Raw genomic sequence first — 72089 nt, 5'->3', positions numbered from 1 at the left:
TTGAGGGTGGTTATGATGTAACGGTTTCACCGCTGACCATTCATATTATCCTCAAAGTTGTTTTGCGATATTTGTGATGGTAGTACGGTGATCAATAGAGACCTTCATGTAAGTAGTTGTGGGGGTTAATATGATTGGTGAAATGTGACTGTCTCCGTCATCTTGTATTCTTGGTCACTTTGGAAATAGTTCTCCGTAGGATTGATATTATAAAGTTTATTTGATTTAGGGTTATATAAGTTTTTAGTCCCTAAAAATATAGTGAATTTTATTTTTAGTCCTCATAAAAAAAAGTGACAGGTTTTTGTTCCTATAGATTTTTTTAGCACGTAGATTTAGTCTTTGTTAAATTAAAAATTGTTTAATTATGCTTAAAATTTAAAAAATTTTATTGATTTTTTACGTACAGGTTAACAACATTTTTAGAAACTCTTGTATAAAATTTAGGACCAAAACATGTCATTTTTTTTATGAGGACTAAAAACAATATTGATTATATTTATATAGGGATCAAAAATATATTTATCTCTTTAATTTATATATGTATTTTACCCGATGATGATGTACATGGACAATGAAGTTCTGTGGAATTAATAAATTTAGTTATCATTGATAAATTATGCTATTTTAAAATTGGGTTGTGTCATGTTTAAATTATGTTATCTCTATAAATCAAATATGCACATTATTTTAATACTATTTCGGATTATATAATTGGAAGTCAATTTATAATAGTTCGGATTATGAAACCCACCCCCAAAAAACATGCTTGTATCCAACAGAGGGTGGATATAAATCCAAATACATTCGGAAGTTTTAATTCAATTTTATTTTTTTTAATAATTCAAAAAATATGAAAAACACTTTGTATTATAAAATACGAACAATGTAAACTTGGCAAAAGGGAGGGCGCACAAGAAATGAGGATGATAGGAAAAGAAATTTTCATAAATAGACGTGTAGAATTTGAGCTTTGTAGACTTGATTTTAAAAAAAAAAAGGACTAGTGATGCAGTTCATATTAATCTTTTCACTTTTGGACAATTGTTTGTTCGAAATAAGTATTAAAATAATATTTTATAATTGTAATTTGGATAATCCAGAACCGATCAAAATTATACTGCATCAGACCATATCAAATTGTTTGAAAGAGATGTTCAAACCAAATTTAACTGTGGATATTTAAATTTTTGAATCAGCTGATTTTTTGTCTAATAACCGAAGCAAACTGCATTGCGAACGCTTCTATTAATAGTCACATGATATATCATATTAGTTTATTTCAAGATCCATATTGAAAAGTGAGTTAGTTTTAGGGTGAACCACCTTCATAAAAGATCCATAGTAGACGGTGGTCTGGTTGATGTCGTTACAATACAAACTACATATCTATTTTTCATTGTTTAAATACAATCTATATAAATTACATCATTGTCTCAATCATAAAAACGAGGAGGGCCATTAGACTTCCAAGAGATGAATTTTGTTGGAGTTTTCAAAATTATCGATGGTGGATCATATAAATATATGTAACCTTCAAATAAGTTGAAATTAAATTGTCATGTAAGTGCATTTTGGTTGATAGTTTCATTAACATTGATATATAAAAGTCGGTATTTGAATCATATATTCTTCACATTTATATTGTGCGAGTCTAACCACATTTGTTTTTTTTTTGTTGCAAAATTTATCAATTATGGTTTTTAAAATATGGATGGCAAAAATGCAATTTTACAGATCTAAATTTAGAATTCAAACACACCTTATACAAGGTTTGAAACCTTGTGGCAAAATGCAATTTTATGTTAAGTCCTGAGCGGAGCTCGTGAGATCATCCACATTCATCCAAGAACAACTACATAAGTGAGATGGACATTACATTTTAACCAAAAACATTAAGACATTAGGTTTATAGGTCATCTCACTTATAAAGTTTAAAACAATACGAGACCTTCAACTTACACTTGCTACACAACAATCTCCTTCTGAGTTGTGAGTCCAGTTATTAGTTCCACCGTTGTTGTTGAGCCAATGAGACACATCGGCTTAGCACCCTTAGTTAAAAAGACTTTCGACACAGAGTCGGTTGACCATCAACCTTGATACCACAAGTAAATTGAACATTTTGTCCAAAACAAAAAAAAAAGTAAAATAAATATCACACTTTAACCTAAAACTTTTAAGGCATTTGGTTTACACGCCGTCTCACTTAAAAAATATTCAACTTTCACATTTTAAAACAATGTGGAACTCGCACCGACACTTATTATATAATATTTTAACATGTCTGAACTTCAAAATCCAGATCTGTATAATGCATTTTCAAAACTTTTGGACATGAATTTTTTTGGGCATCCGAATTTTAAAATCCTAATGTTTAGAATGCACATATGTACCTATTTGAGCCCATTTTACTCGGGAACAAGCCACTGGCCACTGCTTGTGTTTGGTTTTCTTCTTTCAAACCTTCGATATTTCTTTCAAGCCTTATTAAGATTCTAGAATCTAGACTCTATGCTTTACATAAAAGGTACAGTTTAGCTTCACTCTGCAAGTTAATAACTAATTCCTCCATAAAAACCACTTATGTTGCTTCCTTGTTTCAACAAACCACACCATCATCTCACATCAATTGAATTCACCACAAATCCAGCAGTGTTATCCACCCATACTTCATCTACATAACAAAAAAATGGCTAATGCTTTTTCTTCCCTAAACCGAAGGCTTCCCATAATAATCGTCCATATTCTAAAATCCGAAAGAAACAAAAAAATGTCCGAATTTTAAAATCTGGATGTGTAGCAAAGAGATGTTTCCTAGTTTTCAAGGGGCATGCATGATATGTTAAGGTGGGAAAAGAATTTCTCTTCACATCATCCTTCTTCAATAATGGAACTTGTATGATCCGGTTCTTACCTCTAATAAACCTAATAGAATACAATAATTGACATTGGACATGGCTTAAACTAAGAAATTCCATTCCCTCTACGTCAAATTTAGTAAATCAACCACACCCTTTGTCATTAAGAGTTACATATTATTGTAACAGAAGCTAATGTCAAGAGGCAATTACCGAATTAAAACATATTCATACACATTAGCAGGGCCAGACCTTGGGGTCTGCAAACCGCTCAATGGAGCTGGGCCTCCCCAAGGTATGGGTCTTAAAATAAAAATTATAGCTCAGTAGTATTATTAAGTACTACCCCACTATTCCTCAGGTTTCCACTTTTCTTTTCTGTTGTCTTGTTTTAGGTCTATTAGAATTGGATCATCTTGCTTTTGGTGTTAGGTCAATGTTTTTTTTATGGTGGTTTGAGGTTCCTCGTGTATACGGTAATGATTTTCATCTATGGGTGTACAACATATATACGACACCTTGTATTTATCTTTTAAAAAATTTAAATAGAACATTGTTCTTTTAAAACGAATACATTTTTATTTTATTACAGACCTCTTTTCATTTACAGAGCCAAGCCTCCGGAATCGTAACGACCCTGCAGATTAGTTGCCTGAAAATTTGGTCATAGCAGACTGTACTATGAAATTACCAAACCGTTTCACCCTAATCTCCAAGACTCTAATCGTGAAGTGCACTAAGGTGCTATGTCGAATCGTCACCTCTGAAATCAATGACACTAAGCTGTAATCCTAAAGCAACCTTTCTGCTACCCTCGGATGCCTTCCTGATCAAGCAAAAAAAAAAAAAAGTCGTCTACAGCCTGTAGGTAGCAGTTCTGTTTCGAAAAGAGATCCACAATATGCTACAAGCCCTTATTATCTATGTATCTGTAATCTATGCTAAATTTCAAAGCTACCATGGTGCATAGACATAGGCAACAATATTCCAACAAAGGTTTTAATTTTGGTTCATTAATAAGTTTTGAAATATTCTTCATGATTTCATGGTTCTTTCGCCTATCCCCCAAGCCGAAGAGACATCAAGATGAAAATACGAGAAATTTACCGAGAAAAAAATCACAATTCCTCTTTCGCCGGATAGTGCTAGGTTGAATGGTCATTTTTGGGAAAAAAATCATTGGATCATCTGATGAAGTATCCCCTGCAGAACAAAAATGAACACTAATTTAAAAAATAAAATAAAATATCTAGAGGGACGTAATTTGCTTAAAATTTCATAAAACATCATCTAATATTTAAGCTAGTAAGAGAAACACACTTTGTAATAGAAATGTAAAGCATGAATTTGAGAATATAGGAAAAATCCGGTCACTATAGGAGTAAGTTTTGTAAAACTATAAAACTTAATCTGCTCAATAACTTGTTACTTGCATTGACTTTCCATCAATATTCAATAGCTGGTTTGAAAGGTCTTGATAAGTAGGTAAAGTCAACATAAATTCATACAATTTAAAAACAAATTCATGCTTCAATAGAGAACTTTACATCAACATGTAAAATTTGGCGTGCATAACAATTCTATCAAGATCGAGATCTTGCCTAAGATCGGGAGGGGGGTAGCAATTGAGCTTTGCCTCCAAAAGTGACTGGCTTCAAAAACCAACCCCAAGAAAAGCAACATCTTTTTGTTTCTTCTTTCTTCCAATAGCAACACTATTTCTTTCTTCTTCTCAACCTCTCTCATATTCCCTCCCAATCTCCATCTCTTAGCCGCGTGCCACCACATACACACCGGCAACCACCGCCAGTCCAACCTCCATCTATCTCTCAGCCGTGCGCTGTCATCCAATTTCTATCATCACTTAATCAGTCAATTTAAAAAGCTATTTTAAAGAATCACAACAATCAGTTCTCTTTTGCATAATTTTTATTTTATTTTATTAAGGATTATTTTTATTATGAGAGTCAGGCCTCCAATTTCATAGGACGGTCCTAATAAGTGATAGGAACCCAAATTAAAGAGAAGAAGAAATGCATTTTGTATGAAAATAGATGTATTAGAGAAGGAAAGCCATGTAACCCCAAGGAAAAACTGAATCATGAAGCTGTCTTCAATTTGGGAATTTGGGTGCGGGCTCGACGCTCTCTTTTGCAGCTTGTTTGGTTACTTTGTGCGTGGATCATTTGGAATGATCGGAATCAAAGGTTGTTTACTAATATAGGTAGTTCCATTGATAAGTTGTTGGATAAAGTGAAGCGACACTCTTTGTGTTGGCTAAAAGTTAGTAATATCGTATTTGTTTTCGGTTATGATTTGTGGTGGTCAAGGCCCTTGGATTGTTTGGGTCTGGCCTAAGTTTTTGTTGGACTTTGTATATCTGTAATTTTTTGGGCTCTCCTTGGTACACCTTGTACTACGAAGAGTTTTCGGTTTGTTAATATATAGGTTCCATTTTTGTTTGTTTAAAAAAAAAAAATTGGGAATTTGGGAATAAAGGAATAAATTAGGTTTTCTAATTTTATTCCCTTAATTTTTTTATTTCAATATTAATTTGTAATTTAATTTTATGATATTTTAATATATAATCTTTTAATTAAAATGACATGGAAATGAGGTGTCAAATGATATACCATTTATACAATGTTGTGTAGAGTCCACATCATTAATGAGGATGCCACATCATATTTAGAGGAGGGGGACCAAATTTTTTTTGTTGACTTTGAAACTAGGGGATCAAAATACTAGTTTTGGAAAATGGGATATCAAAAATTAACAATTTTAAAAATAGGGGGATCAAAATTGCATTTAAGCCTGCATTGTTATATATTACTTATCTCGACGTGAGTATAATTAATTGAAAGAAAAACATGCTGTGGTCGATGATGAAAACACAATATGTAATGATGCAACACAACAGCGACTGTACTATATGGTCCAACTGATCTCTAGTGAATAATCAATATTAATTCATGTTCTAAAATGGACCACAGATTCACCAAAGAAAGAAGATAATACAGATATACAAAATAACACGTTTAAATATTTTCAGCTCCAATTAGGCTAAACGATAAAAAGTTGGTCAATTTCAGAACTGTGGACAAAAACATTACAAAGGTTTAAATTAAACAGTACCTCCAATACCTTAAAGTTTGACTTATATCTACTTTAAGGGATGTACGTAGTTCATAAAATTCCCACGCGAGATTATGTTCTATCAAACAATGGCAACAAATCAGGAAAAAGTGGTAAATTTTCTTTCTTTTAATAATGATTCTGAAAGTTTTTTTTATTTGGAGTGATTTTTCAATCTTCCTTTCACATAAGGGTTGCTATGAATGGAAGAAAAAAGATGAAAAATGGGGTCTTGTAGGACCACATGAAGGCTGTTTTCTTGGATATCCCTTTTTATGTCGGCTTATTGTTTTTTTTTTTTTTTTTTTGTACAATATTGTTTTGTTTTATTTCCTTTCTAAAAAATATTATTAACGAGTAAAGATTTTTTACATTTGTTTAAATAATCAGAGGATATTATTTATATTTTTATAAAACTTTTTTCTATTTTATCCATAGTTTTAAAACTCGACACGGTCATCGATTCGACGGGGGTACTGGGTCAATGGTCGAACCATTGAGTCATTGGTTGAACCGCATGACTGAATCGGAACCACTCGGATGACTCGGTTAGATAACTCGGTCCTTAGATTAAATTTATATAGTTATATAACCGGATTAACTCGGATTGAATCGGTGATTCGGTCACTTTAGAAACTAAAATAATTAATGAGTGTTGTAATTTAAAAAAGGTTTACATTTAAGGACAAAAATAAAATCAAATGGGTGTTTAAATATATGGACGAAGAGAGTAATACATATTCAAATAAATATAGTAAAATAAAAAAATTCTTTCAAAAAAAATATTGTAAAAAAATGTTTATTAAAATATTTGAGATGTCAGACAATAATATTTAAATGATAGGAGTGTGCTTGGTTACTTAAAAAAAATAGAGTGTACTTCGTTGCCCTAAAAAAAACTGTTCAGTTATTATATATAAATAATAAGAAGTAATTTTAAAACAAAAGATGTTCATGTTGCAGTGGATAAGTGATTGCCTTGCAAGCTGGGGGACGCGGGTTCAACACCTGCCATTTTTTGGCTTAATTAATTCAATTAATTTCTGCTTTACCTCAAACCGGTCCGATTTGTCAAACCCACCGGTTCATCGGTTTTTCCCGAGTTTGACCGAGTCACGTCGGTTCAGTCCGGTTTGATTACATGACCGATCCGTTTATCAACTCGAACCGGTCACCCCATCGGTTCCTGGTCGGACCAGTTCAACCGGCCGGTCCGGTCCGGTTTTCAATACTATGATTTTATCTCTTCAAATAGATGAAATGAAGAGGATACTAACTTTTTTAAACATTCACTATTTTATTTAGCAAAAATTATTTAAAGCCAACCAAACAATTGAGTTTAAATGGTTAATAAATTTTCTCAATGATGAATAGTTTCAAAGAATCCGAATTCAATTTCTCATTAAAACAATTCTTAGTCGAGTTACGTTTTCCTTACGGTTGCATTCCGATACACTCAAGTATTGGACAGAACAGTACAAGATAGAACAGTACAACACAAGGCAGAACAACATAGGACAAATTTTTTATGGCATTGAGTAATTTTTTGTTTTATACGATTTTTGAGGGACAAAATGTTATTTTGGTATTTTAGACAATTTGTACGTGGGATAAAAAGTTGTGCTGTGGTTTGGTGAAGGACAAAAATATGAGTTTTTGTCCTGTCCCTTGCCTCTAGTTTGTCATGTACCTTAAACAGTTTTACAAATCAAACACTGGACAACTAGAGTTGTTTTGTCCTATCCTTCATTTTTTAGCAAATTAAACGCACCCACATTGTTGGATCATTAATGCTACCATATTGATTAACTAAGTGATGAATAAAAACCTCTGAAGAGCGATGATGTATTAGAAAGCGATTAATGAGTTTAATCCCAGCAATCTCAATTGTTTTTTTTTTTTTTTTTTACAAATCTCAATTGTTTGTTATTTCCCTCTTCATTTATCATTTATGTACAATTTTATGAAACAAAACAAAATTCAACCTTGAACCTACACAAACGCTTACGGACCCGATTGCTTTAGATTTATAAAAAATGGATTTTTCCTTATATTTTTAAAATGGATTTTTTTTTTTTTAAAAATTTACTCAAAGTCTTGTTAACGAGTGCCTCCAGGGCACTCTTTAAACATTCTAAAACAAGCAATTATTTTAAAAAAAAATAAAAATTCAAAATGTTTCAATTTCCACTGCATCGATAAACTCCAGATTTCTGTCAAGACAACTTCACCGGCATCAATTCATGGCCGATACCGTCACCGGAAAAGTAAACCCACTGTCACCGTTGGACACACCTCTTCAACTCTGATATGGGTTCCGGTTTGATCTCGCGAAGATGCTGATTTTTTCCAGTGGCGCAATCGATAGCAACGACTGGCAGGTCGTAGATGTGGGTGATGTACTCAAGGAAGTTTTCGGTGGGCTTGCATAGGTTTTTGTTATGGCTCACACGACCAACCGTATTACTTCCGCTAGAACAATTGTTAAGAACAAGAGCTATTTAGAATGTTTTCTTAGTATAATAGTGATGATCTGTTGCTAATGAGTTAATTAGTGGCTATTGAAGACACACTCTGATTTATTATAATCAGTGGCTATTGAAGACACACTCTGTTTTATTATAATAGTGATGATCTGTTGCTCACACAACCAAACGTATTGCTTTTGTCTTGTTTTTTATGCTAAAAAAAGTGTAGGAACTGTAGCGCGTGGATATTAGGATTTTACACGCGTCCGTGAAAATTCTTACTGCAATATCGGTACTGAATAACAATTCTCTTCTTAAAATCCTTCAACAGAAAAAAAAAAAAAAAACTTTTGTTTCTTAAAGAGTGTTCAGGGGCCGTTGACATTTTCTTTACTCAAAAATAGTAAAAGTTATTTTAAACTTATTTGATATAAGTTAATTTTTTTTTTTTGACATTCATTAACTTAAATATACATTGTTCGAGATTTTATATAGTAAAAATCACCTATTTTTTCAAAATGACATCTTTTAAAAATGATTTTTATGAAAAACTATTTGAATATATATATATATATATATATATATATATATATATATATATATATATATATATATATAGATTTTTCAAAATTTTAGTATAAAAAAAATTATAACCAAATGATGAAATATTTAGAATGACATTTTAAGATAAACTATTCAATCGAATTTTCCATTTGAAGTTTTCCTTGAAAATTTCTTTGTTAAAAAAATTAGAATTCTGCTCATTACCCAAATGGATTCGCTCATTCCCAAAGTAAATGATCGAAATGCCCCTACGCATGTTAACATGCGCTAGTGCAAATTATAACGTAACTTAAGATAAGTAGTGTGACTTAACATGCGCTAGTGTTATTTGTGTGTTATTTGTTGAATGCTTAGCGCAAGTTAACATGCGCTAGAGTATTGTGAAACGTGAGTTAACTCACGTTGCCATTTGCACTAGCGTGAGTTAACTCACGTTCATAGCAGACAAAAGAAACTGCAATAAATGCAGTGCAGTAACAGAACTGAAACTTGAAAAGTGTAGAATGACCCGTAATCACGCCACATTCATAACTTAATTGAATTACGCCAATTTAACATAGTTTTTCTCACAATCACATAATCACACATAAACGATCCAAACGGTCCACATTTCACACATTCGTCGGTAATGACCCGTAATAATTTAAACACACTTAGTGACACGTAAACGATCCAAACTAATTCATTTCATATATTTATATAATATTAGTTACATATTGGTCATAAATATCAAAATTACACAACCGGTCACCAAAAAATATGTCGAGGTGTAATACCACAAAAAAATAGGACGAACACCGACCGACCCAAAAGTGTCATAACCTATCTAACTAGACTAGTGATAGTGCATATTCTTCGTCTTCATCCATGACTTCGATCTCTTGCTTTGGCTTTTCCGGAGTGTACAAATTAATAGGATTGTGCTCATTTGTTGGTTTCTTGGGCGACATCGGCTCCGTAGACATGAGCTCATCGAAGGCGGCTTGTCTATCCAAAAACTGAAAAAGCCATTGCTCCGCCACACCAATCTTGTGAGTCATCCACTCCTTAGAAGGAGGTGGTAGCGAACAATTTTCTTTCAACTTCACATGAAGAAAGTGTTCCGGAATTAAGCAAAGGCACATTATGTTGGAATGTGGATTAAGTGGTGGAGCACTCCGGATTGGGAAATATGTCTCACATGCACCACCCATTTCGGACAAAGTCAATAGAACAACGACTCTATTGTAGGAACTAGCAATAATGTGACCCATATCCGGAGTGGTCAACCATTTCTTCGGTGGTGCATCACCATTTTTACTTGTTAGAGGATGTAAACCATCGAAGATCTCTTTGTAACGCTTCTCGGTAGCATAAAACGGCAAGTAGTCATTCTTGTGATTTTTCGACTCATTAATAAGTGCATTACGAACCAAAACATGACTATCCTCATTCAATCCCATGTGCCTAGCTACGACCAGGAAACCACAATTATCATCCCCTTTAACATTCACAATATCTTCAACAAAAGGTCTCATGAGATTTGGAATTTGTGAAATGTATGGTATTTGCAAATAAGGTTCCTTTTTTGAAGTAGGAGTTGAAGTTTGTGAGCAGGACCAAGTGCCAAGACGTGAACCTTTAGTCTTTGGCACATTACTCTTGGCATGTGAGCATTGACTATCGGAATTTTGAGCATCAATAATCTCCTATCTAGAGGGGATTCGACCCGTGGACCTTTTTTTCGGTGTAGACTTCACCCTTTTAGGTGCCCCCTTGGTGGCCAATTTTCTCGGGACCACATGAAGGTTGTTTTCTTGGATATCCCTTTTTATGTTCGCCAATTGTTTTGTTTTTTTGGCTTCTAAAGATGATCATTAATGAGTAAAGATTTTTTTTATTTGTTTAAAGGAAAATGCTAACAAGTGCATTTGTTAAGAAATCTAAAAAAATAAAATAATAAATAGTCATTTCAGTCTCTGATTTTACACCTCGTTGTCACAAATGTCCCTGACTCAGGATTAAATACAAAGAAGTCTTTGACTCTGCACTTCCGTTATCACTTTAGTCTCTGACGTTAAATGATTATGTTAAGTAATGATGTGATACATGTTATACGATGACATGACATTTGATGTGTCACAAAGAGTAAAGTGAAAGTAGAAAATTGTCATTTTGGTCTATGAAGTAAAAATCAATATCCACAAATTGAATTTCAAATCTCTAAATTCCTAAATCTTAAATCCCTAAGTGTCATCTAATTATCTCTTTTGTTCAAAATCAATCTTCCATTAAACACCAACTTAGTGTTAAGTCCATGACTGTGCATACTTACTATCAATTAGGTCCCTGAGAGTAAACATGTACTCTCACTAAGGTCCCTGACAAGTTGTTAGTTTAACATAATGCTACCTACTAACATTAATAAGACATTAATGTTAAAAGCTTGTAAACTATTGTAATACTTGTCAAAATGATTCCATAATTTAATACTAAAATGTCTTATTGATGTTAATAGGAAACATTACGTTAAACTAACAACTTGTCAGGGATTAAAGGGTTACCCCTACGTATTTATCCATAAAAAGCTCCCCTAATCTCAAATAAATTCATATATTACATTTATCATTTTAAAGATAAAAAATACTTTGACATAAACTAAATTGTTATAATAAATATATTAGTTAAAAATATTTATAAATTATATTTGTAACCTATTAAATATATGTCCTTACAATAATATTAAACATGTGTATTTTTATGTCATTTTATATTTATCAGTTACTTCAAAAGTTAATTTTACCAAACACTTTAATTTCAATCAACTAGTTTTTCAGCTATAAGCTTTCAGCTACCAGTCATCAGCTATAAGCTAACTTTTCAGCTATCAGCTACCTTATAGCTTAATTTTACCAAACATGATAGACTTTTAGTAAGTGTATTAAAACTATCGAAGTAATAAAATAAGTTCGTATCCATGAGGACTGTGTTAATCTCAACTTAGCAATAAAGTTAATATCTAGGATGTGTAAATTTTATAAGTGCCTGAGACAGTAGGTTTGTGTGCATAAAAAGTAAATAAAAGTTGTTGAAATATGATTTGAGAAGGATGATTAAGCCGATGAATCCCCTATTGTTCTATATGAGTAGTTTACCTCCTTTTATTACTAATTACTATTCAATCTTTACGACAAATTAACTAAGTAGATTTGATCAATCTCTTGACTCAAAACCATTTCCTAAGTTATAACCTTTTAATCTCTTAAACCGATTGAATAACCGCGGAAGCGATAAAAGAACGTTAATTCATGAGTCATGATCCTCAATTTTCTATCTCTAGGTTCCTATGTTGAATCAAACAGGATTACTATTTCAGGATTAAAAGCTAGTGTTAATAGTCATTCAATTCCTAATATCAATTCATGTAATTGCACGAAGCTAGGGTTAATAGTCATACAAAGCAATTATCTGAAAAGCAATGAACACAAGTAATTCTGAATAAAGACTGAATCGCATTAATAATACAGAGAGTATCAACTACTGATTCATATATTACAATAGGATCATCATGGCTTAATCAACAAGGAAATTAGCTAGACATGATCAAACGAATAAACAACATAATAAAGAAAATAAACCGATAGAGTTCCGTCGTTGCCGGCTTTGCTCCACAGTTTATATCTCACGGTGCTGTTGTTGTCCTCCAATTATCATGTGCTTCCAGACTTGATTCCTACTGTGCGGCTCTATCTTCCCAAAACCATGTGGCCAAAATTCCGATCTCCTGGTACGGCTCACTTTCCCCGACGTCAAATCCCCATTCTGTGCGTGAGTCACTCCTTTTTATTCCAATCCTTGTGACCTTGCTGCCTTCTTAATTGATGATGCATGTCACGTTTTTTCCTTTCTTTCTCTTGGATCAAAATAAGCCTATTAATGAATTCTTAAAGCATTTCTTTTTGACACCTCCTGATTTACTCTTCTTTGATCATGTTACCAAATTAAGTACTAAACTAATAAAAATAGAATTAAAACTTAATTAAAAAGACTCTAAAAATGTGATATGACGGACTGTCATCAAAACACACCTTTAAGAAGAAAAAGAACAAAAATCTTGTTTGGTAATCCTGTTTTTGAAAACAGTTTTAGAGATGAAAGTATTCCGACTAATATTAAAAACTCCATCAGTTTTAGAGATGAAAGTATTCCTACTAAACATTAAAAACTAGATTATATATGCATTTTTACATTAAATAGGATATCTTGTTGCTGTGGATGTAAGTATTTTGTAGGCCAATTATAAAAGGAAACTGCCATATATTACAATATTAGTAAAAAAAATTATGATTTATAATTTAGATGTCTAAATATCGATCAAAATTAGATCTTATTCAATTGGATAATTAATCATCCAAAATTATCTGAATTGTTCATATAATGTAATTCTGTTGATAATGTCGATAATATTAGGTTAGACACCTCCACCCGAGTTTAAATCCGAGACCTCATAGTTATATGTGAGTATCGATAGTACTTGTCACTTTATCAAACAAGAAGAAAAAAAAGGATTACATATGATTGATTAAATTAATGGTTTTTTTTTTTTTTTGTTAAGTAGTCTAGTGGCTGAAACTCACACATTTTAAATGTGAAGAAATGAGGTGTCCGGGGTTCGAACTCTAGCCCTGCATATATTATCCAATGTTCCGATCAATTGAGCTAAGCTCACGGAGACTTAACGATTATTTATTTATTGAATATAATTAAATAATAAACTGTTATTCAAGAAATAATGGAAAGAAATAATGAACAAAAATTCAATTCAATTAAATTAATACTCCCTATGTCCCATAATAACCGAGCCAATTGCAAAAAAAAAAAAGTGTCCTAAAATAACTGAGTCATTTTCACTTTCCAATACATTATTAATTACTTTTTCCCCTTTATAACTCTAATTAATATTAATTTCATCACTCCCAATTCAATATATTCCACTTTGCATTTATAATAGTGGAGAATGCACCAATACTTAACAAAAGCACTTAAAACGTTTTTTCTATCTCCTTCATTTATACATTTTCCTTAATATGTGTGAAATAAACTTTTGGCTCAATTAAATCTACAGAGGAAGTATAAGAATAGACAATAATTCAATTCAATTAATATAAGAATAGATTCGCTGTGTGTGAGCGTCAACATAAAAATAGGTAAAAAATAATAATAGAACTTCCACTTAATTATCAAACTGCCATTAATGAAAATTGTACATTTTCTCTGTGTTTTCTGTTTTCAATCTTTGTTGAAAGAGAAAAGCAAAACCCATATTTGCTATTTTGGTTTTTTACTTTTAAAAACTGCAAAATGGAAAAAAGTTTTTAAAAACAATTTTACAAAATCATACATCCAAACAAATTTTCTAGTTTTTAATTTTTAAAAACTGAAAAACAGTTTTTGAAAACTAAATCAAACAGACCCTTAGCGTAGCTAATTCTAATTATGAGAAAGTCTTATAAGCTTGTGGGAGGAGAGTTGTGAACCAAGACAAATTCTAGGGTAGAAGAAGCACCGAACTTAGCTAGAAAGTCAACACACCACTTCTTCTGCCGAGGGTGTGGGCAATAGAAGCGAGCCAATCAAAGTTAAGAAGGTCCTTGATGTCTTGGATCAAGTTGAATATTTATGGAATCTATAAGTTGGTTCCTTGAGAATATGAACATGATGGAGGGAATCTGTATAGCGAATAACAACTTGAAAATTCAGTTCCTAAGATAATAACAATCCTTGGTGAATTGCATGAAGCTAAGGAAGGACGATGTAGAGGTGCTAACAATGTAGCCTGAAATCCAAGACATTGAAGATTGACAAAGTAAGGCTCCAAAGCCATCTCTGATGGATTACCTAAGTGGCTTCCATGAACTTTGATGGTGGTGCAACTATGATTAGAAGAGCTCCACTTAATCTGACTATCCTCAAGATTAGCGGTCGACAAACAAGAAAAACATGAATTGAGGATGTAAGACAAGTTGCAAGCTTACATGATAAGATGGTAAGCAACGATCATACTATTAGAGAAACAAATAAAGTTCATATTTCTTCAAGATCACCACACCCCCAATGATAAATATGTTGGAATCATGGAGGACAAAACCGATGTTTAAAAACGATTACATTGATCGAATGACATTCATCTCTCATCCGCTTATTTTGCAAATTGAGAATGTTATCATAAAAAAAATCTTAATTAATCCCTTCAAAACAACATCATTATATAAATACACATTAGAACATAATGAAACACTCACGAGAATGAATTCTATTACAATTCAACACAAAATAAAATACGGTCCAACATTAATGCACAAAACTGACTTATATGTATTTTCTCTCTTTTTGTTGATGACCGTAAGGAGATATTTTAAATATCCATGCACAATAAACCATGTGACTATTTGCCACCCTAGCAATTATCTACTTTTATAAGAGGTGTCATGCTCTTGCAGTTGAAGCTGCATACCTTTTATCAAGTTTCCAAAAACCTTTATATTGGGCCACCATTGTACAGTTTCCGCATTGAAGTCACCACCTCAGTGCACTCACAGTTTGTGCATATATATATATATATATCCTTTTCTCTGTTACTCTGATCACACCATTCTTTTCACAATTTAATGCAACATGTTCTATTCTTAAACTAAAGCCAAAGATAGAAGATAGAGCTTCATCTGTCATTTCTTTCTCTCGTTATTAAAAGAACACCAAAATAGCTTATACATTGTTGCTGTCCATTGGAATATTTGTAATTTCAGACTTTTTGATCAAACTAAGGAGAAAAGAAACTAGACATCATGAGACATCATTCTTGTTGCAACAAACAGAAGGTTAAAAGAGGATTATGGTCACCTGAAGAAGATGAAAAACTCATCAAATATATTACAACATATGGACATGGTTGTTGGAGCTCTGTTCCAAAACTTGCTGGTATTAAAAACATCTTATACAAGACTATTTCTTTTAACATATAGTTTTCAAATTAACATTTTTTTTTTTCATTTGTATATCATGATGTGTGTAGGTCTGGAGAGATGTGGAAAGAGTTGTAGATTAAGATGGATAAATTATCTAAGACCTGATTTGAAACGTGGAAGTTTCTCTCAACAAGAAGTAGCACTCATTGTAGAACTCCACAACATTTTAGGCAATAGGTATATTCATTACATTAGCTCTTTTGTTTTTTTCTTCTTAAAATTCAAAAGTTACTCTGGAATGTCGATTTATTATTTTTTACACCATTTTCATGATATATTTCCCTATACATCTAGGGCTAATAACTGGTACTTCATCCGGACTCTAAAAAAAAAAAAAAAAAAAGAAAAGGTAACTTGTATCCTTAAGACACAAGTTAAGAGAAAAGGATTAGCGATTACAGGGAGCAATTTTTAATCGATCCCTAATTGCAAGGATGAAATACATGTTTAAGCCATTTTTGAATATGTAATAAATAGAAGGAAATAGAATGTACAAAACTTGATGAAATATTTCTACTTTTAGATTCCTTAACATGTGCCCTTAGGGCACAAGTTCGCATGACCCAAAAATAGTGATTAATTAATTGTGTTAATTTTAAAGATAAAATAAGTTTTAGGGTCATGCTAACGAGTGCCTTAGGGGCACTAGGACACTTGTCAAGGATTCAAAATTAGAAATAATTACGTAGAAAAAATTATTTTTGTTGTTTCAATATCTTGAATGCACACTTTTTAAAATAAAGTTTTCATTTTAAACTTCATTTTTTTTGAAGGATCATTTTAAACTTCTTAATAAGAACACTTGTCAGCATTTCCTTAAGTTTTACTTACTAGTAAAAGATTTTTCTTAGTAGTAGTAAGAAGAGTAGCTAGGTGAGTTGAAATACAATAAAATAATAAATGTTCTATTAATATTTTAAACAGAAAAATATTGCAAAACAAAAGAGAGTAGCTAATAATATATATTTTTTTTTTTCAGATTACAAAATTCTTTCTTTTATTTATTATTTATGTAAAAAATAAAAAATTGATGGCACTTGTTTTAGAACAGAGTGAATATTTTACTTTGTTTTCTTTCTTTTTCTTTTAACAAAATTTACACTTGTTTTGGACAGATGGGCTCAGATTGCAAAACACTTAACTGGAAGAACAGATAATGAGGTGAAAAACTTTTGGAATTCTACCATAAAGAAGAAAATTCATTCTCACGATATTACTCCATCTTTCATCACATTTTCTGATGTTCACACCCCATACCATAATACTGGTTCAATGGAAAACTCCTTCCCTTTAAATGCAAACCCGAATGTGACCCTCAACTTCAATCATCATCACCATCAAGATTACCTATACCATTCAACCTCATCTCCAAATCAGCAAAGTAATTTTCATCAAATTGATACAAAGGTAGACATCAATGACCATTATAATGCCAATTTCCTTCACATTCAAAATCCGATGGCACAAAATATTGTACAACCAATATCTAATCTTTCTACTTATGAAGATACATGGTCAATAGACAGTGTAGCTCTTCATCTTAACCCACTAAATCAAGAAAATCAATTTTCAAAAAGTGACACGACCCCGCTTAACAAATTAATGAACCCAATTGAATTAATGCAACAATATGATCAATATCATGATTTGGTTGAACTTGATGAAACTGTGCCTGAATTAGAAAATCATCAAAGCCTTGAGGATTATGCTTGTAGCATCCTAGATTCATCTAATTCCCAAGAACATGAAGCTCCTGCGAAAATTCAGTGCTACAGTACGTCTGGTATTATTCATCCATTGGATTACAATATTGATGCTTTCATGTGTATGTCATCATTGCCATCATCAATCAGCCAAATAGTCACAAATCCTATAATTCCTTTAGGATGGGAGTCTTAATTAAAGCATTGGTATAACTTCATTCTAGTGAGCTCCATTATTTCTTTGCATTAAATTATATATGTAATGTATTTTAATTTTGTTGTCAAGAGTGTGTGTGTGTGTGTAGAGCTTTTATTTATTTGCTAACCTGAACATTGCTATTTGAATGGGTGAAGTGATGCTTGGTGAAGTGTAGGACCCATTTGCATGCATGTATGTTCGTCGCATAAAACTATATATGGATGTTATTTATGGAGAGCTACATGTTATTGTTAACTAATTATGTTTCCATTAGGGTACTTTAAATTACGGTTTAAATTAAGCATTTACTACGTCGTTTGTTCTATTGCTCTCTTTATGAAGCATGCATTGTCAACCAAACTTTACCATTGTGTATATATATAAAAAAACATGAAGATCCATATTAACAAAATGCACTTTTTTTATTTGGACAAAAAGTACACTCTTATCATTATTTATACCAATCTAAAATAAAGGATAATATATTAAATCTTATTCAATATTGGTTTTTCAATCGAGCTATGCTATACATAGCCAAAAAAAGCCTCACGAAAATATCACGAACGCTCGCTACAATTTTTTTATAGAAAATGTTACATAAACACCCTTTATTCTCATACACCCTTGTACACCTCATGCACTAGGAAGAGAGAAGAGGAGAGGAAAGAGAAAGTGTGATTGTGCGGGATCCACGTGACTACGTGTCAGATTTTTGTGTGGGTGTCAAAGGGTGTATTGCCACCTAAGAATGTCTATGTATCATTACTTTTTTTTTATTTACGGTTTGTGCCTTTGCCTTCTTACTTCCCAATAAATCTCGCACAGCTCATATTCTACACACCTTAGATCGAAACTTGCTTTCCATATGCAGTCTTTATTTTGTACCTACTCTAAACATGCATCAACATTGTTCCTTTAGGAAAACCGAGAAACATCTCTCTCGCTCTAGTTTAGTAACAAAAGTACTTTCTCACTCTAAGACTTGGTTTTATGCATATGACAAATGAAGATGTAAACATCTCAAATAACCATTAACAATATTGTAAACTTCTAATAAAAAATGAAAAATCAGATAAATATTTTGATTTGGTAAGAGTATACAAATCCTTCATCCCCTATGTAAATTCTGCAATTCTGAAGTAATGAAGAATTAAAGAACCCAGATGATAAAAACATGAGCTTTTTAGTGAAATATATATTTGATGAGTAGGGTTTCTTTCAAAAATAAAAATAAAAAGAGTAAGGTTGAAGGGGGAGTGGATCCTCTCCGGTGGAGATCTCTCCTGTTTTCTCCTGTTCCTTTAATTACACTCTTTCTCCCTTTTTATTATTACAAACACATTCTCTCACCTATTTAATAGAGGGCTTATATTTCACATGAGAGAAAAGAACTGGAGACAATCTCCTCCCGGCTGAAGGAGATGAAAATTGAAAGAAAAAAAAATGTTAACTTGTGTTCTTAAGGTACAAGTTAATGAATCAATAGTAGAAATAATTTATTGGAATGTGCGCATTTCATATAATCTTTAACTTTTTAATGAATTGAATGCACAAAATTTTGAGAGGCCAAAAGAACAATAAAGATCTCATTTTTGATGATCGACTGCTCCTATCTATACAATTGCATAATAGGGAGGTCAGAGATGGCGCAACTCGAGGTCGTATGCTCGACTGTCCATCTAAAGCTAAAATACCATCCGAAGAATGACACCATCACCACTCTGCACGGAGACATCGAAGCTAGAACAAGATGTTTCCTCTAGGCGAATAAGAGCCAGAGCTCGGATTCCCTAACTGAACAATCCTCTAAGGGTAAAGGGAAAGTTGATGCGAGCACTCTCTGTAACGCCCTCTCTAATTATTTAATTATTTTAAATAAGTTTAGAATATACTTATATGATTTGTGTGATTTATATGATTTATTTTGATGAGTGATATTTTGTTATGATATATGTTATATATTTATTAATATAATATATATGTTATTTGATTTAGAAATATATATAATCTGTTATAGAAATATGTATGATTTGTTGTAGAAATATATGTCATTTGTTACAAAAATATATACATGATTTGTTGTAGAAATATATGTCATTTGCTATGGAAATATAAATGATTTGTTATGGAAATATATATATGTTATAGAGATATATTTGTTATTTATTATTGTTATAGAAATATTTTATATATATGTATATATTAGAATAGAATATTAATATTTGGATTTAAGAGAAAAATAAGTAGGTTAAAGATTTATATAAATAGGAGAGACCTAGTTTAGAAAAACATAACGTACGTACGACTGCTTTTGGAGAAAAGGGAGAAAAGTCAAGAGAAGAGGGAGAAGACCTAGAGGCTGCGATTTTGTGTACTAAGGTAAGGGTGAGACTAACTTTGCAATTCTATTAAGTATGTGAATCAATGGTTAAGTTTAACATGAATTAGGATGAGTTTAAGAAGAATCGGAAATTAGGTCAAATTGATAGAATTGATGATTAAACGGTGGAAACTTGTTAAAAAGATGTAGAAACTGTCCTTAGACCTTAGATAATGATTTAGATGAATTCTGGAATTGAAATTAGGCTTAGAACCTTGTTAGATGATGATTTTCGTGTAGAAAGTGCATCATGTCCGAGCCTAGATTCATCGCTCGCCACGGCGAGCTATGATCCTCGCCTCGCGAGGGATGATCTTCATCTCTCGCCACGCGAGCCTTCCCCTTCGCCTCGCGAGTGTTTTGGTATTGCTCGCCATTGCGAGCAACCTTACTCGCCATAGCGAGTTAAGGCAGAGAGCATGTTAGATTTTGTGTTTCGACCTTTTGAGTTGAACCTTAGATGTCTTTGAGTACCTTTAGGTGCCTACTATTGATTAGAGAATGATTTAGAACGAGATTGAACCTAGAACAACCTTAGTTGGAAAGTTGGCTTGTACTCGCCACGGCGAGCAGATGCTCTCGCCTCGCGAGCACTTCCAGAATTGAGTGTTTTAGTGCATTGTGAGACTTGAGTTGCTTGGATTGGTTAGAAATGAACTTTAGGTACATAGTGTGACCTATTAAAGATAATGATTGTGAATTGTGAAGCTATATTGAAATGCTAAGTGTTTATAATGTGATTTATTGATTGATTGCATTACTTGAATTATTATTGAATGATTAGGAAGTTGTTGAAAATGAATTGATATTAAGCTGTTGATATGATCTGATTATGCTGTTATTGTTATTTAACTAAGTTGCATGAGTTGTTGTTGATTATCATTTGATATTGTTATATCCTGAGATGTTTATGTGTCGCCTATGTTGTTGTTGTTGGTTATGTGAAATATTTATATGCCTTATGTGGAAGATGTTTGATGTTTAAGTTGTTGATGCTTCACATTAATATTGTTATGTTGTGAATTGCAATTGATATATTGATATCTCTCTATTGTTGTGTGATTTGACTGTGCTACTGCTGTTACTTAACTAAGTGCATGATGTCTATATATATATATTATGAAATGATGACGTTTAGCTTCAAATTATTGGATGCATGATGATATGTTGATTACGATGATTACGGTGTTTTGTTGTTAAGAGTCCATGCATAGCATTTCATTGAGCTTTGTCCTCACCACGATTAGGAGCTTTGTCCTCCGCACGTTTTAGGAGCTTTGTCCTCCGCACGATAAAAGTATATTAATACTTATGATGACGATTGGTACCACATGCATATAAGTGTCTAAGTTGCATTATCGCATATGTCGAGTCAAGGTCGTTGTTGATGAATTATCATCCATGAGTTGTTAAGTTGTCGATGAATTATCATCCATGAGTTTGTCGAGTTGTGTTCTACCCATGTGTTGTTAAAGAAGTACCTACGAAGATTGTACGATGTGAATTATATGATGTTGACTAAAATATTGCTATGTTGTTTAACATGTTGATTATGATATTGTTATGTTGCTACGTTGTTTAACATGTTGATTATGATATTGTTATATTGCTATGTTGTTTAAGATATTGATTATGATATTGTTATGTTGCTATGTTGTTTAACATGTTGATTATGATACTGTTATGTTGCTACGTTGTTTAAGATATTGATTATGATATTGTTACGTTGCTATGTTGTTTAAGATATTGATTATGATATTGTTACGTTGCTATGTTGTTTAAGATAATGATTATGATATTGTTAAGTTGTTATGATGTTGTGTATAATTGCTACTATTAAGTGATGAATATGTTGTTCTATATATGATTAATATTATTAAGTGAATATTATGTTATGTTATTGATGATGATCGAATGTTGTGATTACTTGGTAATTGTTTATCAAAGATGCTATGATGTTTAAGATGATATTGTTTAAGATGTTTATGTTGAAGATTTATGATGTTGATGTTGGTGTTAGTATGTGTTGATTATATTTCCATAAAAAGATGAATATGTTGTTGTTATATTATTATATTATGAAGAGATGATGTATATATAATTATTATTATTATTAAATGAATATCATGCTATGTTGTTGTTATATTATTATATTATGACGAGGTGATGTATATATAATTATCATTATTATTAAGTGAATATCATGTTACGTTGTTGTTATATTATTATAAGAAGATGTTTATGTTATGATGAAGATAATTATTACTATTAATAAGAGATGATTATATTGTATTGTTTTAAAGTTATTAGTGATGATGATTACATGTTGATATCTATGAGTTGTTAAGTGTACTTGATGATGTTTATGTTAAATTGATAAGTTGTCTTTTATTAATGAATTGATAATGAGATGTTTGATGAATAATTATTATTATGAATTAATGATGTTGTTATGTTGTATATGAATTAGGATTAAGATGTTGTTATGCTATATATGAACTATGACTATGATGTGATGATCTATGTTTGTTACGATTTGGTTAATATGTGTTATATGATGATATTTATAATGTGATGAATATAAAGTAAATGATAATTAGAGGTTAGTTGGATTATTAAGAATTATACATTAAGAAGTATTATTGCTAATAGATGAAGTTATTTGTGTTGTTAAATATAATTATTGAATTATATGCTTGATATTATTGTTTTGTGAAATCTCACCCCTTCTGCTTGAAAATGTTGCTCTTCGTATGAGTAACTTGCAGGTATTAATGATTAGTAGGAGTGGTGGCTCAAGTGTCTTTAGGTGCTCTGATACGTAACGGGATGAGAATTTGTTATTGCTTTCTATTCCTTACGTATTGTTTCTGAAGAGTTATGACTATGTTTTTAGAATGGATTTTTATGACATAATTGTAAAGAGGCTTTAGTGCCAAAGACTGTTTTGATTATTGAATAATTTCCGCTGCGAAGTATTAAAGACTTTTTAGTTATTGAATTTTAAAGGATAAATAGTTATTTATACAGTTTATGATTTTAAGAAAAGAATGTGACATTCCGTTTAGGTGAATTACTCTGATTAAATAAATGAAATTTTCACGTTGGGAAAACGGGGTGTTACAATCTCGACCCCAGGTTCACAAAGTCTGACCTGTAGGAGAAAAAGAAATAAAAGAAGGACCCACTCAATGTGAAAATCCTGAGGTCAATCCCTGACGGAGACTTTGAGCTGATTCCCTATGGAGACGACCATTCAAAGAACTTCAAAATTGGCAAAGAGCTTCCTGAACTAGTGCGAGCTCAACTGATTGCTTGCCTACGGGAACATGCTGCCTTCTTTGTTTGGAGTGCAGCTGACATGCTCGAAATCGACCCTAGCAACGCTTGTCATCAACAACATAGGAAGCAATCTCCTGAAAAAACAGAGGCTGCTGAAAAAACTGTAAAAGACTTCCTAGAAGAAAATTTCATTTATGAGGCAAAGGATTGAACCGTAACAACTTCCCTAACTTAATTTAAAAAAAAAAAAAAAATCAGTTTGTATATAAAGACTATTCATCATTTATAAATACATTATTAAAAAAATTATTTATAAATACATTGTCAAACCATATCTAATACTACCTTCGTCCCTAATTATATGGCCATTTTGAAAAAATAACGGGAATTAAGATAGTGGATATTTGTATTAAATATGTTTGTAATTAATATTGATTTTTGATACATAATTAGCAAGTGTACTAACTTATATCGAAGTAATAAAATTTATAAGATTCGTATCCACAAGGACTGTTTCAACTTCTACTCGATAATGTCATTATTATTAAGGATGTATGTAAAATGGGGGGTGCACTGAGGCAATTTGGTTTGAGTTACAAATGTAAATAAAATGGTTAAGGAAAAATTGGTTTAAGAAATAGTATGGAGAGATGACTAGGTCAATCAATTAATCTGTTCATCACTCATTAGCAACCTGTTTCTTAAGTTTACGAATGCTATAAAGTTAACGACAAATTAACAAAATAGCTTAGGTCAATCCCTTGATCCTAAGCCTTCTTTTCTGATTATAATTCCCTAATTCCTTAGGTGAACCTATAATCATAAAAGGTTTTAAGTCCGTTAATTTAAGTATCACAACCTAACAACGCTCCATCCCTAGATTGTCCGTTAGATTGAACAGTATAGATATGTCAGAGTTACACGTTGGTGTCAGCAATCATATAAACTCTTGAATCAATTATATTGGGTCAGAATCATAAAAGCATTAAGAACAATTTATACTGAATAAACTAGAATAGCATTCATAAAGATTAAGAGTTACAGGTTACATAAACATGAGCTAGAACAAAATCATCTCTTGACCTAATCACAAAAGATCTAGCTACTCATGGCTAAAGCACAAATAACTAATGTAAAAGAAGGATTCATTACATGAAATTGGTAACCGGATATGAGTTTTGATGGTCTCCCACCTTCTCTCCAGATTTCTTGCTCCAAAAGTCTGTTTCTTTCTCCAAAATTTCGAACCCTTGGCTCAGAAAACAACTTCCCTTTTATAGGAAAATTCTCAGATACGCCAAAATCGTACTCCGATGCTGTAAATCGGAGCACGATGGCTTCATTAAAGTCATATCCTGGCTGGAGCGTCTGCCAAATCGTAGCCCGATTTGGTTCCATTGGAGCACGATTTTTTACGAGACAAAATGTCTCAAATTTGCTGTAAAATCGGAGCACGATTTCTTCTTTGTTTGCCAACATCAAATGTGTCATTTGAAGCTTCTATCTCATGCAAAATCACCCGAACTCAACCAAAATTACATAAAAACTATAACAAAAGTGATATATGACCTAATGTCATCAGTTTTACAATTTTATCCTTTAAGAGGTAGATGATTTATGTTTTCAACATGTTATTTATTGTTGATTGAAGAAAAAGATGTATAATTAATAGGGGCATGTATGTAAAGAAATAATTAATGTAGTTGAAAATAGCAAAGGGGTCTTATAAAAAGGGACAAAAAAAAATTCTCAAAAGGGTCTAATAATTAGGGATAGAGGTAGTATAATTTAAGTGTTTTCCGCAATTTGAGGATCCTGGAGGGGTTCTCCAAAATTTTGGTGACTTATCTCTCTAACTATTTTCTTCTCTTCCCTCTCTCTAAGAACAAACAGTCCGCCGCCCTCAAACCACAAAATCCAAATCGTTCCCTTTCAGATGTAGCCTCCTGTTGCGGAGGTGTGACGAGAATGTTGGTTCTCCGCACCTCCTTTCTCCCATTTGCCGTCATGTTTAGGGATTTGATGTTGTGGGTTTTGGATGGTTCGTCGTCGAGCTGTTGTCTTGAGATCTTGTCGTCGGCCGTTTCTCCTCAACTTGGGTTTGTGGTCTTTTGCTCGCCGGAGTTTGGGGTTGTTGTGGGTTTTCTCGTTAGGTTTCTCTGTTGTCCGGGTCGGTGATGTTTCAGCTGGTTTTGATGGCGGTGGTGGCTGTTCTACGCCGACGGCTGTAGGTGTGTCACCTCTCTCCTCCACGATTAACCCTCCTTCACGTAACTTCTGGATTGTTCGTGTCGCAAGGATCATGGTGGTTTGTGGTTTTCTTATCAGTGGTTGTGGTTTGCGTTAGTGGCGTGTAACTGTCCTTTTCTGGTCCAATTGGTTGTTTTGCTTGATTTGGTGGTAGACTCTCTCTGGGGTCTTTGTGTTTTTGTTTTTGCGGTATCGCCGTCGTTCTCGTGGTTTCAATGTTGCTGTTTCTATTGTTTTTGTTTTGGCTGAGTTGATGGTGGTGTTTATGGATGGTTGTGTTCGTTGTCGTTGTCGTGTGGTTTGTTGTTTGTGACTTCGGTAGTTTGGTATGTGTTTTCTTAGTTCTGTTCAGCAGACGTTGGGGGGTTGCAGATCTGGACTCTTTTGCAGTGGTTGAGTTTCATAAACCTGTAAGGGTCTGGTTTGATTAAACCGAAAGGGTCTTGTTCGATTAACCCCAAAAGGGTTTGGTTACTGACGTATTGAACTCATCCCTCGATTTGAGTTTTTACACGTTGTTTGCTCGAAAGAGCATTTTATGTCTGCTGTTGATTCAGGGGATTGTGGGCTCTTGAATTGGATACCGTGTTGACGGTCAATCCATTCGCCAGGTTTAATATTTTAATTGTTCTATGCGAATGTTCACTTTTCACGCTTTTTTGTAATCCGGTTTTGCGCCCGTACGCGGGTTCGCTTGGTTGCGTCAGTGATTAGTGTATTTTTGTTAGGATAGATTAGAGTTGTTTCACTTGAACTCTTTTATCATGATGTATTCCCGTTTGGGTTATCCGTGGGTTAGGTCTATGTCCCCCAATCTATATCTGTTTATTTTTTATTTATTATATTTTCTTTTTGGCATAAAAAAATAAATAAATAAATTTGTTTTGAGCAATTTTCAAATATCCATCCACAGTAAACCATGTGTGTATATGCCACCCTAGCAATTATCAACTTTTATAAGGTGTCATGCTCTTGCAGTTGAAGCTGCATACCTTTTATCAATTTTCCAAAAACCTTTATATTGGGCCACCATTGTACAATTTCCACATTGAGTTCACCACCTTAGTGTACTCACAGTTTCTTCTGCATGTGTCATCCTTTTCCTCTGTATACACCGTTCTTTTCTTAATTTAATGCAACATATTCTATTCTTAAGCTAAAGCCAAAGATAGAAGATCATATAGATTCATCTGTCATTTCTTTCACCATTTTTCAAATAATACCAAAACAAGACATCATGGGACATCACTCTTGTTGCAACAAACAGAAGGTTAAAAGAGGATTATGGTCACCTGAAGAAGATGAAAAACTCATCAAATATAGTACAACATATGGACATGGTTGTTGGAGTTCTGTTCCAAAACTTGCTGGTATTAAAAACATCTTATACAAGACTATTTCTTTTAACATATAGTTTTCAAATTAACATTTTTTTTTTCATTTGTATATCATGATGTGTGTAGGTCTGCAGAGATGTGGAAAGAGTTGTAGATTAAGATGGATAAATTATCTAAGACCTGATTTGAAACGTGGAAGTTTCTCTCATCAAGAAGTAGCACTCATTGTAGAACTACACAACATTCTAGGCAATAGGTATATTCATTACATTAGCTCTCTTTCTTCTCAAAATTCAAAAGTTTGTCTGGAATCCCTCCGTGAATGTCGACTTAACATATTACTCCCTATATTCATTATTATTTTTTGCATCATTTTCAAGTCATGCTATTTCCCTATACATCTAGGGCTAACAACTAATACTTCATCCGTCCACTAAAAAAAAAAAAACTAATACTACATATGTCTCAATTTAGGAATTTAATTTGAGTTACTTTTTTTTTTTTTTACTTTTTAATTTTAACGAAAAAATAAGTTTTAGGGTCATGCTAACTTCATCCGTCTGATTTTAGAAATGATTGATAAGTTTTATGTAGAAAAAATTATTTTTGTTGTTCAATGTGTTGAATATACAATTTTTAAAATAAAGTTTTCGATTTAAACTTCTTAAGAAGTCCTTAGAGCACTTGTTAGCATTTCCCTAAATTTTATTTACTAGTAAAAGATTTTTCTTAATACCAGTTAGAAAAGTAGTTATAGTTGAGTTGAAATACAATAAATAAGTATTTTGTTATATTGATATTTTAAAACAAAAAATAATTTTAAACACAAATATTGCAAAACGAAGAGGAGTAGCTTATACAGTACATTGAAACAACAAAAAACAATTTTATCTATATAAAAGTTTTCAATTATTTCTATTACACTAAAAGCACTTGTTAGCAAGACCCTAAAACTATTTTTTCAAACTACAACATTCATTTTTTTTTTTTACTTTTAACAAGATTTACACTTGTTTTGGACAGATGGGCTCAAATTGCAAAGCACTTACCTGGAAGAACAGATAATGAGATAAAAAACTTTTGGAATTCAACCATAAAGAAAAAAATCCTTTCTCATGGTATTATTCCATCTTTCACCACATTTTCTGATGACCATAATATTGGTTCAATGGAAAACTCATTCCCTTTAAATGCAAACCCTAATGTGATCCTCAACTTCAATCATTATAACCATCAAGATTACCTATACCATTCAACCTCATCTCCAAATCTACAAGGTAATTTTCATCAAATTGATACAAAGGTAGACATCAATGACCATTATAATGCCAATTTCCCTCTCATTCAAAATCCAATACCACAAAATATAGTACAACCAATATCTGATCCTTTTCCATATGAAGACGGTGTAGCCCTTCATCTCAACCCAGTTAATCAAGAAAATCAATTTTTAAAAAGTGATACGACCCCACTTAACAAATTAATGAACCCAATTGAATTAATTCAACAATATGATCAATATCATGATTTGGTTGAACTTGATGCTACTGTGCCTGAATTAGCCAATCATCAAAGCCTTGAGGATTACGCTTCTAGCATCCTAGATTCATCTAATTCCCAAGAACATGAAACTCCTCAGGAAATTCAGTGCTACTCGTCTGGTATTATTCATTCACAAGATCAAAATGTGGAAGCTAATCCATTGGATTACAATATTGATGCTCTCATGTGTATGTCATCATCATTGCCATCCTCAAGCAGCCAATTTGTCACAAATCCTATTATTCCTTTAGGATGGGAGTCTTAATTATTTCTATGCATTTGATTATATATGTAATGTATTTTTGTTGTTGTCAAGAGTGTGTAGAGCTTTTATTTATTTGCTAACCTGAACATTGCTAGTTCAGGCACTTACATGAAGTGATGCTTGTTTTTATTTGAATGGATGAAGTGATGCTTGTTGAAGTTCAATAAATATGTAATGTACGTTTAGGATCCATTTGCATGCATGTATGTTTGTCTCATAAAAGTATATATGGATGTTATTTATGGAGAGCTACATGTGATTGTTATTTGTAACTAATTATGTATCCATTAGGGTGTACTTTAAAATAAGGTTTTTTCCGGTTCAGGCACTTAAATTAAGCGTTTACGTCGTTTGTTCCATTTATGGATGATGACCTACATCTTTGTCAATTAAAGGCTAGTGTCCTTTAATTTGACCTAGGTAGAGGAGGCCAGCATGCATGCATACTCCAAAAGCTTTATGAAACATTGCATTGTCAACCAAACTTTACCGTGTGTTTTTATTAAAGTGTGTTTTAGCAAATATATAACTAAAAAGTTGTTAAATAAACCTTAAGGTGAATGTTGTTGAAACACACCTTCTAAAAAAATAAGTGGGTGTATGTTAGCAACTCCTATCGGCATTTGCTAGGATACACCACTTATTTTTTAGAAGATGTGTTTTAGCAAGTTATAACTAAAAAGTAGTTAAATACACCTTAAGATGTAGCTTGCTAAAACACTCCTATATATATATGTGTGTGTGTGACACATACACTACTCTCAATATGCTCCAAAAGAATTTTTTTAGATGATGAGAATCTTAATTTATTCTGATTAAGTATTGATGCACTTTCTCCTGTCTCATATATAAACAAAATATATATAGTTAAATTCATTGAATAGCAATGTTTGTGATTTATATTATAAATTAGATAAAATAATTATTCAATTAATTAAAAAAAGAATTTTTGCTTATATATGAGATTAGAGTGAGTATTTATGATCAAGGGCGTATAGAAACACTCTATAGGGTGTGCAGAGTGTGCACATGCACATCATGAACTTATAAAAATTGTACATATATATAACTATGTTTTATATTCTTTGCACACACTAAAATTTTATTTTTGCACCCTGAATCTGACAGACTCAAACTAGAAGTGTAAGAATCAAACCAATGACTCCATAAATTTGAATATTCAATCTAGATTATTTAGATTGGTTCGGTTTTGTTTTTCATATTTGTAACACTCAATTTTCATATTAGACTATTAATATTATTATTATTATTATTAGGTGACAACTAGGGTACCTATGAAAGAATGGTGGATAATTTACCCCAACCAATACACATTAGCCACATAAGCACATTTTTAAGTGGTATCCATGAACTATCTTGACCCCACCAATAAATTGCTCATTTTCATTGGTTGGTGGGTAAATTACCCACCATTCTTCAAAGGTAATCTAGAAAAAACCTTATTGTTATTATTAATTAGTTGTTAGATATTATTAATAGTACGGTTATCTTAAAAAAAGTTGTGATCATATATTTTTAATCGTTATATACTATCTTTTTTTTTTTTTGAAGGAAATCATTATATACTATCTATCTCATTTATTTTTCTGAAATTATAGAAATTAAACAAAATCAACTGATTATTTTTTTTTTAGTTCATAATTTTTTTTCTTCCAAAAAATTGAACCAACTCAAAACGTAATTACACCCCAAGCTTAAACCACTAGTTACTCATTTTTTATATATAATTATAATTATTAATTGAAGTTTAATAGTTTACATCCCTTGAATCGTGATACACACGTTCAACATTGCTATAAATGTAAAGTGAAAAATAATAATTTAAAAGCGTTGAAAGTACTATTAATCACAAAATAAAATTGAAAAACTCGGTTCTTTCGAAAGATTCATTTGTCAATTAATAAAATTTTATAAATTAGTTCACCGAAATTTACACTAAAGAGAATCGAATCCGAGACCATACCAACTCAAATTAGTTTAATAATAAATTAATATGATCAAACATTTGTAAAACTTTTATACATTCTCAATTAAATTCTATGCTATTATGATAAAATATTGACCTTTGTTGTCATTGTTGTCTTTTTGTTCATATCTCTCTTTTAACTAATCATTCTCTCTCATTTAAATAGTATATTTTAATCAATAAGTGAAATCCAAGAAATGAAATCACAAGCTCTATCTTTGGGGCAGAGGGGTCGAAATTGAAATCATGAGCTGATCGTTATGCATGTTACATACCCCTTTTATTTGAATTGATGTATGATATTGATAATTGCTTTTCAATCATTCATATTTGCTGCAAACAAATTTGTATTTGTTGCAAAAAAATATTGTATGGACAGAAAGTTCACAAAAAACCTCGTGCCGACATGCAAGCCTTTTTCCTCAATAATTTTATAGGATGCGTGCTATTTGAACAAACACACTTTTGAGACACTCTAAAAAAACCACTTTTTAGACAATTGTGAAAAACAAAAATATATATAAAAAAAAAAAAAAAAAGTATGTACCAAAACACTTCCCATCAAATATGATGGGAAGACACTTGTTAGCATTTCTAGTGATTATATCACCTCTATATTGCTTTGATTTTCGTCTTAAATACATACATTTTTTTTAAATGCAAAAAACTAAGATTTTATTGTTTTTTAAAAGTTCAAATAACAAAAATACATTTATTAAAATAAAAAGTAAAGAAGAAACTTAACAAGAGAAAAAATATATTATTTATAAAAAAATTCATTAAAATTCTACGAGTATTGATCTAGATAAGTGACATAGGTTTAATTAGAATTTTTCTTATCCAAGGCTTAATTGTTTTCAGCTGCTGAGATGTACAGTCTAGATTAGGGGTAGGGGAGAGGATGAAGATTATTGGTTTGGGAGGATGAGAAGTTGGGTGAGTGTTGTGAAAGAAAAGAACATAATTTAGCGGCGCTTCCGGGACTATTCAATCTATGCTAAATATGATTTGGTTAGTTTGTATTTTGATTTTTTGGAAAGAAAAGAATAGACGTATTTTACATGAGGAATCAATTCTTCATTTATTTGACAAAGTGAAACGTTTATTATTTTAATGGCTGAAGGTGAAAATTTGAAATTTAACTTTTAACCTTCAACTTTGATGGTTTAAATTTAGCTTTTGTCTTTTTAATTTCTATCCTTACACTCTTTGCGTTGGTTACTAAGTTTTTGTTTGATTAATATATTTGATTTTGGCTTGTTAAAAATAAATTGCCTTGATCGTTTGTTTTAAATTAAAATGCTGCTTTTCACCTAACACTTTTCGCTCACGCCCTGCAGCGTTGCCTAAATTATCATTGCGCAAGTTAAGTCACGCAGCGTGTCTTAACTTGTGCACGTTGTATTTTGTGCGCCACTTAAGTAGCGCAGTGTGAGTTAACTCACGCATGTTGTATTTGGTTGTAATCATATAACACTTGCGCTTTTTAGCGTTTTTATGACATTATTCGTTATTTTATTCCGTTGTTTTATTCCGTTATTTTTCGTAATATACTTACGACTTAATGTTTGATTGAATGAATGCTTGAATGAATGATGAAAAATGTTTGCTTGAATGAATGTATGAAAGAAGAATTGCAAAAAATAGGGAAAATAAAGGCTTCTGCCTCTTCTGGTTGTATGCACAGACTGTGCGTGAGTTAACCCACGCATGTGCTAATGTCTGCGTGAGTTAGTGTTTTACACTTGCACTCTTTAAGTTGCGTAGCGTTAGTTAACTAGCGCATACATTTACACTTGCGTGAGTTAAACGGCTGCAGGGCGCGAGTAAAATGTGCCGGATGAAGAAGAGCATAATTCTCAAATTTTTCGAGTAAGTGGACTCAACAATTTTATGGCGGGCCAGACAAAAAAACTGTTGGGTCTTATTTTGCATTTAAATCAGTTTCCGGCATACAGTAGAATCTTATAGAGGGTTCATCTTTCTCATGACCCATGCACGTACAGATTCCATTGCTTTGCATAGTCTTTTGGTCACATGGAATTCAGCAAAAAGTGAAAAAGAAAATAGAAGGCTGCCCTGTAGTTAAGTACCTAGCAAGCAAGCCACACTCTAGAAAGAAAGAAAAACTGATATATCAACATTTTTTGCTTGCTACATACATCACTCTAAATTCATCCGGTTAGAGGCTTTATCTAAGATCTTTATCTAAGATATGCCACCATATAGGTGGTTTCAAAGATGTTCCACGTTTAATAGTTAGGAATCTTCAAATTCAAATTGATAAAGAAGAAGTGAAAAACCGATTTAAAACAAAAACAAAAATCGTTCAAAATCAATATTCGGTTTAATTTTCAATTCACAACTCCATAACTAAACCAAACCACTGCAATCGATATGTAAACTAATGTTTTAGAAATACGTGTCTTGAGATATCAAAAGGCTTCTTTGTGTACATTTTGAGGTGTGGAGGCGAAGACTGTTAGTCACCTTTTTGTTATGTGTGAGGTTGCGTCGAGGGTTTGGTACAAGATTTTTAGATGGCTTGGTTGGGGTTGGTCCTTCCTAGTGATTTATTGGGTCTTTAGATAGGGTGTTGTGTTTTTCCTAGGAGAGAGAGTATTACGTGTTTTTTTTTTTGTTGATCTGGCACTTTGTGGTGTGGTCAAGGTCGTTCCTACGAATCCGGAAGCTCGATTCTGTAAGTGAAAAGAGGACCGTAATAAAATAAAAATGTATTTTTTTTAAAAGATAAATACAAGATGTCGTATATGTGCGGTACACCCAAAGGTGAAAATCACTACCGTATACATGAGGAACCTCAAACCACCCTCCCAAAAAAGCATCCACCTAACACTTAGTAGTACTACTGGACTATAATTTTTTTTCCTAAGGCCCAACTCCATTTAGCGGTTTGCACACGCCAAGGTTCGGCCCTGGGTGTGGTCCATCTGGTTTGCTCGTAATGATCTGGTGTTCTTTGGTAGGACGCTAGATGTAGAGCAATTGGTTGATAAAATCTAGTTTACCTTTTGGCGCTGGTTTTTTGGGAGTCACTCTAGTCATTCTTGTTCCCATATGAGTGGGTGGTGAAATCATCGAACTGTTGGGACCGATAGGTTTCTGCGGAGGAGTTTTGCTTGGGTGTCTTTGAGCAAGGATTTCGGGTTGGTTTGTTTTCTTTGTATCTACTCTTGGGATAGTATGCTTTGTCCATCTCCACAGGAGTTGGGCTTTGTTTTAGGACGAAGGCTTCCTTGCTTGCCATTTAGCAGGGGTGGAGTGCTTCTCCTATCTCGTCTTTGGGTGTGGATGTTTCTCTTTCGATTGGTGTTGGTTGGATGTTATCTTTTCTATTTTCGATTTTGATATGCGTGTTCTAATTCACATTTCACATTCGTGTATCATTCCAAAATCCATACATTACCATGTCATTTTGGAAACAAATTGTTACTTACTGGAACCATTTTAGCCACTTGGAGTATGTTTTGGTGGCTCATTATTAAATTGAACAAATGCTTTGAAATCTATTTCTCCCTCCATCTTAAATTTTATTAGTAAGTTGTTTAGATCATTTTACACAAATTAAGAAATGTAATCAATATTACTTAAGAAAAGAAAATTATAAGTAAGAAAAAATTAATCCGAAGGTCATTTATCTTATTTTTGTCTCAATTAAGTCCTTTATCTTTTAAAACATGCACAAATAAATTATTTTTTCATTTTTATTATAAAAATGCCGAGGTGAAAAGTCACATTGGATAATTTTATTTTATTTCACTATTTTTATATTAAAAATTAAATTTTTCAGTAAATTGGTGAACATCTTCATCACCATCTTCATATTTTCATCATCTACTAACTTAAATAAAAATAAATAAAAAATATACTTAAAAACACATTCAAATTACATGATACTTATTGTTATGTTCAACTTCATCTTCTTCTAAATTTAAAAATCAAAATCTCAAAATTCTCAATAAATCTAAAGAAAAAAAAAACCCAAATTTAATTTCATAATCTTCTATCTTAAATATAAAAGCCTCATACTTCATCTTCATGCCTTTTTGTGCAACAAAAAAAAAATCTATATTTTCACTAACCTCTGATTTCTTATCTTTTTACATGAAAAAACCCCAAATTAATTTTTTTAGGATTCTTCAACCAATTTTAATCTAAGGTTTTGCTAACATGTGATCTAAGGGTTTGAGAGTTTTGAGTGGAGTGGAAGGGAAGAGGGTTGGAAATATTAGGGAAAATGATAAAATCTTTCACATTTTTTGAAAGAGTAATTTTTTTTGAGTATGATAAATTAATGCTTATAATTAATATATTTTAACATTTAAGAATATTACAACTACATGGATAAATTTTGAAGAATTCATGTAAAATCCTCCAAAATCCCCCTAAAACTCTCCTCCAATATAATTTTTGAATTCCCAAATGAGGAGGATTTTGTACTATGAAAATTAATCCCCAAAAGTCTTCCCCTCTCAATATCATCTATTTTTCCACTTGCTCCTTCAAATATGAAGTGTTTGCTTTTGTCATTATTAGATTATATTCGAGAAATATTAGTTCATTATAGCCTTAATTTTTATAATGCAATAATATATTTTTTTTCTTTCCTATTAATATTAAACAAAGTTTAATTTATTTATAATGCCTTTTTTAGCAACAATGTGTACGAATAAAATTTATCAAATAATGCTTAAAGAGAGAGTCCAACTTTGCTCCATTTAGGAAGCCTCCATTTATGCCTGTCCACTGCACAAATGTATGAAACATGGCAAAAACAAAATTAAAGTCTCATACCAAAAGATTTAAAACAAGCATGTGTTTATTGGAAAAAAAATCCTACCCACTCTCTTTCAAACAACACCACGTTCCTTCTTCCTCCGAAACAACAATATGGCCGCTGCCTCTCCCTCTCCTTCTAGTCGGCGTCGTCCGTCTCTGTCTGATGAAATGAACTACTCAGAGATCAACAGGAAAACAAAATAACCCAGATTGATATCAACATAGATATTGAAATTGAAAACTAAAGCAATCGATCTACAAAATCATCCAATATGAGCAAAATTAGAAGAAAAGGAGAGGGAAAGGCAGTGGAGAGGTAATGTCGAATTTTATTACACATGAATCAAGTGATGATATTATGTTTTTTTCCGATCATATAGAGACACATAACCTCCTTACTAAATATTATCCATTAGACTTGGAACAATTACGATTTAAGGTTGATCAAGAATTATTTGCTTTGGGGGAACTTGTATGATCTAGTTCTCGGAGAAGATTAGGTCCAGGACTGAACATCCGTAGCGTGGCAAAAAATGGTGGGTGGTCTGATAACGGAAACAATGCTCTGATACCATTTTAGAAATTATGGTTGAGTTAAACACAACCCTACAAAACTTGCTTGTGAGGTGAGGATTGTCCCCATTTATAAACACATTGTCAAACCATCTCTCATCCGATGTGGGACTCTTTAACAACAACAGAGTAGCAGAATCACCGCAAGGACTTGGAATATATACCGTAGTCAATTCAAAAATACAACATGCAACTTAACCCCAGAAAATGCACATTTGGAGTCCAAGCTGAGAAATTCCTAGGATTCATGTTGACAAGGCGAGGAATAGGGGCGAACCCCGACAAATTCCAAGCCATAATTAACATGAGAAGCCCCACCATCATAAGGGCGAAGTGTTTTAAGGGAAATCATAACGATCCAAGGCGGGAAAAGAATTTCACTTTTCGTCATCCTTCTTTAATAGTGGAACTTGTATAATCTAGTTCTTACCTCTTATAAACCAAATAGAACACAATAATTGACATTGGATATAGCATAAACTAAGAAATTCCATTCTCTCTACGTCAAATTTAATAAATCTACGTCAAATTTATCATTAAGAGTTACATATAATTGTAATAGAAGGCAATACCAAAAAGACAATTACAGAATTATAACATATCCATGCAAACTAGTAGTCTGAAAATTTGGTCATAGCAAACTGTAATCTGAAATCCCCATATCCGTTTCATCCCGATCCACGAGTTTTATAATGAAGTGCACTAAGGTGCTACGACGAATGATCACCTCCGAAGTCAATGACACTGATGAGAGATAATGTCATCTACAAGAACTAAGGAAGACATCTAGAAGAAATTTTAGATGAGAGATTTACCATGATTCCTCTTTCCCCGGATAGTGCTAGGTTGAAAGGTCCATTTTGAGAATAAAATCATTGTATCATCTGATGAAGTATCCCTTGGAGAATAAGAATGAGCACTAATTTAAAAAATAAAATAAAAATTTAGAAGGACGTAAGTCACCAATGAAGTTGGGCATGAACAATTTGAGTAAAACAATTGTTACTTCAACACAGTATGGCAGCAACAAGGACCACATCAGAATTCAGAACATAATTGTAATACAAACCCTAAACGGTTTAAACCCTCTAGTATCCAAAGACCAAATTTTCCAAGAACTCTCCCTGTGAAGTAGTAGTAGTTGAACTATATGATTAAAGTCAAATAATTTTAGTGATCTAACATTTTTGATTGACTGTCAGTGTATAAAATCTTTACAATAGCAGTGAATATGAATTACATATTTTCTTTAATTTATTTGGAGAGTGGAGGAACAAAGGTTTCATATTAGAGTCCACACCCGTAACCAAAAAAAAAAAAAAAAGAGTCCACACGACTTAGTCATAGAAGGCTCTAATATAATGAAGACACGTGAATAGTTTCATATCATGTGTATAACAATTCGACAAAGAATTTTTTTCATATCATTATCATGTTACGTACACACAAATGATTTGATTTAAGTTTAGAAATATAGACTCCTGATAATTTTTTTGCCAAAATTCGATTTATCAGCAATTTTTCACTCCAAGTTCAATTTTGCTCCTGAACAGAAGGTAGAGGTAGGAATGAGCTGGACCGAGCCGATCTTTGTTTAAATAGGTCTGGCCTAGTTAGAAAAACTAAGGCCTTGGCTTTTTACTTGTCAAACGCTTTATTTTAAACTTGGCCTAGCCTTTTTAAAGTCTGGCCTGACCTAAGAGCCTGTCTAAAAACCTAGGCTGTGTTACAAATTTCAAATAGAGACCATTCATCCATTTTTCTTTATGTTCAATTTGTGCAACGTACTTAATGTAGAGATAAACATTAACTAGATACACATTAAACTAATAAAACACAATCGTAAAATTTATAGATGGATAGAAACTCAAGAATAATCATGTTTGATAACAAGAAGAATATCAAACTTAATCTGATAATCATACGTAACCTTAGGCATATTAGTACCATGCCAAAAAGTTCACACAAATCCAATAACAATATGAGAATTTTATGATAACTTAACAAGCTTTCAAACAATAAGAAATTGAAAGCAAAATCAACACTTAAGTAGGAAAAAAATGCATAAAATCTTCAATGTGATAAAAAAAATCACTAACTTATTAATATGAGAATTTGAAGGAAATGTTGTTTTTTTTTATAAGAAAGAAAGAAATAAACTCATACCAAAATAAATTTTTTAATTAGTTTTTCTTATATTTATTTTAAATGGGCCGACCGAAAGCCCGGTAGACCAGTCCGACCCTTTTTAAAATTGGGCATGATGGGATGGGCCTTTTAAAGGTCCGAATGCTTTTTGGCCCTATTATTTAGGCCCGATCTGGCCCAAAAAATGGGCTGATGAGCCGACCCGTTATTAGCTAGACCCATTTTTTTACGGATGGTAGTGAAAACTTTGAGCATTCACCATTTTATCCATCAAAGATGCATAAAGTGTTTTAATAGTATAGCTTATGCAACTACCTTTCAACGCGTGTCTGATAACAGAGTCTGGTTTATTTGAGGAGTATTCGTGTTTTATAGTAGTTAGTAATTAGACATCAAGTATTTGCCCCAATATTCTTCCACGGTTTTCCTCTCTTGAAGCGTTTTCTCTTACAAGGAGCAAACTTGTGCTAATAACATGATCCATCTTTATCTTGATTCTCTGTAAATCTTTATCATTCGGATGATCGATATCAAAGTCATGATACAAACCCATTTTCTGTCCAAGGTGCAATTGTGACTTTTTGCTTTAGGGTAAAAACTTTAAAGGGTTTGTTTTTGAAATTATATGTATTTCAATTTTTCATTTTAATTGCTCTAATTTTTTTTTAAACCTTGGATCCCCAAAAAGTTTTCAATCTCTACTTTTAAGTCAACTCATGTGTCTGGACGAAAAACCTTGGGTCCTCGGAAACCTTGAATTTATTTGGAAAAATTCTTATAATATCATAAACATTCATTCAAACACTCTGAAAGGTAAATATAAACTGACTTAAAAGTAGGACTAAAAGTATGGACGAAAAACTTTTAAATGACTAAATGTCGAAGAAACTATGTGGAATAATTAAAATGAAAAGTTGAAATATTTACGTGGATCAAAAACATATTTATGTTATAATATTTGAGTTGCAAAATTTTAGAAATGATGTGAATTCAACTGAAACATTTGTGTTGCAAAGAATTTTAATTTTCCTAGAATTAGAAATGATGTATGAAAATCATTTCTGTTTTATAAACTTCCCAACATCTCTTTTTTCTTCCTTCTTCTCATTTGTTAATTTGCTGCTTCAATGGCCCAATTTCTCGGACGAATGCACCCAACTTTTATTTGTGCATTTAAAATTTAAATAGACCGGTGCATATATTGTACTCCCTCCGTCCCATTTTAAATCATACGGTTGACTCTCTATCGCATATACCAATATATAATTATGAACTTAAATATCATTAATAATCTATTGAAAAAAATATGAAAATTTGATACAACATCTTATATGTTATATTTTCTCTTTATATGTAAGTAAAAAAATATGGTCAAATTATATGAAAACTACACATTTTTAAACCAAGTCATTTAAACTATAGAACGAAGGGGAGTAATAATTAGGTGTCAAATAAATATATTGTGGAAGATTCAAATAACACCAATTCCAGATTAGAATGACTCACCTTTATTAGACATTTCTTATCTCCACGTGGCTATAGTAAGACAATAATAATTAATTGAAAATAACATGTTGTGGTCCATAATCAAAACACTATGTAATGATGCAACACAGCAGCTACTATATACTACATGGTCCAACTGATCTCTAGTCAATAATCAATATTGATTCATGCTTTAAAATGGACCACAAATTCACCAATACATTGAAGGATTTGTGCGTCACTTTAACTGTTTTTAGAGGGTCACTTTAACTGTTGAACATCAAAGAAAGAAGATTATACAGATATACAAAATAACACGGTTTAAATATTTTTAGGTCTAATTAGACTAAACACCCAAAATAGTTCATAGGTCAATTTCAGCACTATGGACAAAAGCATTTCAAAGGCTTAAATTAAACAGTACCTTTAATAGGTTAAAGTTTGACTTATGTCTACTGCATGGCCTACGTACTTGTTGCCACTATGGTATGTAATATGATATGATATGATGTCTCGACAGTTACGTACGTACGTACGTACTTCATAGAATTCCCACGCGATTTTGTAACTTTTTTTTTTTTTAAATATTGATTCTGAAAGCTTTCTTTATTTTGGAGTAATTTTTCAAACTTCCTTTCATAGTGGGTTGCTATGAATAGTAGAAATGATGAAAGGTGGGGTCATGTAAGACCAACTATATAGGAAGGTTCTTGGATATCCTTTTTTTTTTTTTTATGTAGGCCAATTGTTTTGTTTCATTGCCTTCTAAAGAATATTAATGAAAATAACTTATATTTTCATTTTTTTTATAATATATGATTGTTTTAACTTTTTTTTTTTTTTTTGACAAATATGATTGTTTTAACTTGTTAATAAGAAGGTGTGAGACTCTTGAAGTGAATAATTGTGAGAGAAGATGAAACGCTAGCTAAAGATTATGTATTACTCGAAATAATGAAAACAACTAAGAAATAAGCAATATGACCAACAACTAAAATAAGGGTGAGCCGAAGTAAGGACAGACGAATTGAAAATAGCCTAAATAAATATAGTCAAATATTTTTCAGTTGCAAGTAAACTCATTTAGGTTTTTTCTGGGAGTTTGGAGAGGAGGGGAAAGAAAAGCTTTGAGGGAGAGAAATATATGGAAAAATTGATAAATCTTTCACATTTTTTGAAAAAATGTTTTTTTAGAGTGTGATGAATTAATGCTTATGATTCATCACTCTCTAAAAATATTATAACAACATATATTAAATTTGAAGAATTCATTTAAATCCTCCTAAAATCCTTCTGTAATACAATTTTTTGAAGAGAGTTTTATATTTTGAAGAAAATTAAGCCCTCCAAAACCTCTCCTTTCAATGTCATCTATTTCTTCCATTTACTCCTTCCTTTTTTTTTCCAAGCCTTAACTTCCCTTCCCTCTAAACTCGGAAACAAAGCCTTAGTCGTCTAGGCATCGAGATGGTTTCAAACTCAAAGAATGTCCATAATTTGGCTTCAATGACTATTTTCCATGTTTTAAACTTATCAAATTGAAATGAAAGAAGAAAGGTTGGGAGGAGCATCTATTTTGTAAGGAGCACTACCAAGAAAGAGAATCAACACATAGGCACCATAGAAACAACCATAGAATGTATGAATCCTATGCAAGCAATGGCAATGCAAGATCTCATACACGACAACACGAGTTTATTTTACTCACAATTTAGCCTATATGCATATGATTTCAGCTTTTACTAATGTTTTTATTTATTACTGGCTGTCTTATTTGTGCCATTGAAAAAGATAAATGTTGTTGTGTTTGTTATAATTTAGAAGTTACAAATATTTATACTTATAATTTTAATCAAAATCAAAATTTCATATAAATTATATTGTTTATAATTTATATGTGTTAGTCCAAAAAAAAGAACGGAAAGAAGTACCCATCTTTTCATTAGTATTAAATAAAGAAGTTGGGAGTTCAAACCTGAAATCTCCATTAGCGGTGTCTCACACCAATGACATGATTAAAAAAAAATAATCATTTGTTTGTTGGTGTATACATGTTGTGTTGGCAACTGAGTTTGCATATTTGTAAGCAGAGCAAGTTTTTTTTTTTTTTTTTTTTGACAATAAGAAGAATTGATATATTAGTTGAAGGTTTGACACGCCATTCTTTTAGAAGACAATGACCCTTACCCCTATTGAGAACCCATTACCAAAACTTCCACTTGATTAATTTGCTCTATCATAGCATTAGTTCTTGAGCTATAATTCTTCCATTTAAAATATTATAATCCATTTTCTCTGGTTAATGTTTACTAGGAATTTTTTTTTTTAAACTGCAAATTTTATTAAAACTCAGTCCCTGCATAAGACGAACAAAGACCGATCATCCATAAACTACAAGACAGAGGCATCGTATATATGCGGAACACCAAACAAGACTCTAAAACTCCACCACCTACCTTCAACACCCATAACCAAACAACCACCAATACCAACATCACCACTTAAATTAAAACTGAATTGCAAAACAACCGCAGAAAAACAAAATCCATAAACACACATCGCTCACACCTCAACCTTACTCTCTTGTTTTTGTTGTATCGCAATGGACAAAGCATCTACATGATTATATTAAGAGATGAATAAAGAGAAGAAAAATAAGAGGTAGAGAGAAGTAATTCTTTCACCGAAAATGACCTATACCAAAACCAATACGGAAACATGGCACGTCAAATAATTACATGGCATTCTTGCATGTACATATGACTGTGACTACGTTTTCTCAATATGCTTTGATTGGTTAACCAAATAAAGAATCGAGGCTGGTAGTATTAAATGTTGCATGTGCATCAATTAATATAGACTCTTGTTTGAACTAGTGTTTCTAATTTTGTCACAAGCATTCCAAGTCCCTACATATTACAAGAGCTGCTAGATGCCTGGCACCCTTGTTTTTTAACTCTAAAGAATATGCATTATTCCTTTTATTTATTAGAAAATACTAACTTGTGCCCTTAGGACACATATTAAGGTACCAAAGATAGAAATTATGTGATAAAAAATTGTGCCAATTTATAATGTTTCTTAATAAAAATTTGCTCTTTATGAAAATCTTAACATGTATGTATAACCCTTATATATTTTATAGTTTAGGTAGTGTTCCGGTGATGTGGCCAAGTTCTAAGTAATTCTTTGTGCAAACCCATAAAGATCATGGTATAGACTGCATGCATGCAAGATCGCAAGAGAACAATGACCTTGGAAGTGATCTGGACCCTTCAATCTGGATCTGATGCCATATCCCCCCTATTCTGCTTACATATATACCTCTCAAAGATAGCTTCTCAGGTAAACGTCTAAGGGTCAAAACTCTAAACCTGCACTATAAATACTAATCCATAGACACTAGGTTAGGTATCCTCACTTTTACCCCTAAAACGCCTATCATTCCAAGGCACTTACTGACTTAACACTAGATGTGTGTGCAGGTACACCACCCCCATTCGCCCAGAGAAAAAGGTTGTTATTGATGGAAGTACCCTACTCAAAGGCTATTCAATGGCGACTTCACTTGGGAACTAACCTCAGAACAAACATTTTCATTCCTTTTTCAAAGACAAATCCCATGTTTAATACTTGTTTAAATTTTCGTCAAGCATCAGACCATTGGTACCCTTCACCACAAAACAAACCAGAAACAAAATACCTATTTATTCACCAAATACCCCCTCAGTGGAAAACCCGTTCAACAGTCGTGTCGTATATATGATGGGATCCATCTCCAACCTCTTAGGAGTATACGACCCTACGACAATTTCTACCTTCAATCGGGTTGAAGCCCTAATTTCCCTTTATATCACCAACATGTACCAAAGACCCAAGGGGCTCTCGATGAATTGCATCAAGAGAAAATTGAAAGAGTTGTTGTCTCCACCAAATAACGCCAGCACGGTTCCAAGAATAAAAGGAAACGACCAACATTATCCTTCAGCGATGCAGATCTAGTCAATGAGAAACTATCATGAATGACATGCCTAGATACTTTCCACTTTCTGTGCTAGATGAAACTTGGAATAAAATTTTAGTTTCCTCTTTGTCCACCTCTGATATGTTTTTGTTGATAAAATTTTTGTTTTTTGAAAATCGATGGCTTCTCCAAATAATGTTTCATAAACTTGTAATATCTCCTTAATTTGTTTACTCTCTCTAATATTTGTTAAGTCCCACATCGGATAGGACATGGTCTAACAATGTGTTTATAAGTGGGGGCAAGCCTCACCTCACAAGCCTGTTTTGTGGGGTTGTGTTAGGCCCAACCACCATTTTTAAGATGGTATCAGAGCCTCTCCAAGATCCATTGGACCACCTACTATCACGTTTCCGTTATCGGGCCACCCACCATTTATGTCGACAAACCAAGCGCAATAGTGCTGGTCGTGAAAGGGTGTGTTAAGAGTCCCACATCAGATAGTACATGGCCTGACAATGTGTTTATAAGTGGGGGCAATCCTCACCTCACAAGCCGGTTTTGTGGGGTTATGTTAGGCCCAACCACCATTTTTAAGAATATTTGCCCCCGAAAAAAAAAAGAAACAATTGTGAGCATGTGAGGAGTGGATCTCTTCCACACACCCTAATACCATGAATATCTCCTCTCGCTTATGCTTTTATGAGTAAAGTAGATAAACCCTCCACACACATTATAAAAAGGCAAGGTGATAACGGGTCACCCTGTTTGAGTCTTCTATTAGGGTAATTGGTTCAAGTCTTTCTCCATTAACAAGCACTTGACAATTCGCACTCACCATGCACAGCCACCTAGCTAGTTTACCCATCTATCATGGCACCCCATTCTTCGCATAAATTCCTTCAAATATTCTCATTCAATTGTATCATAAGCCTTGCTTTTATCAACTTTAAATGTAACCTCCCCCACCTTTCCTTTCCTTTTACACTTCATATAGTAAATAATCTCATGGGCAGCCATTACATTATCTATAACACAGCGATATTCTACAAATGTCAATTTCTCTTTAGAAATACACTTTGAAAGTAGAGGTTTGAGTCTCTAGGCAAGAACCTTGGATATAATTTTGTACAACATTGCAAAGTGAAATGGGCCTAAGATCTTGCATAGTCTATACATTACCTTTTTTTTTTCTTTTTTTTTTTTTAATATTTAGAACAATGTTAGTCACTACTACAAAAATGGGCTTATATAGCGCTTTTTTTTTTGCTTTAGCTAGCGCTTTCGAAGCGCTACTATAAATGGCGCTGGTAAAGGTAACAGAGCGCTCTTTTTTGTATAAAGCGGTATCTAAAGCAAAGTTTATATAGCGCTTTTTGTAAATAAGCGCTAGCAAAGATTCTCTTTAGATAGCGCTTTCGATAATAAACGCCATCTAAAAGACGTTTAAAATTACACATACACTAGTATAAAATAGCGCTTTTGTTTTAAAACGCTATGTAACACTAGGTTTAGATAGCACTTTATGGAGGAAAAAAGCGCTAGGAAAAGCAATAATTTTTTTTTTTGGTCAGATTTTTTTTTATTTACAGATAGCGTTTTTTATTAATTTAAAGTAATATTAATATATATATATATAATTTTTCTAAGGGAAATATATATATTTTTGGCACATTAAAATTGAGACTATTATTTATCAAATAAAACTTAAACATATCATAAAAAATGTATGTATATACAGAATAAAAGTCATAATGTATAGCCATTAATATAAGTTACAACTAATTAGTTAACATAAAGATCAAAATCTTCTATGGTAGCATGCAGTCTTCATCTATCTTCTTGGTCGTCTCAACATTTTTATCCAAAACAAGCAGGCAAATCATCATTCATTTCCAAATTTCGTTCACTCTCCTCCACCTGAATAAATACCACAAAACACCATTAAGCAATAACACTATATTATATTAGAGATAATTTCAAAATACTACTGATCATGAGTACAAATTAAAGCAAGATTATAAATTTAAACAACTACCACTTCTAGCAAATACATTTAGAAACATTAAACTCACTTTATTATAAAAAAATCATATAACTTTTAGGTTGATCATGAACCGACACCATTCTTCTTGGATTTCTATTAGTTAATCTTTTGAGTATGTCACACACTTGAAACCATCAATGTACTGCATATATTATAACATAAAAAATAACCATGTTACTTAATAAACTTAATTATATACATATATTATACTTTAATATAAAAAAAGATATACCAGCTTTGGAATCTCATTTAGTTTTGAAATGAGAATCTTTTTCATAAACCTCATCACAAAGTACCCACAATTTATACCATTTTCTTGGCGAGGACACTACAAAAAATAAAATAAGTAATTGTATCAATAAAACAAGAATCAAGTTACCATGAGCCAAGTTAGGATTAAGCATATGAATATGAAAGGAAGTTGGTGTGGTCCATATATGCTTGAATGTATAGTTTTCTTTTGTGGTCACAACTACGATGCTCCACACCTCTCACCCTTGTATTCTTGAACTTCAAGTAAGTTCATTGTTAAGAAGTACATTCAATTCAATGAAATGTATTCCCTTTGCACTTGATTATGAATAAATACACTAGTCTAAAGCATAAAACCATGCAACGATATTTTCTGACACTCCAAGTCTCCAACAGCCTATATGCTTAATTAAGATTAAAAAGAACATGTTGAAAACACCTAATCAAAACCTTATATTTCACTCTCCTTGACCCAAACCTTATAAGAAGATTAAGAAAAGCTTGAGTAAAAGATTACCAACCTTTAGAAACTCAATCCATAAGTTGACCACAATGGGGAAGGTGGGTCTAAGAACAATATCCAACAAGTCACAAGTAAAATTGATATCTATAGTCCTTTGGTGTTATTCTAAAATTTGCTCATAACACAAGCACATAAATACCACACTTACCTATTATATTGTACTGAAATGCATAATATTACAAATTCTGTGTTTTGGTTCCATCACTTAAGCAAAATAAAAGAAAATCGATTGCACAAAAAATCTTCTTGAAGAAATACTAGCCCCAAAGAATTTACCTTTTTCTCAAGTCCACCTTCCTATTCATCATGATATCAACAACAAAATAAAATATGATGTCGTGATTGCGTTTGACCTTACCAAGCCATTAAACTGCATAACATCTTTCGGTCGAGCAATTATATATCAAACCAATAAGTATATTATTTTTCATAAACACAAACACGTAGTGACATAAACACAAACACATAGTGAGCAATATCTCATATTATTTTATGAAAACTCATTTCTATATAAAAGACATGACTCAAATTGAATTATCAAAACCCCATCGTATACCCAATTACATAAACTAAACTTTATAACATACTCAATCCAGTAATCAAAATAAAACAACCCCACAAAAGAAACTACAAACAAAACCATTTCATAGAGAAATAAAAATAAACACCTAGAGAGCAATCACCAAAAGAAAGAGATAAAGCATTCACCCCATATTATTTTTTTTAGTTTAAACCTTAAAATCCTAAAACATCAATATGAAAATATGAAAAAATTAAAGAATATTAGAGTTAAATTGAGGTAAGGAAAGAATGGAGATGATACCTAAGATGAAGAATTGAGTATCGAAAAAGCTGTAACCCGTCGACGGCAGCGGCGATACGATGAACTGTAACTAAGACTGAGATAGAGGTGGTGGTTTTGGAATGAATCGAAAGAGACAAGTGATGGTGAAGAATGATTCAATTGATATAAACGGTGGTTCTTGAATGAATTGCTTGCACACGATCTAATGAAATTTTTTAGGAAAGTAGTTTTTGGGATATCTTACTAATTGATTAAAAAAATACGTTTAATAAAAATTATGTTAGTTTTTAATTAGGATCCATTAAAATAGGGGTTTTTTGTTACTTTTTTGAGCATCCAACAAAAGTAACGCTCTTCTCCATAAAAAAAAAAAAAAAAAAAAAAAAAAACTAACGCTTTTTTGTTATCATAAAGAATTCTTTTAAAATAAAAACAAAGAAAACTTCCCACAAGGGTTCGAACAGGAGACGTGTGAGTTAGGAATTAATTGATAGATAGCACTTTTCAAATATTATAAACGCTATCTTTATTAAACCTTTGGCAGCGCTTTAAAAGCGCTATTTATGGTTGAGCCTAAAATAGCGCTTCTTATAATAAGCGCTATCTGAGATTTATCCTGAATTTTTTAATTATATTTACTATTATTTTATGAATCTATGATGACGCTTTTGGAATAAACGCTATTTAAAGCCAGTACTGAATATAGCGTTTTTTTGAAAAAGCGCTATTTATGGCCTCGTATTTTCATTTATAGCGCTTTAGTGTTATAAGCGCTATTAAAGGGGCACCATTTTTTCACCATTTTGTAGTAGTGAGTATCCACCATTTGTGGACTATTCAGCCAAGCAATTCCCACATGATATATTTTCAATCCACACATATGCCAAAATCTTTTATAAATTCACATATTTGGAGCAAGAGTAAATTCAGATATTTGTCACTGAAAGCCCATTTTTTTTGTAAAGCATTTCATATATATTTATTAATTACATATACATGGATAACTTTGTTTGTATTTTTCCCTAATAATTTTAGATGGCTATCATGGTCTATATTTATATTCCTTAAGAAATGTCTTATAATATTTCCTACATGAAACTTTGTTGCCTTTCATGATAATTTTTTTGACATTTCATAACTCATTTTATGATCTAGCATATTTATGGATTAACATTGTCTTGGTTTTTTTTTTTTTTTTTGGATAGTCATCGTTATAGATTATAGGTGCAAACTATTTATTGTCGATTAACAATGACTTTTTTATCGAATGACAATTGTTAGCAGTTAGTTGTTAAATTAATATTAATTACTTATTCATCTAAATTTGAATGAGGACTTTCAACTCATTTAACTCTTTGGCTCAAACCAGTCACAATACTCAATCATCCAAAAATATACCGGGAACATAAGTTGAATTCTCCAATCTCAATCAATTTTTCTCCACACACGAGTCATGAATCTAGAGCTGTCAAAACGGGCGGCCCGGCCCTAAACGGGCCGGCCCTAGCGGGCTTCGGGCTTTAGCGGGTCGGGCCAAAAAGCCCGGTTGACAAAACGGGCTTGAAATATACTACCCGAGTCCGGCCCTACACGGGACGCGGGCTAAACGGGCCGGCCCATATTAAAAATTATATTTTTTATATTTTAAAAAAAATACTATAAAACACTACTATAATTTTTTTATAAATAATATTTTTAATATGTTTAAATAATGTCTAGCACAAAAGTAAATTGTAAACATTTTCGTACAAACGTCGTAAACTAAAACGACGAGAAAAATGATTTTAAATAAATTAGATATGTTATGGTTATAGATATTTATATATTCGATCTTTAAAACTATAAATAACGAAATGAATAAATATAATTTTATATTACATTTATATTTGTGTTAATTCATTGAATTTTCACTTTTGTTTTTTACTTTGATAATCAACTAAGTAAATAATTATTTGAAAAATATATATAATTTATAGAATTTTTTTTTGTTATGCGGGCTAACGGGCTAACGGGCTACCCGCGGCCCATTCGGGCTAGCCCTAACGGGTACCGGGCTTTTAAGGGCCGGGCTAAAAAGCCCTATTAAAATTCGGGCTCAATATTTTAGGCCCAAGCCCTATATTTATTCGGGCTAAACGGGCCGACCCATACGGGCCGGCCCGTTTTGACAGCTCTACATGAATCAAATCTATAACCATTTATTTAAGGTGTATCTATTATTTTTAAGATGTGCTTAGGGTATATGAATTCCTTACGACTCGGATAAACAACATGTATCCACATCGCCTTCATAAACATTATTAATATGTTTAGATTTATAATGAGAAAGTATTAATTAACAGTTGGTACACAATTACATATGTCAAATGTGATATTCATATTGTTAACTGAACACAAATAAATTGTAAAATGTAACTAACGTTTATGTGATATTAAGATGTGTAATGTAGTAACCATTGTTATTAGATCAAAGTGAATATTAAAATTGAAACATAAAGTTAAAGGACTTTTTCAAAGTGATCATTGGATCATAACTTTCGATTTATAAAAGTGAGAGGAGTAAACTTTTGCTTTACAACTGACCAAAAATAAAATTTCTAATGAAAAATATTTAAAATGTTCTTCATATAAATTACTATGGTACATAATATTGTAGAAAGGCAAAGAGACTTTTGCAGTAGCTAATCTTTGTGTAAGTGTAGGACCCTGTCCTCTCTTCACCCACTTGACTTCACTTTTAGTTAGCAATAATGCTTTTCACACGAGGTCTTTTATAATTTATAGCTTATGTGACGTCTAAAAGTCACTCCGTATCTATTTGTCTGTTTTTTCATTATTAATTTTTTTCGGTAAATAAGGTTAAATTTTATATGTAATATTTGTTTTTATTGTAGTAAAATTGCTGCTATTTTAATGGGATAAACTAATTTTGTTTAATTAAATATTTAAATCACATTTTAAAAAAGTAAAATTGTAAATACAATAGTTTAAATGAAAGATTTTTTTTTGAAAGATTTTTAAATGAAAAATATATTTCGAATAATGAAAAATTCATACAAATTTATATATTCCCTTTATATATTGTTATAAATACAAATACACGATTGAATGTCTTACGACTCGGTTTATTATGTTTTAAGTTTTCAATTTTAAACTTTTCTTTTTCAATTTGTTTATTTAAATAGTATTATTTAAGATATTAATAATATTTTTAACATTTATAATTTCTCATAATGTTTATTTAAATAATATTCTTTAAGATATTAATAATTTTTTTTAACATTTACAATTTTGCATAAGTTTTAGGGTTAAATATGTTTTTGGTCCCTATAAATATGTCAATTTTTCGTTTTGGTCCCTCTAAAATTTTCCTTCAACTTTTAGTCCCTATAAAATTTTCAATCACTACTTTTTGTCCTTATTGTTAATTTAATTTTTGTATTTTTTAATGAAATTGTGCAGAAATGTGTAAAATATTCTAAAAAAAATTCCTACAAAAAATTAGAATTTTTTAACAAAACACAAATTAAATATGAATTTTTAACCATAAAAAATATAAAAATTCAAATTAAATTCATGTTTTGTTAAAACATTCTAATTTTTTTTTGGAGTGATTCTTATAATATTTTGAATTTATCTGGAAAATTTTATTCAAAAATATGAATTCTACATATGAGTTTACTTTAAAAGAGGGACCAAAAGTGAAGATTGAAAATTTTATAGGGACTAAAAGTTGAAGGAAAATTTTAGAAGGACTAAAATGAAAAGTTGACATATTTATAGGGACCAAAAACATATTTACATCTCCTCGTGATATTTTGAAAAGTTGAAGCATAATTATTCAAGGATGGAACTTTTGTTGTTGTTAAACGGCTAAACAAACATCTCATCGTGATATTAGCTCGGTTGATAAAGGTGTTGAATCATATATATGCAGAAACGAGAGCTAACTTGTTCATCTTAAGAGATAAATGTTTTATGAGTAGTGATATATGTACATCCATTTGATGACAACTTTTATGACAACCTTATTTTTCTCTATTCTTATTGGTCAAAAATAATGGAGAGAGAAAAATGAAGAGATAGGAAAAGAGCATCATGTGAGTATGAGAGATAAAGTTGTACAAAAATTGTTATAAAATGGATGTACGAATATCATTTCTCATGTTTTATTATATGCAGAAACGAGAGCTAATTTGTTCATCTTAAGAGATAAATGTTTTATGAGTAGTGATATATGTACATCCATTTGATGACAACTTTCATGACAACCTTATTTTTCTCTCTTCTTATTGGTCAAAAATAATGGAGAGAGAAAAATGAAGAGATATGAAAAGAACATCATGTGAGTATGAGAGAGAAAGTTGTACAAAAATTATTATAAAATAGATGTACGAATATCATTTCTCATGTTTTATTATATGCAGAAACGAGAGCTAATCTGTTCATCTTAAGAGATAAATGTTTTATTATAATATTTTTTTTTTCTATTTACACAAATGAATGAGTTACACTCCATTTGTTATACTCCCTCCTAGAGCTGTCAAAACGGGCCAGCCCGTTTAGCCCGAATAAATATAGGGTTTGGGCCTAAAATATTGAACCCGAATTTTAATAGGGATTTTTAGTCCGGTACCCATTAGGGCTAGCCCGAATGGGCCGCGGGTAGTCCATTAGCCCGCATAACAAAAAAAAATTCTATAAATTATATATATTTTTCAAATAATTATTTACTTAGTTGATTATCAAAGTAAAAAACAAAAGTGAAAATTCAATGAATTAACACAAATATAAATGTAATATAAAATTATATTTATTCATTTCGTTATTTATAGTTTTAAAGATCGAATATATAAATATCTATAACAATAACATATCTAATTTATTTAAAATCATTTTTCTCGTCGTTTTAGTTTACGACGTTTGTACGAAAATGTTTACAATTTACTTTTGTGCTAGACATTATTTAAACATATTAAAAATATTATTTATAAAAAAATTATAGTAGTGTTTTATAGTATTTTTTTAAAATAAAAAAATATATAATTTTTAATACGGGCCGGGCTCGGGCAGTATATTTCAAGCCCGTTTTGTCAACCGGGCTTTTTGGCCCGGCCCGCTAAAGCCCGAAGCCCGCTAGGACCGAGCCGCCCGTTTTGACAGCTCTACTCCCTCCTCCGGTCTTTTTTATAAGAAAATAAATCAAAAATCATCAAAACCAAGATAATCATTAGTGGTAGTAATTTTTTAAATGTTTTTAAAAATATATATGCCCTCATAAAAATTTGTAAAGTATTAATTATACACACTAATATTAAAAAGACAAACATTAAATGAGGGTTAGAAAAAAAATTTAAACAATAAATGTACCTTAAGGTTGTAACTTTTTTATATATAAGACAAAAAAAATTAATTTTTTTTTTTATAAATAAGACCAGACGTACTTGATAAAAAAAATAACCGCTAAAGAAAAATGAAGGAGGGAGCAGTAAAATACCGAAAGAATGATTCATATCAAATCATTCACCCTATTGTAAGTACAATCTCAACCGTTTAAACTTCAAATCATTCAGCAAAGACAAAACGAGGTAAAATCATGAGTCAAAATACTTTCTTCAGCTCTGCATATGTCTAAAATGCTGGACATGCAAACGCAGTTATTAGTCCCACCATCCCTGCATTTGAGACACGTTTCGACACCAGAGCAATCTGTAATACTTCTTCTGGTCCTACTAATAGAATAGAAGAAGATCATAGACAAACAAAACTTGATATTAGTTCCTTATTTTTTTTATATTTATAGATGAGAAATTCGTCACATGTATTTTTTTATTTATTAACGACAAATATTTTTCATGTTTTTTTGTACCAATGACAAATGTGTTCCATAATTTTTTATATTTATCTGTGATAAATACTTTGTCGCTTGTTCTCTTAGCTATCAAATATATTGTTAAATATGATTACTTGACGACAGTGAAGTACTCTTACTAAATTAATCGTCAATCTATTTAGAGGAAAAGATCTCTCAAATCCATTATCAATAAGTTTCTTACGATGAAATATAAAAGATGTTACAATAAACTAACTTCAACCTTTTTTTGAATTCTACTCCACTCTAAATTTTCATCTCACTTGGTTTTTCTTTTTCCAAAGCACAATTAAGACCTTGTTCGTTGGACCAAATAAAGGAACTTCCAACTTCAATGTAACTATAACACTATCTAAGAAAAAATACAAATATGATAACTCATCTCTCTTTAAATGCATGGCGCAACTTATCTTTCATCCATTGTCTGAACCTTTACTCTGATGTTAGTTGACCGAAAATTTGTAAACCTTTTGAGAACACACAACTATACTCAAGCTCACCTAATAATGGACTAGAGTTGTTGTAGTGAAGAAATTAAAACTCAATATAAACCTTCTTATTTATAAAAACTTTCTACCTTTTCTTCACAAATATGAGACTTCAATGAATATTCACTTTGGCACAACATGTTGCTCTTTGTATGTGAAGGTTTATTGTATTACACATGTTCACAACTAAGATGGTAATCAAATGGACACAAAACAAAATAAAAACTGATAGCATAATGCTGCTTATCACGACAGATTTCCATGCGAAAGTTTCACCACAGTTTTTCTACTCAAATTTTTTTTATAGCACCACCTTCCTTGTTTTGTGGCCAGGCAAAGAGGTAATTGGTTAACTGCTATTCGCAATCTGATCGGGACAATTTCCATCTAAATAAATAACAGTGCTCAAGCTAATACTAATGCAGAAAACTCATAAATTTATTAGTTTTATATTGCTGGGTTGTCAAAATCGGGACTTTACTTCAGGTCGAAAGGGAATAGCAAAATCAGAACATGTACAATCGCAATCAAAATCGAAGGATTTTACTCAAGAACTTTTGTAGAATCGATATAGGAAATTGTAAAATCGCAATCTAATCGATGGATTTTACCCAAAAAATTTAATACTAAATATATGTTATGAATGGTATATAGTCATAAATGACCTAATTTATAAGAAATCGCAAAATCGCAATCAAAATCGATGGATTTTGTCTATTTTGGGATTCTACTATGGATATAAGTCGTTGAAGGTGAAGAAAGTCACAAAATCCTGGATTTTAGGATTTAAGTCGGGATTTTGACAACAATGGTTGTAATGACATTAAGTACCCTAAACCTCTACTTAAAAGTGGTAACTCTAACAATTCATGTCACGTGACTCAATTTAGATCTAATTAACTTAATCTTTACAAAAACCAGTTTGTAAGATAAGGACTACCCTCTATTTATAAATACATTGTTGGACCGTATCTATTCAACTTAGGTGTTTTGAGCGATTATAAAACATCTATCTATCTGTAGTAAAATAAACCACGTGTGACTATTTACCTCCCTAGCAATTGTCTATGCTGCATACCTTTTATCTCTTCTCCAAAAACCTTTATATTGGGCCACCATTGTACAGCTTACGCGTTGAAATTAAATCACCACCTCAGTGCACTCACAGTTTCTGCATATATATCATCCTTTTCTCTGTTGCTCTGATCACACCATTCTTTTCATAATTTAATGCAATATATTCTATTCTTAAACTAAAGCCAAAGATAGAAGATATAGCTTCATCTGTCATTTCTTTCACCCGTTTATTAACATAACACCAAAAGAAACTAGACATCATGGGACATCACTCTTGTTGCAACAAACAGAAGGTTAAAAGAGGATTATGGTCACCTGAAGAAGATGAAAAACTCATCAAATATATTACAACATATGGACATGGTTGTTGGAGTTCTGTTCCAAAACTTGCTGGTATTAAAAACATCTTATACAAGACTATTTCTTTTAACATATAGTTTTCAAATTAACATTTTTTTTTTCATTTGTATATCATGATGTGTGTAGGTCTGCAGAGATGTGGAAAGAGTTGCAGATTAAGATGGATAAATTATCTAAGACCTGATTTGAAACGTGGAAGTTTCTCTCATCAAGAAGCTGCACTCATTCTAGAACTCCACAGCATTCTAGGCAATAGGTATATTCATTACATAGCTATTATTTTTCTCTTTTTCCTTCCATTTTTCTTTACATGGAATCGTTAACACTTTCTTAAATAATTTTTTTGGAGAATAGAAATTAATATTAATTAAGTGACATTATTGATTATTTAGCAACTGTTTAGAGAATTTAAACTCCGTCTCTTAAAGCTATATGATCAAGTTCTTAACCCATAGCTGAAATCTTATAGACATTTGTCATTATCAAAATTCAAAATGTTTCACTCAATGCTAGGAAACACCAGTACTTTACCAATATAATCTCATCGGCAGTTAACTTCCGATATATTTTAACTGGCAACAATTAACGGCCAATAGACATTTACGTATTTTTCTGCTGTGTTTTAGCCTTGTTAGAAGTGTGAACAACAATTTTCAAATGTTTCCAGTAATTCTCTCAAAAAGATTTAAATTTGTTTGGACAGGTGGGCTCAGATTGCGAAGCACTTACCTGGAAGAACAGATAATGAGGTGAAAAACTTTTGGAATTCAACCATGAAGAAGAAAATCCCTTCTCATGGTATCTTTCCATCTTTCCCCACATTTTCTAATATTCACACCCCCTACAATAAAAATATTGGTTCTATGGAAAGTTTACTCCCTATAAATGCAAACCCTAATGTGATTCTAAATTTCAACCATCACCATGAAGATCAACTATGCTATCCAACCTCATCTCCAAATCTACAAGGTAATTTTCACCAAATTGATACAAAGGTAGACATGATCAATAACCATTATAATGGCAATTTCCTTCACATTCAAAATCCAATACCAGAAATCTTACAACCAATGTCTAATCCTTCCCCTTATGAAGATACATGGTCATTGGGTTGTTTACCTCTTCATCTCAATCAAAATCAAGAAAATCAAATCTCAAAAAGTGATACCACCCCACTCAACAAAATAATCAACCCAATTGAATTAATGGAACAATATGTTCAATGTCATGATTTGGTTGAACTTGAAGCCACTCTGCCTAAATTAGTCAATGATCAAAGCCTTGAGGATTATGCTGCAGCGAAAATTCAGAGCTACACCACTAGTATTACTTATCCACAAGATCAAAATATGGAAGATAATCAATTGATTTACATTAATGATGCCCTCATATTTATGTCATCAGTGTCCTCCTCAAGCAGCCAAGTAGTCAAAAATCCTACTATTCCATTAGGATGGGAGCCTTAATTAAAGCATTGGTACTACTACTATATAAGTTAATTATCAATGCATACAATTATTTCTATGTATTTAATTATGTATTGTAATTTTTTTTGTCAAGAGTGTGTAGATCTTCTTAGGCAAAATTACTTTCGGCGTCTCTTAACTTAATTTTAAATAACAATTTCCTCAATTATCTTTTTTCACCTCATTTTCGTCATTTTGATCAATTTTCATATAGATTTTTAAGATTCAAATCAATGGTTTTATTTCGCTCTTTACTGTTCAAATATATGATCTTTTATATTTGATGCTTGAAAATTCATATGCAAATAGATCAAAAAAAGACAAAAATGACGTGAAAGAAAGATAAACGACGCAATCGTTATCTGAAATTAAGTTAAAGTGAAACAAGTGTGTAATTTTGCCTTCTTTTTATTTTACTTTTGTTGATTTTTATTTTATTTGTTAACCTGAACATTGCTAGTTCAGGCACTTACATTAAATGATGCTTGTTGAAGTTCAATAAATATGTAATGTACTTTTAGGTTCCATTTGCATGCATGTATGTCGGCATCGTTGAAGTTCAATATATGAAAGTTATTTATGAAGAGCTACGTGTGATATTGTTAACTAATTGTGTCTATTTGTGTGTACTTTAAATTAAGAAGTTGGCTGTTCTATTGCTATATGATGATCTCTGACATTTTATGAATGACGACAAGAAAACAAAGACAAAAGCCGTATTGAATTACATCATGGTCAATTAAAGGTTGGCCCTTAAATTTGACCAAGGCAGGAGGCCACAGGCCAGCATGCTGCATGCATATACTTTTACGATGTGATAAGAACTTTATGTAGCATGCCCTTTCATCCTTTCGTTTCAAATTAGGTGAATTATTTGCTCTTTTCACATATTAAGAAAAATGTATCGGATCAAAAAAATAAAATGTATAAGTAAAAGAAAGAGAAAAATAGTAACCTTGTCAAATATTGGTGCATTCACCATGTAATAAATGTAATGTGAATGATATTGAATTGGGAGTAATAAAATTAGTATTAATTATAGTGTACTAGCGAAAAGACGGACACTCACGTGCTCGTCTTTCCGCTCTTTTTATTGCGCTAACGTTTGAAAATTATTAACGGTATTTTTTGTATGAAATTTTGATTTGCGTTAAAACTAAAAATATAAATGTTGTAGCTTTCTAGTTATAACAAACCAAAATAATCATGATTATATTTATTTCAACGACATCAATGATATAACAAAAAAAATAAAATCTATTTTTTTAATGAAACTAACAACGATCTTCATTATAGAAAAAACTGTTTAAGAGTATAATTGGGATAATGAAATAGTAAGTATAAATATATTCATCTAGTTTTGTTACACTTTTTAAATGATAATGGAAAAAAAAGACATATATATTCTCATCGTATTTGTTATATTTTTTTAATATTTAATATTATTCTTATCTATTTATTATTACATGTGTTATTTGTATTCAAAATGAATGACATTTTTGAAAGAAAAAAAATCAGCCCAAAAGAGCTGAAAGGGGAATTTTTCTTTATATATATAGATAATTAATTAAAACATGGTAATTAATATTGCATTTAGAAAATGAAATGAGTCAATTATTTTAGGATAATTTTTTTACAAATACTCCCTCCGTATTCAATTATAAATAAATTTGACTTTTTAGCTTCATTAAATTAATGATGTATGTGGTTCATAGTATAGACTACATACATCAATAATTAAATTCCATAAAAAAATCATTAATTGAATGTATCTAAAAAGTTAAATTTACTTATAATTAGTAACAGATGAAGTAACCCAGTTATTATAAGACAGAGAAATTATATATGAATCGAAATTACTCTTCCCAATATCCGCAATAAGTTACATACATTTTACACAAATTAAAAAACATACAAATTTACTAAATTATTCTGACCAAATATTATGTGTTCCATCGCCAAGGTGCTAGGTAAAGTCTAGGGCATTGTCCAAACAACAACTATAAATATTTTAAAAGAATAGCTCTCTCTTTTCTCTTCTCTTGTATGAACCGTCACCAAAACTCTAGTATATTTCCCTTCATCTAATAAAGAGGGGTGATTTTGAGTCAATTTGACCCAAAATCACCCCTCTAGCTCGTTTTCTCTTTCCCTTTAATTAAAATATTGATTTTCACATCTATTTCGTTTTTTCTTTCGTGATTTCGTCGTCTTAGTGCGACGTTGTGTTGTTCGTCGTCTTTGTGCGACGTTGTTTGTCTTTCCTATTTTGTTCAGGTATTTGTTCGGTTCAGATTGTCAGATGATCCAGTGCAGATCCAATCAATGACTTTGGCGTCGTCAGCATTGCAGACCCGAAGACATGGGTATTTTGGAGACTTGAATATATTCATATGTGTAGGCTATTGTACTTTGTCATTTTATGCTATTAACATGGATGTTGTGAATATACTCTATCAATTTCAATGAATGAATATCATTTATTGTTGTAAAAAAAAAAGGTAAAGTATAGGGCGTGCAGAGTGTGCCTTGCCCATTTTTTTTTTTAGATAGACGAAATGACAAAGTCATTATAAACTCACACACACAAATGGAGGTACCATGGTTCGAACCCTGGTCATGACATCCGGCCTAACAGTTTCGACATTTTTGTCAGTTGAACTAGGACTTATAGACTGTGCCTTGCCCATTTAACTCTATATTTTGTGTATTTTGCACACACAAAAAATTGATTTTGCACCTCCTCTCAAATCCAGTAAATCTAAACTAGCGGTGCAAAAACTAAACTAACAACTCAATGCATCCGGATATCAAATCCAAACCAATTAAATTGGTTTAATTTTTTCGAGAATTTCCTGTGCGAATTTTGAAGAATACGAAAATACAAGTGCCAAAGCTTAATTATTTCCCTCTCCCACATGCAGTTATAGCTTTTTATTAAAAATAAATATAAAATAAACCTTTACATTAAAAATAAAAAAAAAAAGTTTAATTGCACTTTTGGCCCTCTATGTTTTAAGAAGTTGCGATTTTTGCCCCCTAACTAATTAAAATACAAAACAGCCCCCTATGTATTGGATCTTTGGCAGTTTTGGCCCTCTAACTAATTAAAATACAAAACAGCCCTCTATGTATTGGATCTTTGGCAGTTTTGGCCCTCTAAGTCAATTTTGACTCAGTCAACGCTGACGTGACACTTCAAAGCCGCCACGTGTGCATTTTTTTTATTAAAAAAAAAAAAAAACCACATATAAACTAAAGAATTAAATAAATGAAAAAAAACAACAAATAATTAAAAAAATAAAAAAGAAAGAAAAAAAAAAGGAAGGAAATCGTGTTCCAAAATCTGATTCTCCCTCTTCTTCCTTTCATCTCTCTCCAAATTGGCGGCTTTGAAGTGCCACGTCAGCGTTGACCGAGTCAAAATTGGTTTAGGGGGCCAAAACGACCAAAGATCCAATACATATGGGGTGTTTTGTATTTTAATTAGTTATGGGGCCAAAACTGCCAAAGATCCAATACATAGGGGGCTGTTTTGTATTTTAATTAATTAAGGGTCTAAAATCGCAACTTTTTGAAACATAGGAGGTCAAAAGTGCAATTAAGCAAAAAAAAAAAAAAAAATGTATTTCCACCCGTGAATAAGAATCTCAAGTAAACCATTGTCATCCTATGATTTCCATGTTAAACCTTCAATTAATTGCTCAAAAAGATAAGAAAGTAGCCTCTATGAAACTCATTGTGTTTGATGCCTAAGTAGGATCCTATTAAGCTTGCAGTAAATCCAATATATGGCCTTTACAACCACTTCTACTGCTGATGGAAAATCAATAGCAAAAAATACCATAGCGACAAGATCACGAAGGCTTTCTAGCGTTATACAATTGAAAGTCCACTACCCCACTATTGTTGGATCATTGGGGGAGTTCGGGGACCGTCCACATCGAGGCTAGAACAACCGCACAAGCAAGAGAGACACCACACTCTTACCCAAAACCTTAAGGCAATGAGTTTATGGGTCCTCTTATAAAGTGTTAAACTTTACATTTTTATCCAATGTAGGACATATAACTCACACTTGCACACAACAACTACCCCACTACCCTGTTTTTGGCGGCCAATATGAGATGTGATTGGTTCAACATTAGTTTGCGAGGAGTTTGTGATAAAAAGCCTCGGGACAAATCGCATTGTTGTTTTAATATTTGTTTGGCACCCATGATTTCTGCTAAATCTAATATCCAACGCTCTCAAACAATTCGTGAAAAAATCCAATATATCACTCTTTTGGTTTTTATGTTCAGTACCAACTTTTATGTCTATCTCTTTTTTAATTACAACATACAATTGAAAGAAGAAAATAAAGTAACTAATATTGTGTTGAATATTGGAATGGTCATATATTTTGGGGGAAAAAAAAAAATCACGAATGAGTCATTTTTTTCTTTTGAAAAGGTACACATTAGTCACTTATTAAATGGCAGAGGGGGTTATGTTATCTTGCAATCGAGGATAAACTTTTCTTAATCATGATATCCTCAATGATTAGTAAACTTTGTCGGCAAATGTTTGTTAAGTTAACCTGTATGTTTGGCTCCATGGTTGTGAAAATAGATTTTAGTTGAGTAAATTTTGTAAAAAATATAGTATTAATTAAAAGTGAGTTTAAGGAATGAAATTATTTATGTCTAGATGCATTTATGTGAAACTAAGTTTTTTTTTTTTTTTTTTTATAAGTACGCGAAAGATGTCGGACCACCAAAAAGAAATTGGACAATCCCAAATAGGTTAGAACCATCTGACGATTTCAACTAGGTTGACACTACCAATCAAGATGACAACAACTCAGATCCAGATAAATATATTCAAAAATGAAGAAGAAAATAATTAAAGAGGAAACATGGGGAACAAGAACCAAAATTCCTCAAAACAATATTACTTAAACCTAGACCACCAAAAATAAATTGACAGGATTTTTATTCCCAATTTTTTTGTGATACATCATGGATCATGTTGAAAGACATGTAGCTCTTTACAATCACAAACTCTATCTTTAGGGCAGAGGGGTCCGAAATTGAAATAATGAGCTGACCCTAATGCATATTGCCTGTCCCTTTTATTTGAATTGATAATAATGATAATTGCTTTTCAATGATTTCATTTTCGTAGCAAAAAATTGTATAGACAGAAAGTTCACAAAAAACCTCGTGCTGACATGCATGCCTTTTTTCACAATAATGTTATAGGGCCTGAACTATGGAAGTGGGAAATTTACCTCTATCCCTGCAAATAGTGACGTAGAAATGAGATTAAGGGGTTTGTAGGGCTAGAGGTAAAAATTTCTGGAAGTGGAGTCAATAATTCTATGTGCGGGTCTGACAAAAGGGACTGTTGGATCTTATTTTGCACTATGGATAGAATAGAAACTGTATAGAAGGATCATTCATCTTTCTTATGAGTTATGACCCATGCACGTACACGTTTACATTCATCAATTGCTATTTGCTTTTAATCTTGAGTCTTTTAGTCACATGGAATTCAGCAAAAGGTGAAAAAGAAAATAAAGGCTGCCCTATAATTGAGTACTTGGTAAGCAAGCCACACTCTAGAAAGATAGAAAAAAAGTAGTATCAAAGTTCAAAATTATTAATGTCAACAAAGGTGGAGTATCATCAGTAAGATTATTTTTAGATCAAAATTTTTGCTTGCTACATCTGTCTAAATTTATTCAATTTGAGCCTTTCTCTAAGGTAAAGCTCTGGTTACACATACATAGATGCTCCATGATTAATAGCCACATGATCAGGGCCGTATCTGAGACAGGGTGAGGAGGGCGACCGCCCTAGACCCCAAAATATAAAATGAAGGGCCCAATAAGTAAAATAAATATTAGGAAATGCTAAAACCATAGAATTTTTCTCTTCACCCAGCACATTTCGCTTGCGCCCTGCATGTTTTTCAAATATCACCCTGCGTAGAGCTGTCAAAACGGGCGGCCCGGCCCGTTTAGGGTCGGCCCGGCCCGTTTAGGGTCGGCCCGGCCCGTTTAGGGTCGGCCCTAACGGGCTTCGGACTTTATCGGTCCGGGCCAAAAAAACCCGGTTGAAAAACAAGCTTGAAATATACTACCTGAGCCCGGCCCTACACGAGCCGCGGGCAAAACGGGCCGGCCCATATTAAATTTTTTTTTTTTAAAAATAAGTACTATGAAATACTTGTATAAATTTTTTTATAAATAATATTTTTAATATGTTTATATAATGTCTAGCACAAAAATAAATTGTAAACATTTTCGTACAAATGTCGTAAACTAAAACGGAGAGGAAAACAATTTTAAATAAATTAGATATGTTATGGTTGTAGCTATTTATATATTCGATCTTTAAAATTATAAATAACGAAACGAGTAAATATAATTTTATATTACATTTATATTTGTGTTAATTCATTGAATTTTCACTTTTATTTTTTACTTTAATAATCAACTAAGTAAATAATTATTTGAAAAATATATATAATTTATATGATTTTTTTTTGTTATGCGAGCTAACGGGCTAGCCCTAACGGGTATCGGGCTTTTTAGGGCCGAGCTAAAAAGCCCTATTAAAATTCAGGCTCAATATTGAAGGCCCAAGCCCTATAATTAATCGGGCTAAACGGGTCGGCCCATACGGACCGGCCTGTTTTGACAGCTCTAACCCTGCGTGAGTTAAGTCACACCGCGTGACTTAACTCACGCACCTCACAAGCTCTGCGTGACTTAAGTCACACACCATTGAGCCTCTGTGCGAGTTAACTCGCGCAAGTTGGCCGGTGGTAAAAACTGAAGCACAAACGTTTCTGGGACGGTAGCCAATGCTTTTGATTGTTTTTAAACTTTTTTTTTTTAGTTTTTCACACGTTGTTGGACCTCATTAAGTGCTATCTACCTTATACCACCTATAAAAACCCTCACATACTTCCTCTTTTCCTCACATTTTCTCCTTCCACTCTCTCCCCCTCTTTCTCTTCTTCTTCTTCTTTGTTTCTATAGTCTCTAGGGTCTTTATACCCTTTAGGTAAATATCGGTGGCTTTTGGGGGAAGTAGTGGTCCGTTAGGTTGGGGAAAAAGACATCATCCCTTGAGATAAAATTAGGTTTGCTTCCTTTTACTCCCAAAATCTTTTTACCGTGGGTAAAATGAATCATCATGGGGGTATAAAAGGAACCAAATTTAAATTTAAATTTAACTCAAGGGGTCTTGATGTCGTTTTCCCCAACAGGACGTATCACTATTTTCCCCAAGAGCTATTGGTATATACCGAAGAGGATAAAATATATGTATTAATTATTGTAATGTTTGAATCATATTAATAAAATTTTATTAATTTTGTTTTTTATCTGTATTTATTTTTGCATTTATTTTATATTTATGATTATGTATTGAATTAATAAATATTGAATAAATAAAATCGAGTTTATTTTAAGTTCATAAATAAATTAGAATAAAAAATAAAATAAAAAGTAGCCACTTTCCCCCACTTAACTAGCACAACGCTACTTAACTTGCGCACTAGTTTACACTTGTGCTAGCGCAAGGGCATTTTAGGCATGGCTGCCGGGTGCAAGTGTTTTGTGCTGGGTGAAGAGCAAAATTCAAAACCATATACATTTTAATTGAAAAATGACATAATGGAATTGAATATCACATTTTATAACATAATAAAAACTATAATCTTCAAGAAAATTATTTTCACACTTTAGGAAATTATCATATTAGGTTCACCCATAGGCCACCAGAATCTGAGAAACGGCCCTACACATGATATTTGTTATTGGCTTAAAGTCTCACATTTACTTAATTGTCCCACGATATTTATCGCATTTGACTATATTATGCGATTAAAGAAAGTTGATTAATGAAAGAGATTATGAAGATTTAGTGAAAGGATTTGTCTAACATGTGCAACATTGCTCATATTAAAACAACTAATAATTTGTTACTCATATAATATTAAGTATTAACTATTGATGTAATTTAATAACAACTTGCAAGTGATGCAAATAACATTAATTAGATTATACAATTGGAAAATAAACAATCAAAGTTACTTTGAAAACTAAAAATGACTTTTTTTTTTTTTTTTTCAGATGTAACAATTATTATAGGATAGAGATAGTAATGTATATATCGTCTAGTAAATGCAGTTCAATTGATAGCTACAAGGATAATAATATACACAGGTTGGGGTTCGAATCTCATATTTCCCACTTCTGCTCACTTATAATGTGTGAGTCCAGCTAGTCACTAGACTACCTGACAAAAAAAAAGAGTAATCTATATATAAAAATAAATTAATAAAAAGTGATTAAAAAGTTATTATTGGAAGAAAAAAAATGAATAAATGAAAGAAATACAGAAAATTGGGAGGAGGGGCTTTGAGGGGTTTATTTTTCTTTAAAATATAAAACCCTCCTCATTTGGGGAACTAAAAAATTGTATTGTTTTTATAGTTATATAGCCATATATACCGTAAATTCCTTTTGTAAAGAAATTATTAGCATGTTTGGTACTGCATCCAAGAGGGAAGAAACGCACGTCTGTCCAGAAGCTTAGAAAAGTAGCTTCACAAAAATCACGTTAAAAACTCATTGCAACGCGAGAAAGACTACACAAACGTACATTGCTTTGCAACTAGATAAGGTTTGAAGAGTGATCTTTGAAGTATTGATTGATGTTGTACATTCCGTGCAAGAATTATTAATTCTTTAATCAACAAAATGGTTGTTTGTCTGGTTTAAAAATCCTATAGCATGATATACCAATAAATATATATCATATGTACGAAAGGAATCAACAAAATGGAACTTGTATGAACCAGTTCTTACCTCTAATAAAACTACTAATATATAAGAACTAACATTGGACATGGCTTAAACAAAGAAATTCCATTCTCTCCACTTCAAACTTAGTAAATCAATCACACCCTATATCATTAAGCAGTCTTGGACATAAAACAGTAAGAGTTACATATTATTGCAGTTGACGGCAACGCCAAAAAGGCAACAAACGGAATCATAACATCCATATCCCATACACAATACTTGCATGCAAATACGGTCATAGCAGACTTTTCTCAGAACCCTCTTTTTCTCTATTCCACCTAGTCTTATCATGAAATGAACAAAAGTGGCTACGTCGAATCGTTACCTCTGAAGTCAATAAACTAAGCTGTGATCCTAAACCGACCCTTTGCTACTCTTCGAGCAATTACCCTTCTGCCACCCCTGGTTGCCTTCCTGCTCAAGCAAAAAAAAAAAAACACGTCATATACACAACACAAATCTGTTTTTTCTTAGATTACTAATGTGAATCTGCACGTAAGTAATATGGAAAATTTAGCAGTTACTTCCCATTTATTAACAAAAGGAAATGCCGGAATATTTCATATTGACTAGAAAGTAGGCTCATGTAGCCAATCCTACTTAGTGGGAGAAGGCCTTGTTGTTGTAGAATGTAGGCCCATGACAATTCACTCAATGATGAGGGGCGGCGACAATTTAAAAAAAAAAAAAAAAATGAAGCAAGCAATCCAAGAGCCTAATAAAATCATGCTCTAAGTATGACACTTTTCCTGGTCGTAATCTGCCAATTATTCAATCTTCTTTTTAGAAAAAAAATATCCAGATTATGCTAGAAGCCCTTATTATCAATGTATATTTCATTTATGCAAAAATCAAAGCAACCATACTTTTGAGACATAGGCAACAATATTCAAATGTGACGTCACGTTCCAAGAAAAAATCTCTGTACAGCTCAAACATAGGCTTTAAATTTTGTTTGTTAAAAATAATTCAAATACTCTTCATGGTTTAGTTATTAGTTTGTTAATCATCTATGCCCCGATCCAAGGTATAATGTAATCATATTAAGTGTTGACATTAAAGCCATCTCCTTCAAAACCTCTGTATATGCCTATTTGATCTTGCATGGTCATTGAGTTTCAAGAAGCATAGTGACATTCTCCACAAGAATTTAAAATTTACCAACACTGACACACAAGTAGAAGATAAGGAAGGCTTAATCAGTCATGTTTTCTTGTTTCATAAAATATAGGACTAAATGAGAACCAGGGTGGAAGTATGAGATTACCGAGCAAAAAACCCATGATTCCTCTTCCGCCGGATAGTGCTAGGTTGAAATGTCCTTTTTGGGAATAAAATCATTGGTTCATCTGATGAAGAATCCCCTGCAAAACAACAGTGAACAAATAACTAAAAATATTCTACAGGAATGTAGTTTGCTTAAAATTTCAGAAAACATCGTCATGTTTAAATTAGTACGAGAAATACACCTTGTAATAGAAATGTAAAGCATAACAAATCAGATAGCAATTTGAGCGCATAGGTAGAAGTCAAGTATTGTAGGAGTAAGTTTTGCCAAACTACAAAATTTACTCTGCTTAATAACTTTTTATGAGCATGAATTGTTAAGTTTCGTCAACATATATTCATACAACATAAAAATAAATCAAAACTTCATTGGACAACTTTACTTCAGTAACTGAAAATCCGTGTGCATAACCAGCAAAAAAATGTCATTCCACTGATATTACTGATATCCAATGGTTGGATTTTTAAATATGCATTATACAAAAAGTTAACAAGCAAATAACTTTTGACCAAACGTATGCCTAGAGTAAGTGAATCCCCTGTATAGATATATTTGGGGACAGGCATCCTTTTCAATCCCTGAATTCCCTTTTGATGTTCATATTTTCCATGACTATACAGGCACAACAATCAAGCAGGAACCCAAACTAGAAACAGCAGAATTTTCCATGATTTCCAAAACAAAATCCACAAAATTTTACCATAGAACAGCTTTCCTTATCTATCTTGTGTTGAATTCATAAATGAATTGAACTAAAGCTACAATGGAACCAAACTAGGCCTCTTTTCATTCAGCGGTTTGATCTTGTAAAATTTGAACGGATAGCAGAAAAAAAGTGTCATATATCTAACTTGAGTTTAAGCTTCTAGTACAACAACAACAACCAAGCCTTATTCCACTAATTGGGTCCAACTACATGGATCCAATTACGCAATAAGGTTCTATCATAAATCATATTTTGATCCAACTCATTAATCCTTGGATCTTTTTTAATAGTTTCTCTTATAGTTTTTCTAGGTCTTCCTATGTCTCTAGTGATCTGACCATCCTCCACCTGATCTACTCTCCTTACTACAAAATCTACAGGTCTTCTCTCTATATCCAAACCAACTAAGTCTAGTTTCCATTTCAACCATCTTTTCTACTATAGGTTCTACCCCAACTCTCTCTCTAATGTTGTCATTTCTAATCTTATCCCGTCTAGTCTTGAAACACATCCAAGGCAGCAGCCTCATCTCCACTGCGTTTATTTTATTTTCTTATTGGTTCTTTACCAGTCAACACTCTTTTCCATACAACATTGCTAGTCATACAGTTATCCAATAAATTTTTCCCTTCAACTTGAGTGGTAAGTTAGTATCACATAATAATGCCCTTCACCATTTCAACCACCAAGCTTGAATTCGATGAAATTATCATACAACACAATTTAAACTAACTATGTTAAACTTTGATGACACAACTAAGAAACTATCACTAGAAATCAGCTCAGTGAATCAAACAACAACTTATAAGAGTTACCAACAAACAACAGAAATTACAACAATGCTAACATCACGGCGACGCCAGCCATCAATCCACCATTTAACAGTTTAATTGCATTAGAAATAAACTTAAATTGAATACAAACTCTCCATTTTTTCTGCAATTTCAAATTAAAACTTCACTGTCACAATAATTACAAAACAAACATTACAACTCATGCATATCATCTTCACTCACATTTTCTCATCAACCACCTCAAAATCAAAACTCTATACCCAACAAAAAAAAACACCCATTTTTTTTCATCAAGCACCATAAAAAACGAAACTTTATACCCAATAAAAAGTACCCATTTTTTTCATCAAGCACCCCAAAGATCAAAACTTTACACCCAATAAAAAAAAAAAAAAACCCATTTTTTCAACAAAAAGATGAAGGACAGAGAAAGTACCATCGGGTAAGAAGAAGCGAAGAGAAGGGAGGCCACAAGGGTAGAGAAACCCATCAGAGCAAAGAAGCTTCTTCACTGATTCAGCGTCGTCTTGAGGAAAATTCTGGAGCTTGGATATGGATGGGAAAAGATAAGGTTGAGGATTATTGTAATTAATAAGTGATTTTGAATTTGATAGTGATAATCGATTCAACAATGCAGCACCATTTCTCAGAAGCGATTTTGAAGCCATTTTCCCGATTGGGTTTGCTCAGAGTGATTCGTAAACCCTAGTTGAAGAAGAACAAAGAAAGTGGATCAGATATTGGATTCGGGTTGGAGCATTCGACCCGGACATTCTGCCCCGATACACTTTTGGCCTATGTGTCATTATAGAGATCTAATTTACTTTTGTGAGAGTAAAAAAAGAAGAGAAAAAACAGCTTTTAATTTTAAGAAAAATATTGTCCAATACAATCCCTATTTTTTAACTAATCATAGGCACCCACGGTGATGAAAATATAATCATCGTCTTGAACTCTATTTTTATAAGTCATTTTTAAATTATTCTCTGAATTTATTAATATTTTAAAATAGTCATTGTTCTTGTTAAATTTTTTTAATTAAGTTGTTCGTCATACGACAAAAACATAAAATCAATGATTTTTATTTTTGCAGTGTTTGAGGTGTGAAACTCGAACTTTACATTTATTATGTATTATCAATGATTTAAATATATAGAGAAATTTTTGACAAGGACGTAGATTAATTTAAAATATTAATAAAATCATCAACTAATTCAAAAATGTTTTTTTTTTTTTTTTGTGATGGTCGGAATTTGAATTACCAACCTTGCATATTTTATGTATTGTACATTCCAACTGAGTTATACGCTCACAAGAACAATTTAAAAATGACTTACCTATACACAATCAATTTTATGATTTACTCAAATAAACCGTCGTAATAACTAAATTTCCCTAGTCCAGTTTTCCTCTCGGGCTTTAGAGACACCGCTACTCTAGTCGATATGTCCGGGTGGAAGAATCCACTGCAAACAACAACAGACAATATTGCGTTCACTCTCAAGTTCCTCTCTTTGTGTCTCTCTTATTAGTTTATTGGATAAAATAAATCAACATTCTTTCGTTCTGGATTTTTCAATTTTTATCTCTAGTTAACAAAGTGACGAGTTATTAAAATTTCTGATGAGTGGGGACTAATAGTTATAAATAAAAGTCGAAAGGTTTTCTATTTTACATAAGAGTAATAAGATAGAGGATATGGAATGTGCATTTTGCAAGACAAGAATTATCTATGTTTTGGATTTGGAGGTGAAAATTGGGGATCATTAGGATATAATATCAAGTGGCACTAGAGCAGTTAAGAGTTGTTAGATAAAATATCAATGAAGGCTGACTCAGTTCGTACGGAGTTGACTCACCCACAAGGTTGTGTGTTCAAGAGGATCTTTTGGTGGGTGATCTGTAAATACCTTTGTAAGCGCTCTTTGAGGGGAGGATATATCTGAATGAATATGATTGAGTTTTATGTCTGTTTCTTGGAGAGCATTCCTTTGACAATCTTATGTACTTTTCTTTCCCCGTTTCTGTTAAATAAAGACTTCTAGTGAATTACACAGTTCATGCATGCATTAGATGCATATTTGCGAAGTCATTGCTTAAACTTTGCGATAGTGATACTATTTGAGGCTTATTATCCTAAATAGTATCCAAACTGCCGAAGAAACATGATTATCTTGGTCATAAAGTACTGGATCTTCATTGAGCTCCATTTACATAAGTAATGAGAACTGTCCAAAATTCAAGAGTCACAGAAAGACATAATTACGAATCAGCCTCAATTTGACATGCAAATTGCATATTATTTCAGAGCAAACCTCAGATTAAGTTTCAGGTTGATGTTATTCTCTTAATCCTTGTGATGTAAGTGTTGATTACGTGACCTATTTGATATATGTTATGAATACATTGCGGATACATTCTGTTACAGGTTACTGCTATGAGAGAAATCACAAACCTTGCTGATATATTCTCAACAAAAGGGTTGGATTCTTATAATAAAGGGCTAATTGATGAAGTGAAAAATATTGCACATCAGTGTTTAACAGAACAGTTTTAAGAAATACCGAAGGAGAAAGTAAATAAGAAGGGTAGTCGGAAACGTAAGCAAAAGGATCATCTTAGTATGGAGTATGAATAGCAGAAGACTGTAGAATTATTTTCCTAATCTTTTTATCAAATTTGTGTTATAAAAAATGACATACAGTACATGTTGATCATATTATATAATGTCACGTTAATGATATTTCAAGACACAAATAGAAGAGGTAAAAATGAACTTTCACTATATGAAATTCAGTATTCCACTCCTACTTTCTGCTTATAAGTTTCCATTTAATTGTGCTTTCTTCATGCTCCAAGCACTCAATCTTGTGATCTTCACATTAGTAGTTCCATTATTGAAAGCATAAATTAGTGCTTTATCATTGATGGCCAATGTAGGATAAACTCTTGATGTGATGCATGCCTTCCCTTCTCCTCCAAAACTCTCTACCACAGAGTGATCAATCTGTGAAAAAGGCATAAACTAATTTATTAGAATGCCAAATCAAAAATATAATGAATGCAAACATAACTAAGACCTCTTATTGATGATATATTTCCTCTAGTTTTAAATATAAACAAAAAAGTATGCATGTGTTAGGCAAAAAAAAGTTTTCTGCATCATACTACTATCTCATTTCATGACTTCAAAAATTGTAAGTATTGATGGAACTTTTGTGGACCACTAAAATCCATAAAAAAAAAGTTGGCACATAAATATTGTCAAATGCCTTAAATGCTCAATCAATTAGAACTTACCAAACTTCTCAATGACAGCTTCTCATGAAGAATATCCACGTCTATAAAAGTCCCATAAGTGGTCATATCATTATCTTTATTCAAAGAAGACCTGTTAATTAAAGATACATTTTTATAAATTAGAGTTGGAACTCAATTTTGAATATATGCATAGTTTATGAAAAGAACAAATGGTACTTTTAGACACCAAATTGACAACAAAAATGGACAAATTTTTTGAATGGTCAATGTTGTTTAGATATGTGGTAAATTAATTAAGTTTAGTGGATAATTTATGAATAGAATAAAGTGTCAAAAC

General features: G+C 32.0%; 5 protein-coding genes and 1 long non-coding RNA gene across 6 annotated transcripts in view; 3 read left to right on the top strand and 3 right to left on the bottom strand.

Moving 5' to 3' along the window:
- The first annotated feature begins 15711 nt into the window (after positions 1 to 15711).
- Positions 15712 to 17956, top strand: LOC25500490 (transcription factor MYB26). Its single transcript, XM_013588915.2, has 3 exons — positions 15712 to 15985; positions 16080 to 16209; positions 17148 to 17956. The coding sequence occupies exons 1-3, from the start codon at positions 15853 to 15855 to the stop codon at positions 17929 to 17931; spliced, it is 1047 nt and encodes a 348-aa protein (XP_013444369.1). The 5' UTR covers positions 15712 to 15852; the 3' UTR covers positions 17932 to 17956.
- Positions 17957 to 26879: 8923 nt separating this feature from the next.
- Positions 26880 to 29170, top strand: LOC25500489 (transcription factor MYB26). The gene is made up of 3 exons (XM_039829553.1): positions 26880 to 27216; positions 27310 to 27439; positions 28207 to 29170. The coding sequence occupies exons 1-3, from the start codon at positions 27084 to 27086 to the stop codon at positions 28988 to 28990; spliced, it is 1047 nt and encodes a 348-aa protein (XP_039685487.1). The 5' UTR covers positions 26880 to 27083; the 3' UTR covers positions 28991 to 29170.
- A 16546-nt stretch (positions 29171 to 45716) lies between these two features.
- On the bottom strand, positions 45717 to 47481 carry LOC120577735 (uncharacterized). Its single transcript, XR_005643703.1, has 3 exons — positions 46227 to 47481; positions 46023 to 46136; positions 45717 to 45867 (listed from the first exon to the last, which is right to left on the bottom strand). It is a non-coding gene; the product is annotated as an uncharacterized lncRNA (long non-coding RNA).
- Positions 47482 to 55096: 7615 nt separating this feature from the next.
- Positions 55097 to 57443, top strand: LOC25500486 (transcription factor MYB26). The gene is made up of 3 exons (XM_013588911.3): positions 55097 to 55404; positions 55498 to 55627; positions 56075 to 57443. Exons 1-3 carry the CDS (start codon positions 55272 to 55274, stop codon positions 56835 to 56837), a joined length of 1026 nt encoding a protein of 341 aa, XP_013444365.1. The 5' UTR covers positions 55097 to 55271; the 3' UTR covers positions 56838 to 57443.
- Positions 57444 to 65686: 8243 nt separating this feature from the next.
- On the bottom strand, positions 65687 to 69199 carry LOC25500484 (uncharacterized). The gene is made up of 3 exons (XM_013588909.3): positions 68928 to 69199; positions 66971 to 67067; positions 65687 to 66117 (listed from the first exon to the last, which is right to left on the bottom strand). Exons 1-3 carry the CDS (start codon positions 69157 to 69159, stop codon positions 66045 to 66047), a joined length of 402 nt encoding a protein of 133 aa, XP_013444363.1. The 5' UTR covers positions 69160 to 69199; the 3' UTR covers positions 65687 to 66044.
- A 1927-nt stretch (positions 69200 to 71126) lies between these two features.
- The window catches only part of LOC25500483 (beta-fructofuranosidase, cell wall isozyme), a 4494-nt gene continuing 3531 nt past the window's right edge, over positions 71127 to 72089 (bottom strand). Inside the window, exons 6-7 of the mRNA XM_013588906.3 lie at positions 71792 to 71882; positions 71127 to 71498 (exon numbers count right to left, since the gene is read on the bottom strand). Coding sequence (XP_013444360.1) covers positions 71310 to 71498; positions 71792 to 71882 — 280 coding nt within the window. The 3' untranslated portion in view covers positions 71127 to 71309. The remainder of the gene's footprint in view (positions 71499 to 71791; positions 71883 to 72089) is intronic.

Source organism: Medicago truncatula, chromosome 8, assembly GCF_003473485.1.
Source record: "Medicago truncatula cultivar Jemalong A17 chromosome 8, MtrunA17r5.0-ANR, whole genome shotgun sequence".
Taxonomy (NCBI): Eukaryota; Viridiplantae; Streptophyta; class Magnoliopsida; order Fabales; family Fabaceae; genus Medicago; species Medicago truncatula.
The sequence above is the reverse complement of the archived record's forward strand: the minus strand, read 5'-3'. Positions and strand labels throughout refer to the sequence as shown.

What these genes read in the sequence shown, in the direction of transcription:
- LOC25500490 (XM_013588915.2), top strand. Translation starts at nt 15,853, where the DNA reads ATGAGACATCATTCTTGTTGCAACAAACAGAAGGTTAAAAGAGGATTA. An exon ending in CTCTGTTCCAAAACTTGCTG is followed by an intron (nt 15,986 to 16,079) that starts GTATTAAAAACA and finishes TGATGTGTGTAG; the next exon opens with GTCTGGAGAGATGTGGAAAG. An exon ending in CACAACATTTTAGGCAATAG is followed by an intron (nt 16,210 to 17,147) that starts GTATATTCATTA and finishes TGTTTTGGACAG; the next exon opens with ATGGGCTCAGATTGCAAAAC.
- LOC25500489 (XM_039829553.1), top strand. Translation starts at nt 27,084, where the DNA reads ATGGGACATCACTCTTGTTGCAACAAACAGAAGGTTAAAAGAGGATTA. An exon ending in TTCTGTTCCAAAACTTGCTG is followed by an intron (nt 27,217 to 27,309) that starts GTATTAAAAACA and finishes TGATGTGTGTAG; the next exon opens with GTCTGCAGAGATGTGGAAAG. An exon ending in CACAACATTCTAGGCAATAG is followed by an intron (nt 27,440 to 28,206) that starts GTATATTCATTA and finishes TGTTTTGGACAG; the next exon opens with ATGGGCTCAAATTGCAAAGC.
- LOC25500484 (XM_013588909.3), bottom strand. Translation starts at nt 69,159, where the DNA reads ATGGCTTCAAAATCGCTTCTGAGAAATGGTGCTGCATTGTTGAATCGA. An exon ending in TCGCTTCTTCTTACCCGATG is followed by an intron (nt 67,068 to 68,927) that starts GTACTTTCTCTG and finishes GTTGTTTTGCAG; the next exon opens with GGGATTCTTCATCAGATGAA. An exon ending in AATCATGGGTTTTTTGCTCG is followed by an intron (nt 66,118 to 66,970) that starts GTAATCTCATAC and finishes TTGCTTGAGCAG; the next exon opens with GAAGGCAACCAGGGGTGGCA.
- LOC25500486 (XM_013588911.3), top strand. Translation starts at nt 55,272, where the DNA reads ATGGGACATCACTCTTGTTGCAACAAACAGAAGGTTAAAAGAGGATTA. An exon ending in TTCTGTTCCAAAACTTGCTG is followed by an intron (nt 55,405 to 55,497) that starts GTATTAAAAACA and finishes TGATGTGTGTAG; the next exon opens with GTCTGCAGAGATGTGGAAAG. An exon ending in CACAGCATTCTAGGCAATAG is followed by an intron (nt 55,628 to 56,074) that starts GTATATTCATTA and finishes TTGTTTGGACAG; the next exon opens with GTGGGCTCAGATTGCGAAGC.